General features: G+C 34.8%; 1 protein-coding gene across 3 annotated transcripts; it reads right to left on the reverse strand.

Annotated features, from left to right (window-relative positions):
• Positions 1-1,276: 1,276 nt before the first annotated feature.
• LOC116181766 (focal adhesion kinase 1-like) lies at positions 1,277-35,128 on the reverse strand. 3 transcript variants are annotated; one of them, XM_031502194.1, is made up of 16 exons: positions 34,752-35,128; positions 21,991-22,120; positions 18,367-18,522; positions 18,152-18,319; positions 17,466-18,105; positions 17,270-17,305; positions 16,251-16,373; positions 16,017-16,199; positions 15,555-15,965; positions 15,291-15,495; positions 15,108-15,241; positions 9,999-10,846; positions 9,573-9,743; positions 2,529-2,849; positions 2,139-2,470; positions 1,277-2,089 (listed from the first exon to the last, which is right to left on the reverse strand). In XM_031502194.1, exons 1-16 carry the CDS (start codon positions 34,976-34,978, stop codon positions 1,807-1,809), a joined length of 4,368 nt encoding a protein of 1,455 aa, XP_031358054.1. In that variant the 5' UTR covers positions 34,979-35,128; the 3' UTR covers positions 1,277-1,806. The 3 variants fall into 3 exon arrangements, with proteins under 3 accessions (XP_031358054.1, XP_031358055.1, XP_031358056.1); XM_031502195.1 differs by having other exon boundaries at positions 10,686-10,846; positions 34,752-35,125; XM_031502196.1 differs by lacking the exon at positions 17,270-17,305 and having other exon boundaries at positions 10,686-10,846; positions 34,752-35,124.
• Between the last annotated feature and the right edge of the window lie 36,961 nt (positions 35,129-72,089).

The raw sequence follows: 72,089 nt of genomic DNA on the forward strand, positions 1-72,089 counted from the left end.
TTATTTTTGTATTTTTATTTTATTTCATTTTTATTTTTTTAAATTTTATTTTATTCTTTTTATTTTTGATATATTTTTGTTTTTATTGTATTTTTATTTTTATTCTATTTGTATTTTTATTTTTAATTTTCTTTTTATTTTATTTTATTTCATTTTTATTTTTTTAAATTTTATTTTCATTATATTTATATTTTTGTTCTATTTTTATTTAATTTTTGTTCTATTTTTTTTAGCTATTTATTTTTTTTTATTTTGTTTTGCTTTTGTTTATTTTATTTTTAGACTAAACTAGACACTCTAGTCGAAACTTCAGGGCAAAATAATCGCAAGCGTTTTTATAGTCGCTGCGATTTTTTGGTCACTAAAAATTTAATCAGTTGTTCCTCGGGTGATGATAAACATAATACCGCAAACAGAATTGGAAAATTCGAAATCGTTCGTGACTTATCCATGCACACAGTGTCTAATTGAACCAAGATAGACCACACGACAGCGACGCCTTTAAACACGTCGTCTAATCGTTTCGACTAATCGCTATAGATAGACCGTACCTTTAGTATAAACTATAAAGTCACTGACACTTGTCATCTGTTATCCTAATCTTCATTTACCAATTGTGTCCTCTGATGAGGAAGATGCATTTATAATTTCCGCTTTATGCGAAGAAACAGGAAAAGGCCGCTTCGTTGCGCTGCTCTTCCGACAAGTGTGCGCACTCTCATTAAAACATGGTACCCTTTAAGGCTAATGCGCACTTACGCGCGGCGCGTTGGGCATGATCAGAACTTGCATGGGTGACTGCTTGGGGAAACCGCGTGCCCCTTGCCTCTTTTGTTTTTTTAATTTTTGCTCATGTTTGTCTATTGATTTTAGATTTTATTTTAATGTCACAGGTAAAGATATAATATAGGTAATTAATCAAAATTTTGTGTTGCTAATTTGAAAAAAAAGTTGAATTCCGTTGTGGCGCTCCGAAATTAAAAAAAAAATCCCTTCCGTTATTTTTCGTTTCCGTATGCCCCAATATACATATGGAAAATTTAAACCAACTCCAGCGATCGGTTACAGTTTACCAATTTTACCTAACTTGCTGCTTCCATAACAAGCAAAATGGCAGTAGCAACCTTATCCTATACAAAATCTACAGAAAAAAACAGGTCTCGTTTTGTTTTTGAAATCAATTGATTACCTGATTATTTGAATGATTCTCAGATTAGGCAATTTGATTACGAAATATTTGTTCCTTGCACAAATCAACATTTAAAACACAATACTGTATATTGGAAACTGTTTTATTCATAAAAAGCATAAAAGAGTAAATGCACACAGTACAGTCATGTACATACTTATAACATATAACAAAACTTAAATAAAACTGGCTGCCATGATATTTTGTATGGAGAACGAAAATATACAGATATGGTTATTTGGAGACCAACTACACAATACTTTGTTTCAACACTCAAAAACCTTTTCATTAACGGTTTATACACGCTCATATTTAGACAAGACAATAAAAACTATAAAAACAGTCTTTAAAATAAAATGTGTGGCTTTAACCTTTGGTTCAATACTATTTACACATTATCAAAGTTGTAAAAGTAATCAAATTGTATAATATCGATATCGCTATACTTAACCTTACATGTTAAAAAACAACTTTTAAATTCATAATAAAATACTGATGACCACTTCTTTTGCTACGATTTCAATCTCCAGCTGCAATCATTTTCATCACATCTTTGTAACTTTTCAAGCTATTGTACAAAATTTTGATATTTGCACTAAATATTATAAATAATTAAACTAACTATCTGCATTTTGACTAGTGGTAACATTTGATCCACTTGTACTAGAACTAGCATGCACTTTTTGAGTGTATGTGGGACTTTGTACGAAAGTGCAAGGTGCTGGAGGGGGTAATAAGCTTAAGTTTGACGAATAAACTATATCGTTATTGGATACCGCTTCATTAGACTGACCACAAAAATCGTGATCCACTTGAGGAAAACGAATACGAATAGCATCAATGACGTCTAATAAATTCTTTGAATCCATAGCTAATACGTGAGCTGCTCCCAGCATTCCTCTGCAAAGAAGTTATTACAAAAATTTAATTTACAGTAAACTTATCTTACTTTCTGTACTCTGTATCTAATGTTGTATTGCTATACTGTTGTGCCAGTTTCATGGATGTTACAAGTTCCGTCATATCTTTTGACAGAACTTTATGTGCCATCTCGACTTCTCGATGTGCCGAAGAGGGAAACATAGGCATGATCGCGTCAACACTGGCAAGAAGTGACCGTAATTCCAAGCCAACATTCCTAACCAATTCTAAATATTGTTCGGCGTGAGATTGTTGCACACCTTGTGACAGTGTCATTACTGCTCTTACAACTTGTGTAGTGCAATCATACACTTTATCATTACTTCGGTCTAAATCGGCTGTTGGTGTTGGTTCCATTTTCTGCAACAAACAGAATCAAATAACTTATTACGAGATGTCAGTATATTTCAATAAGCACCTTTCCTTTCATGTCTATTTCGGATTCCACAGATTCAAAACCTTTGCTTGGTGTACCCGTACTATCTGTTCTTTCAGCCAGAGTCAAAGTGCTAGTAACTGATCCTGCCGGGGAATGACTTTTGCTACTGCATTGCGATTCCGGTCCGCTTTGCAACCCATTTCCGCTCACTGACATACTTGCAATACTAGATGACAACTGGTAATGGGTAGAGGTGGAGTAAGAAGAAGACAATGGACTTGATGGAAGAGATGTAATGGACTGTGAGCAGTCACGAAGTGTGTCTCCATCTGACGAACTCATTATGCTCAATCGTTTTTTCTGTAAAAACAATATTAATGTAGTGTTGTTTCATTATTAAATTCCTTTCAAAGAAAAACATCTACCAAACAATTTTTACAGAATGCCTATAATTATTACTTATTAGGTTAGGAAAATTATGACCTAGGTTGGAAATAATTCAGTGCCAGTAGTTCAGGATTTTCCTTAGTTTGCTACCGTTTTCATTATTTTATCACGTTTTGCTACATTAGCTGATACAAAATCCATTAGTTTCATAATGAACAATTTTAGAATTATAACTTCCGTAAGTCTCACTGCAATATTCTGCACCAAAAGTTGTATAACCCAAAAATGCTATAATAATAATAATAATTAGCTCTTAAACATAATCTAATACCATACTACAAATACACGCCACAGATAATACTTGAAAACAACACACACAAATTATATTGGGACAGGACACTACTCACAGACAAAACTATCCACAATAATAGACCAGACATTACACTTATAGATAAAACACAAAAATCCATTTGTATTATAGACATTGCCATCCCCAACACTGACAACTTAACTAAAACACATGCAGAAAAACACCGCAAATACACCGATATAGCTATCGAGCTTAAGACGCAATGGAGAATGAAATCTACTGTTATAGTTCCCATTATTCTTAGTGCTACCGGAGTTACACCAAAGACAATACACCACAATTTACAACTATTAGGTTTGGATAAAAACACATACAAACATTTACAAAAAGCAGTCATTATCAACACATGTCATATTGTTCGTAAATTTCTAAACATAACACAAGATACTACATACAGAAATGATCCACAACGTATACATGTAAACAACAGTACTCGCTCACAACACGGTACACAACATACTGTAATATCTCCACCTCTAACCCAAACAAACACACAAATACAACTTATCGAACAAACAAGTACAACAAATGATACAACATATACTACAATCAGAGATTCACCTCTGAAGCAAACCACATTATCACGACGATTATTCAACCCAAATGCAAAAACCTAAACAGCACCTTTGACTCACAAAATGACACACAACATACTGTAATATCTCCACCCTTAACTCAACCAACCACACAAACACAACATCCTGAACAAACAAACGTAATAAATACAAGTAACGCAACATGCACTACAAAAACAGGTTCACACAATAAATTTACATGTCCTAGTACAGTTAAAAAACACAAAACTCCTTCTTCACAGAAACACACCACGTTATCACAACCCACTCGTATTCAACCCAAACGCAAAGCCAAAGAAAGTACACTTACACAATAAACTCCATTTAATAATATTGCTAAACTTGCAGGAATTATTATAATTATTTTTTTTTCCTCTTTCCTGATAGCGTTGGCCATTGTGCCCATCAATAGCTATGTTGGTAAGTATGAATTGCATACTATCCCTAGATTTCCAATGTGTGTGTGTGAATTTTTTTTTAGGACCCGACATTACTTCACCAGACGAGCGACGTACAGACACAAACACTAATTGTTACTTGATTTTAATCCGTGTGATTAGTTAACCAGACTAGACCTGAGTTCTTACAAGAAACACTCACCATAATAATAATAATGTTTATTCCCACAAAAACAACTAATAATAGGAAAACAAAAATAAAATAAAGAAAAAAAATAAGAATAGTGTGGGAAAGGACTGCATTCAGTGTAGCAATACCCTGATCTTCCATGCAGCCCTGTCAAGCATAATATAATAGTAACACATATATATGAGTAACACCAATGAACGAACACTCACCACGCATTAAATTAAAAAAAAATAAAAAAAAGAAGAAATGCTACAAAATCTATAACGGCAATGTATTTGATATTAGCAACTGGCACATTTTAGATTGGAATGATGATGGACTGAGCATTTTGAGAGACCGCGGAATAGCATTATAAATTTTTACCACATTATACGAAAACTGATTTTTCAAAATAACTTGTATTGTGCATGGGAATGTCTAACAGACCCCTATGTCGTAAAAACAAATTATGCACATCCGTGTGGTAACTTAAATGATCAAGCAAGTATCCAGGAGTTTGGAAATAAAATAATTTATGATAGAACACAGATGAGTGCAATCAAGTTTACGAAGAAAAAGTAACCAACTTATTCATCATTTTGAACGAGCTCGAGATAATGGTGGTTCACTTTTATCATCGCAGCAGTAAGAAAGGTGAATGGTTATTTTAGTAAATAATTTGTATACATATGTAACAAGTTTTATTTCATAGAGAGTTGTGTGCATTAAATATTAGCCTGCAAACAGTGCCTTCTATTATACAAATTTCTAAAGTGGGCAAACCTGTAAAAAAACAAGGTAATGTATGAAACCTGTTAGCGATGTTGATGATTTCAAACAAGCAGTTGTTTAGATTCTTGCGTTTGGGGTATTATTATTATCAAAAATATTATATAAAATGGGAAACATCTAAGCGTATGATCAATATTCTAATATTTTTAATCAGTAATTAACCTTAATCATGTTTGTGAAACGGGGCATAAGTGATGACGTCATAACACACCCAAATTGGTGTATTACATCTGCAATCGGAGGAACAGAATAAGTATCTAGGAAACCATACGAACAGTGCTGCATTGTATGTATTGTATGGTTTCCTGCATACTTATTTTGTTCTATTCAGTACATTGACAAACAGTAAGGTGAGGCGCACATTGAGAACCATTAACCACAGGTGACACAACCCACCTTTTTGTACTGTGAAACGTAAATTTAATAATGTGATTTATTTATTTACAATTAATTAAATATTAAGTTCATAACCGTCCTGAAATACGTTAATTGATAACCGCTAATTGGTATTTCTCACATACAAGCTCGAACTTCATTAATAATCACTTCCGCAGCGATATTGGAGCTGCCTTTAAACACAATCTAATTTGTTTGTTATAGGAAATGTTATCACAGAGGACTAATCTTTTATAAATTTTATGGAGACTAGTGGATGGCGTCCAAATGTCTCTCTAGATTTCTAGACTAGTCGCTACAATTCTATTGAATTCGTATGAAAAATGAGTGTGAAACGACGCACAACTCCTATAGTGTCATCATAACATGCACATACACATTTTAAAATACTTATGGGTTGTGTGACGTGTGTCACGTGGTACTCAAATGTGCATCTCATTGGATTCAAACTTTCAGGTTTTATTTTATTGTAGACACATCGTCGGTCCGGAAGAAAAGTGACATAACTCAAAAAAGCAGCCGTTTTGAGTTATTTGCACAAAACGACTGAAAAAGATGCATATGTTTATCAAGAAAAATGTATTAACTATACGACGTCTTATAGCCGCTAGATGACACAAGTGTCGCATTTCCATTAATACAAACAATAATGACATGGATCAGCCAAAGGTATCTCATTTTCAGTTGCGCGTTTGCTTTGTAGTAGAAAACACATTTCCTTGCAAGAAAAGTGACACATTTCGAGAAGTGACACTAGTTCAAACGTTTTAATTCAAGAAAAGTGACATTATTTAAGTTGTGACGGTTTTCCTGTTCAGGTAAGATAATGTTTATGTCTACTTCTATGTATTATTTTGCATATTGCTCAGTAGTTATTATGATTTTTTTTTTCCAGATGTCGAAAAGGACGAAGCTAATATTACAAATAGCGCGAGAGATGTCAGGAGTATTAGAATGTTCAATTCCTGACCATTCAGAAATAGAAGGGGAAACAATGACAGACTAATGTACATAAAGGCTATGACCCGAGCGCCATTGCACATGCAAGTAGTTCAAAAGGTAAAATACATACCTTCCCACCATCCAAAGCGTACGTGATTCATAGCTATCTGTCTCCGTTAACCAATCAACACGCAGTAAGGCAGTAAATTTCAAAATCATAAAATGTACTGTTTGTTGATGTCCAACAGACCAACATAGACGAATATAGCTATGAACCAGGTTTAAGAATATTAGTTACTTAATGGAATGGGTTCAGCACACATTTCTAATTTTGGTAGGTGGCGGATTGAAAGATTCTAATATTCAACCTGATTACGATTATTGTGAGAAAAGAACTGCAAATAACATAGAGGAAATAGGACGCGAACATACGATTAAGCTCAACATGGAGAGTAATGAAAAAGTTCTGGATACAAAGTCTAATGAAGGTAGGTAATTTAAATAAGTTAATCACAAATTATGTTTGCAAAAATAAAGTTGTAAGGAAAAGTTTGAGATTAACAGAGGAAAATAAGTAGATAATTATCAAGACAAAACATTTTAAAAAAGATTATAAAATCTTGTCTGCCTTACATGTATTTCGTGTCTCTATCAACTTACAGAAACTCCAACACTATGCAGCAAACCAAGCAGTAACTGTTCCTGTAGCAGTCGATCATCCAGTTCATCGTCAACAAACAGTCAGCCACAGTAACTTTAATTACGAAATAAATTCTGATGACTTGTATGCTGATCCAAGTTTTGAAGTCGATTCTTTAACCTCTAGCGATAATGATTCCGAAACTACGGTTAATAAAAACCTACGCGGTAAAAGGCGGCATGCCGATAAGGAAAATGAAAAAGGAATTAAGCGTAGAAAAGTCAATTTTCCAAGCGAAGGAAAAAAAATGTTAGAAAGAGGATAAGTAGTATATAAGTACTGGAGGAAAAATATGGCAAAGCAGCTACGAAATTCTGGAAAGTGACCAGTCGAGTTCAAAAAGTAGAAAGCAATTCAGAGCACGCGAAGTTCGCCCACCTTGCAATGATAAATGCAGAATGAAGTGTTTTGAAAAAATTACTCAAGATCAAAGAGAAACCATTTTTCAGAACTATTGGAATATGAGAAACATACAAAGACAACGCTAATTTCTGTTGAATTCTCTGACACCTGTGACGCCTTAGTACCGGTATGTTAGAGAGGATAGCCATCGCCGCCAGAATAATGCGTTTCATTTTGATATAATGGGTAAAAGAATAAGAGTTTGCAAGTACTTCTTTAAGGCAACTTTAGCCATAAATGACCGACCAATACGTACTGTCATAGAGAAGAAAGGTCTTTTGTCTCAACAAATGATTTCTGAAGACTTACGGGGAAAGCACCACAAGCATTCACACAGGATGGCGTGAGAAAACTTTAGAAAAATGATCCCTAGGATCGAAAGTTATTGTCGAAGTTATTGTCGCTCACAAACTACAAAGGAATACATTGATGGTGGAACGTCTATTGCCCAAATACATAGAGACTACATTGACCAATGCAAAGAAAGAGGTGTTCCCACTGCCAACTATGTAATGTTTTCCAGAATATTTAATCATGAATTTTAATATTTCTCTCCAAAAAAAGACCAGTGCGAGCTTTGTAATTCCTACAAAAATGCTAATGATGAAGAAAAGGTTGGAACTTCAGACTAAGTTCGACGAACACCATGAAGAAAAAGAATTGTCAAGATTAGAAAAAGACAAGGACAAAAAAACGTCTGAATGTATTGTGGCTGTGTACGATCTCCAAGCTATTTTGCCTTGTCCCAGAGGAGACGTGTCTACGTATTATTATTCTTCTAAATTGAATGTATTCAATTTGAATACAACCAACGGCCAGTGCTACGTCTGACATGAGGGTCAGGCAAATAGGGGCGTAAATGAAATTGGGTCCTGCATACTGCGATATTTGCAAGACCAAAATGAAAAAGCTGTGGCTGAAAACAAAACAATCGATGTAGTTTTCTTTTCCGATAATTGCGCTGGGCAGCAAAAGAATCGTTTTGTGTTGACCATGCACTCTTACGCAGTTTCCCAATTTAAAAATATAAACACTATTACTCACAAATAACTGGGCATAGCCAAAATGAAGGGGACAGTGCCCATTCAGCAATTGAACGTCACATCACAAGGTCACCTAAATCAGGCCCGATATTAGTTCCTGAGCAACACATCGCCTTAATAAGAACTGCAAAAAAATCTGGAAAACCATATAGAGTCTGTGAATTATGCTATGAAGATTTTTTTCATCTTAAAGAATTAACAAATGACCTTAGTTTTACAAATTTTTCAAAGAACACTCACGACATGCATTTAAAATTGGTAATGTAAAAATTATTCAACTTAAAAAAGATGAGCCCGGAAAAGTTTATTACAAGGAGACTGAATTCAAGATCATGGATCTTGTTAATAACAGAAGAAAAAGTAGAGAAAATAAGGAAATTGTATTGAAAAACGCGTATCAGAAAAAAGTAGGGATAACGGAAAAAAAGAAGAAGGCGTTACTATCTCTATTTAAGAAAAACACTATTTCCAAATGCTATTTGCATTATTATAACTCACTTTACCTAATGGTTTAATATCTCTAGAAGTTTCTTTTTATTTTTTTTGTATTACTGTACAACATATTTTTCATTTTATAATAAATCAAAACGCTTAATTTTGTGTATTATTTTGAAGTTTAATCATAAATGTTGCAAGAAAAATGTCATAAGTATTAACAAAAAAATTGTTTAAATAAAGTTTACCAAATCTTCTCTTAAAATGACATCTGTAAGGGCTTTGCAAAATTATGCATACCACAGCTAAGACATATTTGAATTACTTCTCCCGTTGCGTCAAGGTTTTATTTTAACAAAACTTAAATTGCTTCTCTTGAAAATGTACTATTTTTGACTTATGTCACTTTTCTTGCGGACCGCCGACATTTCAAGTTCGACTTCATTTTCTTAAAAACAACAAATGATTACTTACCAAACTTGATTCAGATTCAATTAACCATTTAGAGTCCTCTTCAGATTCAATTTGTTGCTGCTTTAACTTTTGCTCCAACATGTGCCGATTATACTCAGACGTCAAATCATTTTGGACAAGCGAATTTTGCAGTAACTGATCCCCATAGATCGAATGTTGGGATGATGTTGGCTAAATAAACACATTTTTAAGACACAAAATCGAGCACAACTAAAATATCTATGACTATAAAACTAAACCAAATGAGATGCAAATAAATCAAATTAGATGACTCATGCTGTAAATATCAAAATAAAACGTGCCTCATGCCTTTAAAGTAAAAAAAATAATTGGCCACAAAAAAAAAACTGAAAAATTATACACTAAATGTCGTGCAAATTATCTACGTTAATTAGAAATCGATTCAAGCCATGCCTGAGATCGAACCTGCACTTTAATTTCTTGTGCTTTATCACTCGCCGCAGACGGTAACTTATGACAATAGTAAGGTTGTTTATGAGCACAACTTTTAACGTCGGCACCACCAAAATCATAGATATTTTCTTCGTTTTGTTGCATCTCCTTTGTTAATGGATTGACAGAAAACTGATAAACTGTCGGTTGGGGATGGTACGCCGGGATATTTCCGAGGTCATAGGAAACTGAAGGATGCAATATATGAGAATTTCGTTCCAAAGAACCAAGTTTAGGCGAAAATGTGCCGGACTGATTTGGTATATAGATGGATCTTTCTAAGGAATCAAATTTTGGCGAATTAGTAAGAGATTTACGTTCGAGCGATCCAGTTTTTGGACTAAAGGGTCCTACTTTATCGAGACTACCACGAGAGCTACTCATGATATGCGTGTTTTTTTCTAACGAATTCATCTTTGGCGAACTGTGTTCCATGTGCACATTTCTTTCTAATGAGCCCGTTTGAGGCGTGTTTGTGTTACTGCTTCTCGGAGTGCGCTCCAAAGATTTTTGCTTAATTTGGTTTTGATCAAAAGTTTGTTTTACATCGGAGACGGCGGGATCTAGCTTATGCAGTTTTTGTACAGCCATAGGACACGTTTTTAAGGTAGGTTGTTCACCTTCCGGATTTTCAAATTCTACAGATATAGTATTAAATACCGAAGCTGGAGTTGTGTAGGCCGACGGGCAAATTCCTCTTGACTCGTTTTCCTTCATTAAATGGGCTAATACTTCTGGATTTTGTGCGACGATATAGGTTTGCGGTAAAGCAGATGGTGGGCTGGCACTATTGAGTGAAGCCAAAGATGTACAATCCACCCCTGAAAATTGAATAAGCTGCAAATTTTTCTATAACAAAACAAACTATACTTATCACTACACCGTTAACTAGCAATGTGGGGATCCATTCCCCTGCATCCGTTATTTGTTAAAATTGCAATGTACATCGCACATCAATTTAGCAAATAATTATACCTAATTATTTATATTCGCTATACTTAACAAGGGGATAAACAAGAGTTAATATATGAACTCTCAGCATTCAAGAACGAACGCTGTGATAAGTAGTCTTCAAAACAGAAAATGCTTTTGTTCTTTACTTTTACTTGTAATATTAAAAAAGAAAAAATCTTGACTTCCATTTTGTGTGTCTTAACAGACTTGTAACATCTAAGATCCAAATTAGCAACAACTGGTTAATCTTTGTTTAATCAATTAAAAATATTTGATATAAAATTTGTCGCCTTAAAAAATCTTGAGCAGACTGCGGTTAATGAAAAACTCAAAAATGACTAAAATGTTAAACTCAATTGTTTATTGAAGAAATTTTGTACCAATCGATAATACAAAACCTATAGGATATACAAACGTTGAGTTGATTCACAGCCATAATCAACCATTGAATTGAATTGAAATAAAATATCTTCGAGATAGCGCCGCTTCCGTAAATATCGGAAGTGGCGCCATCTTGATTTTTTAAAACTAGAAACACCATTTTTTCTAAATGCACTTTTTTCTTCTGAATTCAACGCAATCACATATATACACAAACAACAGATTGTTAACATTATGCATTTTTAAGGTAACATATTTAGGTATATGGCGAGGTATACAGTGACTATAGAGACAGTGGCGACAATAGAGTGTCTAATTTTTTATTGGTTGTTGAGATCGGCGGCCATGTTGCATCGAATTTCACAACTTACTTACTATTTCAGCTGTGTTTCTCCTACATGTATATGGTTATTGTGTGTTTAGAAGTGCATTTATTAGAAGAATAATTGAGATCTGTTGAAATACTCAAAATTAGACCGATTAAGGTGTACTACTTGTTGGAATATGTGTGGGATAAAGCCGGCTTAGACAAATAGAGTTCAGTTAGTTGTTACATTTGTGACTCAGATTGAGTTTATTCATAAACAAGAGCACTGACTTTGAACGGTTTAAGACATATGAATTTTTGAATGGACCCTTGATCCTTCAAATTTTCAGAGAAAAAGTACTGAGTGATCCACTTTATAGATACTTGTTAATTAATAATTAACCAGTATTAATCTTTAACTTTAACTGGAATTTTATAATAGACATAACGAATGCGTAAGCGCTTTGCAACTTCCTAGACGAACGTTTCTTATGACGCGGTTTATGTTAGACCCTCGTTATTACTAATATGCGTAACATGCCGTTTCCGAATAAACCAGTTTTTTTTTAACAAAACAGTAGCTACCTAGCTTACAATGTTAAATACTAATTTTGACTTGGGGCATACACAGAATTCGGTTATGGGACTAAAACAACAAAGGCGAAAAAAATTACGTTTCTAGGGAGGTGCTGGGCATATGCGCACTTCAGGAATTATTTGTATTGCGGGTTCAAACAATTAACAACCTTTATTAGCAAATGATTTTACAACAAGCGTCTAACGAGGAACAAAACTAACTGACTTAGATCTAATAAGAACCACCATTTAAAACATCCGTGTCGCCGTGAGGGTAACGTTCCTGATACCCACAGCGCACCCCATACTCATAATGGGTAGCACATGTGCGTGTCGGATAATTGGTGTGAAAAGGACCGGTCACTTTCAGTCCTGTACGTAGGGCTATTTTTAAGCGGAACTCAGTTTCACTTTTTAGACAGCGAAAGTAAAAGTTCTCGCTACACTAGCATGTCTGATTGTTTATGTTGTTCATAAGGAATGAATATTTAACTTGTAAAGAAAGCGTTCGGGAGTAGTCAAGCACACCCGTTAATAGTGGAAAGATGTAAAATGTGCAGTTTAGAATCATTTTGTTAATTATCTTCAGTGCAAATCCAATGTAGGAATAATTCACTACAAGGCAAATTCTTTTTAATTAACGTTAATTAAATTAAAGGTTTACAATAATTCTATATAAATCTGCAGGTGGTCTGATATAAATAAATGCAACAGGTGGGGGCGTTGGTCAGGGGCAGACTTTATCAAATTAAAGTTAGGAGTTACAGCATGTATGGGCAACCCACCGCGCGCCGATATGTTTTGTCCGGCCCGCTAACATAATTCAGAGTTAATACCTAATACGACCCGCCAAGTTACATTAAAATTTCGAATTAATTATTTAATATGATTGCGCTACACGTGCCAGGTATTTTCCAGAAGTTTCATCGCGATATATACTGGGTGGGGTAATAAAACAACAGGTATTTTGGGATTAAGCAACATTTTAAACTCATATATTGCAACGAGTCTTAAGAGCATAAATGAAAATTTGGATACAAACTGAATATGGGGACTTACTATCCACGTCTGGGAAATTTGGTATTGCAAAATCGTGTCAATTTTCAGGAGTACTTATTGTTTTTTTCTATTTCGGTGTTACAATGAGAATTTTGTGCAACTGTTTTCGGCAAAAACAGTGTTTCAATGAGTTCCATTGTAACATTGTTTTTGGTAACTTTTCATCTCTAAGTTGGCAGTTCGCCAAGACGTCAACGTCAAATCATCAGATGTGAAATCAAATTACGTAAAATTTATGTGTTTTCCTTGATTTTTGGTACACGAAGAACTTAATGCATTCCAAATCGAGAGTTTACACATCCACGATAAAGAAATTTATCTACGAATAAAAAATTACACATTCATGGAATTTAAAGTTTCCAAATGTCAGTGTTGTGTTTATCTACGCTGCCAACTTAAAATTTGTCAACTTAAATGGTGTTGCCAACTTAAGACATATTAATTCTAAAGTTTCCTGTAGTTTTTCATAATTACTTTTTAATTAAATTAAAGCCCCGAAATAGAAAAAATAGTATGAAAAACACGTGTTACAATGCTTTATTGTAATACCCCTATCTTGTGGCTCCGCTTCGCTAAGCCACTCGTGCCACAAGATAGTCGTATTACAATAGGTCGCATTGTAACACTTGTCTTTCAATATACTATTTTTTAAAATTTTTTTTAAGAAAGCAAAAGATAGGTCACGACCAAAAAGAAATAGATAATTATTGATTCCTTTAAACATACTTTTTATTTGGATTTTCAACTGTGACCCGTGGCGCATATGAACAATTTCATTTTGGCGCCTTTGAAAAAAAAAGGTTGCCAATGCCCGAGTTACAGATTTGTGTATGCAGTATATGTGCTTTATCATAATGCAAATTAAGCTGCGCGAAACTATGCGTTCGGCTGTCAATTAGTTGTAATTGAAAATGGAATTAAGTTTGCTAATTACGCAAGCTGAAAGGATTAATTAATTCCTCCTCTTATAATTGACTCCTATTTTAAATTTTATCACTTTATGAATATGCCTGGAAGTGTCTCAAAGAAAGTTACACTGGTTCGAGGTTAGTAAATTGTTTACTACGGCATATGGTAAGTTCAAATAGTGGCTTAAATTCTATAAGAAACAGACCTAAGCTGAACTACACCTATTATAATAAAGACATTATTACTCTGTCAGCGGGACAACATCCACTTAAAACCGTCAAGCAAGTGACAAAACATGCCTTACCTGTTGTTATGCAATTTGTCAGAATGGCAAAGATGTATAACCTCATATGCAGTATTAATGTAAACGCTAAGCCGATAAGCGAACCACATTTTACTAACTAAACTCTTATTATTTTAAACTTTCCAACATATTATCGCCTATTTCTTGTTTAAAGTAGGTAACAGTCATCTGCGCGTTTTATACAGTTCTTGTAAACTTAAAAACCTAAATTGACTGTGATTACTTTAATTTAAATTTATGGGTGGTTTGTTTTTCACTCAAAATTTTACTTTTTTTCAAAATATGTGAAGATATACAGGGCGTTGCATTTAAAAAAATGTTACTTTATTGGATCTGGGTAACCTGATGCGCAATTGTGTTTCAGATTTGATCATTGTAATCGTGAGAAAAATGGTGCACAGACATTGCTCTTCAAATAACGTTTGAAAAATTATTGTTACATTTAAACAACATTTTCCATTAAATTTGTTATTAATAGTTTATTTTAGCAATTTCTTGTAAGAAAAAATTAATGTAATAGCTTTCCATTAAAAAAAAGGACACTCACAACGTACACCAATGCAATTTTTATTAAATCAAGAAACAAATTTACCTTGCAATGGGAATCTTGCAGGTTTTGGAGGGGGAGGTAAATCGTCGCTTGATCCCCATGACATAGCTGCCACTCTTCGATTTTCCCGCCTCATTGTCTCTTGTACAGCAGAACGCTCGTCGAGAAGAATTTCACTGTAACACAGCAACTGTACAAAGAACCTTTCATACTGACGTTACTTACTTGAGAATTTCCTTAATTTCTTTAAAGCTCGGCCTTTTGCTAGGTTCGTAGGACCAACACTGCGACATCAGGGAATACAATCTTGGAGGACAGCCGGCGGGTAACGCCAAACGCTCGCCATTTTCAATTTTCCCTATCACATCATTATTTTTGATCCCTTGGAATGGTTTTACGCCCAACATAAGAATTTCCCACATGCAGACACCTATAAATTACACACTTCACTTTTTCAATTTCGAAAATGTAAACCTATGAGAAACACACCAAACATCCAAACGTCACTAGCGGTAGTAAATCTTCTAAAATTAATACTTTCAGGACTCATCCATTTAATGGGCAATTTGCCTTTAGATGCTTTGTAATAGCTTTGATCCTCTCCCATCCAGCGTGATAACCCAAAATCGGCAAGCTTAACACAATTATGAGAACTGACCAAAACGTTTCTAGCTGCAATGTCTCTATGTACAAATTTCTTACATTCTAAATAACTTAGAGCGGTAGATAATTGGAATGCATATAGTATAAGAGAAGCAAGATCTAGTCGATTTTTGTTATTCTGAAGATATGCTCGAAGTTCTCCAAATTTTGCTAATTCCATCACAATCCATACGGGCGAGTCTGAGCATATTCCAATTAATTTAATTATATGTTGATGATCAAACTTTTGCATAATATCTACAATTCAAAACGTGCACATCTAAGAAATTACGCATTGCAGTAACTTACATGCTTCTTCTAGGAATTTTTCCGTAGTAGGTAAATCAGCATCACCCTTACAGGTTTTCACAGCCACAGGAACTAAAGCGTCATCTTTCGCCTTGTAAGTACCTTTATGTACATCGCCAAACTGACCTTCCCCTAATATATCGCCTAACTCTATTTGTTTCCTAATTAATTCGTAATTTTTTGCTGAAATAGCAGTAGAAATGCAATCGACATATAATGAGCATTAATACTTACTTGTAGGAGTAGAATAATCACCTTCTTCGTCAACAATTTCTGCATAATCCTCCGAAAGCATTGTGCCATGGTTATTATCGAAGTTGTTTTTCTTTGCTGACTTGAGTTTTGTTGGATGGGCATCTATAGAAAAGAGCAATTACTACAAAAAAAAGTAAATCAAAAATTAGAAGTATGAGTTACAGTAACATTTTTGTGCAAATGAGGGAGAATCTTTTTATTTAACAATTTTTTGCACCAAAATCAATTTTAAAAAATGTAAACTTTTGTTATAAATATTTAAGCCTTTACTTGAAAATGCTGTAAACATAAAAAGCAAAATGATCACAATAGTATTTTTAGCGCATTTTTGAAAAAAATACGCTATTATATTCGTTATGGCTGGCTGGTCGGCTGTCCGGGTGAGATCTCAGCAACTACAATAGTTAGAGACTTCAAACTTTCACTAAAAGCTTTTTGCTATAGTGTAGATGTGCAGGCTCTAGTCTATTTTGAGTTAGATTACTTGTGAGATCGATAATTTAAGAACATAAATTCGATATGGTTTTCGGAGGTGCTATAATTTTACTGTTAGATAGCGCTATCAGTATAAAAACTTAGTTATTTACCTTGTGATTTGTTTTACAAAATAAAGACGTACCCTCAATTGAAATTAAATAAAATTAGTTATTTAACGCGCAGCCAAAATTACTCGTGAGATCGATAATTTTAAACTTCGCTAACAAAATACTGACCTGTATTACCAAAAATGCGCTTTAATCATGCATATGCTGATTTACAACTTGTTTAAATATAGCAAGTGGAAGTTATCAGCATTGTATGTTATCTGTTACCAATTAAAGTTCTTCAAATAAACAAAAGTTTCATTTTGATAGTGCATAACTGCAGAAATTGCCTTATAGCAATAACTTACCGAGATTACATAAAAGAATGAATTAATTATAGCGCATGCTATCTATGATTCACATTCAGTGCAATATGATAGAAAGAATTTTAAGCAGTACAATGTTTATACCAACCTTTACATGGGCATGGAAATTGTTTCCAAACAGTAGCTTGAAAACAAAATTACAATAAGCATCTATCAATACTCCACACTAAACCTTACACAGTAATTTTTTTAGACAATCGCATTCAGTTAAGGAATTTTACAAGATTACAAAAAAAAATTACATTATAACAGAACTACTAAACAGTAAATAAAAGTGTACTAACCTTTCCTATTCCAAATGGAATTCTGCCTTTTCGAATGTAGCCTACAGTAACCATCTATTAAATCCGCTAAGCTTTCAGCAATATCAAAATTTGGACAAATAATAAATAATATCTCTTGTGCACCTGCCACTCGAAGTTGTAGCGTCGCTTTATTATGTTCATCACAATCACTGACTAGCATATTTATGGCTTGAATTTGTTCAAAGTCTGCAATCTTTGAGGTCTTCGAACCTTGGACGGCTGTATGCGAAATGCCTAGGTCTGGTCCAATAACTAATTCAACCGACACAGCCCAGCTGCTGCCTAAATCTACGCGAAATCTCTCCTGATCGAAGTTGTAATACATTTTTAAAATATCGAAAAACTTAAACATACACTCCACTTCACTCAGTTGACTAAATTTCTTAAACAGTGTCTGAATACTTTTGCGTAATGTTTTTGGTTTCATTGTTTCTAAAACTGTTTTCGGTAAAAATTTATGCATCCCCACTTCGCGTTCCAAATATTCAAAATTTGATTTTTTATCTAACGCAACGTGAGGCATGTCTTTAAAAAAATATCTTATTTCTAAACAACACAATTGAACAGCTGCTTCTTGATCCACGTTGATATGATTGGAATTGAGGTAATCGTTTCTCACCTATAAATGTTGCAGATAAAAGATGAAGAAAAGATCACTAACCAACCTGATCGTAATAAAAGAAAAAAGTAACCTTATCCTTATCATATACATCCCCAAGATCGTTGGGAAGGTAACGAATTCGCAACTCATACCTCCATTCACTTGCGGGATATTTTTTAAAATACTTTTCTTGTACTTGATACATGGTAGTGTCTTGATGTAACCAATGAATCTACAAACAAAATCATGAGTAAACATGCTCAACATACAAAAACTCACTTCTCTAGTTGTTATATGGTATAGCCTCATTGCGTACATGTTTTTGTAGTATCTCTCTCCAGTAGACAACCGCTCCGTAACTAATGAGATTATTCCTTTTACATCGATAGCATCTCCATATTTGACTAAGTTAAAGCCACCATTTGGGAGGTGTACCTGCAAATTGAAACATCTTCTGAGTCTCTTTTTTAAACAGTAAATTCAAGATTCATTTATTCAAATATATAAACACTAAAAAAATCGTACCTTTTGAATAATTAATAAAAAAATTGAGGAACCAGTGTTACGGTGTTTACCCTCGTGTTTACCTTGGCTATTAGATTGGTAACAATTATTGTAAAGGGTCAGTGATAAGTCTGGAAACGGTTGATTATCAGGGAAAATATACTAGATATCGAATACGCTTTATACAAAAGTTTTGGGGTTCTGCAATGGCTACTAGGCAGTAATTATTTTAATTATACAGGGTTACTCATAAAGGCGCGGCACACCAAAATTTCATTTTTTAAAAGAAACACCCTGTATATTATTCGATATTTCAATTCTTCTCTCAACTTTAAGCAAAATTTGTAATATGAACAATGTACCAAAATTCAATTTTTTCCAGGTTTTCGAGTTTTGAAAATAAACTTATTTTAAGATTCATTAATAATTGAACAAAAAACAGAAATTAATGATTGCAAACAATCATAACACACTTCACAAACGAACCACAGAATGTTTTCAAAAGAAATTCGTGACGTCATTCATTATTGTTCTTTATTCAATACATTTTAAAGCAATACCTTTTATTTTCAAAACTCGATAACTCGGAAACGATTACATTTTCGTACATTATTCATATTACAAATTTTGCTGAAAATTAAGAGAAGAATTGAATTATCGAATAATATACAGGGTGTTTCATTTAAAAAATGCAATATTGGTGTGCCACAATGTCCATGAACCTAGCAGAGCAAGGTCAGCAGAACACAACCAAACATATTGCATAATTAGGTGTTAATTAAGTGCCTTATCCCCGAATTAAATGCTCCTTTTTTTAAAATTATTACATGTTCTGCCAGGTTCATAATTTTAAAAAAAGGAGGAATAGGGCACTTACTTAGCACCTAATTATAGTTAGTTAACTTTTCATTTTCTTGGGTTTTTAAGGTAGTGCTCTGCTGAGTTCATATGAACCGGCAAAACATGTAATAATTTAAAAAAAAAGGAGCATTTAATTCGGGAATAGGGCACTTAATTAGCACCTAATTATGCAATATGTTTGATTGTGTTCTGCGGACCTTGCTCTGCTAGGTTAATGGACATTATATTATGATCAACCCTTTTTATTTTTAGTACAGCCTACTAGACATTGAAGAACCTTAAACCTTTGGTATAAAACTTTTTTTATACTTTGTATATTTTCCCCGATAATATACCGTTTCCTGATTTATCAGCGACTCTGTATACAGGGTGTAGCCCCTAAGATCCCTCGGATCATAATTCCTTTACCATAAAAGATACCAAAAAAAGTCCCATAGCAAAATTGTACACATTTACCGTCGCCATATTTCTAAACTATTTTTGTACGACTTTAAAAGAAGTTAATTACATTTGATCGTCAAATTCAACTAAGAATATTCGAACTAATGCTCGTGTAGCCAAAAAGTTATTGCGCATGCGTAAACTGAATGTAGACTGAAGGCATTTTTCATGTGTTAAGATCTACATTTCGTTTCGTTATTTTCTTATTATACATCCCCTGATACCACATTTTGAGTCATGAATTGTTTCTACGTCCCCCGTTCAGGGGTGCGCCAAGTAAAGGTACGAATTTTTTTGCAACATCAAAAAATGCACACGAAAATTCCTAGCCCAATTCGCTAATTCTATTCTTTTAAATATGTGGTTATAGTTTCTGAGAAAAAATAATAGAGAAACGTAAATTTTGGGACCATGAAGGAATTTGGATCTTCAGTTTATTTAACAAAAATGTTGGTTTTTTCTCTTCTACCACCCAATTACTTTTTATGTACTAAATGTTTACACCTGTACAGGGTGATTCAAATTCGTGGCTCACCAGTGGGGGAAGGCTGCCACTTTTTATGAGTAAAAAAAACGCATTTTAAATTTTTGAAAAATATTTGAAACTGAAATTGTCTAATTTGGTTTTTATTTTCTCTAGCTTAAACAGAGGGAAATGGACGGTTCCCGTTAGCACATTCTATGGGCACGTTTTCATAACACGCTAGATGTAGAAGCTACAGGCTACTATGTACTTTCTTATTTTTTATGGACGCCAAAATGGATTTTTACGGAATGAGATAGAGGACAAAAATGTCCGTTGATGTTTGTTGAGGAATGAGTGTAAAACATTTGATTTTGAAAATTTTCTTGTTAATTTATGTAACAGTATAGTGTGACATGTCATTATATTTCTTTTTTGTCTTCTATAACATTCCGTAAAAATCCAATATGGCGTGCATAAGAAATAAGACAAAGGTAAGTTTGGGGATTCCCAATTTGGAGGAAGTGGGGCGATCGCTGCGCGAGTTATTTTGATGAGATGGCCCAGAAAATTTGGTAAATGACCATTGGCTACGGCAGTGGTATGGTAAACCCTTTATATGTCACATTAGCCACGACATAAACCCCACCAACGAGTTACATAAATGCCTTCGACCCTGAAGACAACCATTACAACTCGGAAACGCTTGAGTTTTGACCAGAACCACCTACGCAATAGCCTGTGTATCTACTAACCGAATAAAAATTAATTACCAACTTGATGGAGAAGTTGGGAAAATGACGTATGTACGCAGTTGAAAATATTACCATTGAAATATCGTGTCGTCGCTTGTCTGTTAATTTTTTGGTTAGTACGATAGAATCCCTGAAATGCAGACAATATAATACAGGGTGGCCCATTTAAAACAATCCATTCTTAAAGTTCGGAAACTGAATGTGAAATTGTCATGAGGTTTCTTCTCCAAATACTTATGGATTCTTATGGTGTTTTCTTACGGAAATCACGATAGCGCGTACTTGATTAATACCACGCAATACTTATTATTCTTAAAAGCAGATATGCCGCAGTAAAGTTTTTTTTACATAAAAGTTAATTTAACTGAATTTGGGAATGTAAAAATATCTAATTCGCTCATAGCCCACTTCTTTGGAATTTCAAACTCGATTTTTTTTCTTATTATTATTAAGCTCCTTTTTCCCTTTGAAACTTTCCTCGTCACGCTTTTTCGTTTGAGGGTAAATTACCCAATTATTAATTTATCTTTATCTGGATTCCTCAATTTTCATTCTCATTCCCATTCGTACTAGGCCAGTACATTTACTTAAAGTAGGTATTTTATATTAAAAAAATATATTGCATCGATATAGGATTCGAAGTCATGCATCATGGTCATCCAAAATAAGACCTGTCACTGCACATAGCTATGTTCTTGACAATAATCGCTCGCAATATTCTGAATCAAACAATGAATACCGCTTAAAATTACGTAAGCCCAATTGAATTATTATTCTAGCACGTTCAGTGGCCTTAATTCTAACACACATGCAACAATATAATTTATTACAAATTCCTATCCAATTCCCTGACAGTTTAAAAACAACGACGAATCTTACCTTTAACGTAGCCTTATCTGCAGATGCGGGACTACCTTGAGGTGACTTCTTCGGACTTTCCATGTTCTGCCGTGCTTGGGAACACCGCACTGGTGAGCCGGAGTTCACGGGGGTTGTAGGTGATACATCACTGTAAAGAAAACGAAAGCAATATAGTAAAATCATTGCATTTATTAAATTCAACGGTAAAATCTAACAAATACAACGATGAATTTCTATGAATTGTAACAAATTTCTGGAAATAGCCTCACCTTTTACCTATTCAGAATAATGTTTACAACATATGTTAAAAAATGGCTACCATAAGAAAAGTGATTTTTTTTGCAAAATATCCATGGTTTGGAATTTCAAATACTAAATATGGGTGGGCATTTTGTTTTCTACCAACTCAAAATTTGTACAGTAAATAAACAGTAAAAGACGATGTTTATCTATTCGCCCGTAAAAAAAATAATACAGAAAAATCTGGAGCTCTATGTCGGCATTGCATTTTGGACTATAGTAGCGTAAAGGAGCATAAACAAATTAATTAATTTAACCCGGAATTCCTCTGGGAAACAAACTTTCCTGCAGTTATAGCCTTATGCACGCTTACACTAAGTTTCACTCGACTATTAAACAGAAATCATTTGCATACACAATACAATTCTGTTGGAAACGTAATGATTCATTGTTTACTGCGAAAAATGCAAATGCTCCATACAATACACAATCCCAGTTTCAACCACAAACATCTGTAAATTTCTCTGGCCTTCATTAAACAATTTCTGTGAACTATAATATTGGAATGACGACTCATTTCACCACTTTCATCTAGAATTATAATTCTTCAACCTCCCGAATGCTTAACGCCAAAGTATCTCTTCAGTAAGGGTTAGTTACTTCCTAGTTCCTGTCCAGTTCAAAGTTCTAGAAATTGAATCAATGACACCTATAAAAGTATAAACCATGAATCGAGCAACACAAGCGAGAATGCAAAATCGTTTAACAATCGAATTGCTTTTATGAGTTTATTTATTGACAAATAAAGTAAGTACCTATTAGGGTGTCAATTAATTTCATGCAGGGGTAATAGTAGTAAAAAATGCATCGTTTTCGTTATATAGGGTTACAAAGTTTCAATTTTTTTGCGACTTCTCTCTCATGTTCCGTGATAATTTTTCAAATTTGATACATCAATTATTTTTTAGAATCTCTACATCAAAACACTTGGTCGCAGTATATTCTTGAATCGATTACAATTTTATCTTTCAGAACTTTTTTTAAGCACCTTGTATGAATTTCGGCATGAAATTTGAACTCTCTGTTCCTCTGTTTAGCTTTCTGGTCTCTTGCACTATTATCGTATCGAGTATAGTATTTGAATTCGAGGTCTATGTTGATTTGTTTTAGAATTGATGTTTGATTTTGCTTAATGTTCAGTGACATTATTCTAAACCAATATTAGGGACATCTGGACATCAAGAATAAAGTGAAGTAAAAAAGGGAAGATCCCTAATCAATATCAGTTAGTGTTTTGTGTTTTTTTTTTGTGCGCCAGTTAAAGAAAATCGCAGTTATAAACCGGATGTTAAGGATTATTAACTTTAAGGTAATTAAAACTTTATTTGTTTCAATCGATCGCATGTGCGTGTACATGCCTATAGACCCTGAGTGCTCTTATTTCTTACAGCTTTAGTGATCGAATAAATTTGTTTCATTTGTGAATAATTAGCTATGTGTTTAATCGAGCCCAGATCTAAATTATTCTTGTAGTAGAGTTGTTTTACCTAGTTCCTTATTTTTGCCACTAGAGGCCATCCAAATGTTATAGCTTTCTTATTACAATAGTTGTTTGATTCACCGCCGGAGGTCGTTCAGACGTTTTCCGTGATATTTCTAATCCCATCCCTTCGTTAAGTTTATCTTGCCCATGAGTTGTGTTTCTCGCGCAGTGAAGATCCTGCCGTCATATATAAGGGCTTTTGATATTGGCTGTCACCATATATCTTTGGAGTAGTTTCTCTCTTTCTTTTTCACTTTTGAGGCTGTGATCCATTGAAGCGTTTTACGAATTTGTATCTGCACATAATACGACGGATTTATCTTCTCTCAACTTCAAACTTTGATTATAGTTTTCTCCTCATCGTTTTTTTCTTTTGGATTATCTTTTACGTTGTCTCTACCCACGCAGTATGTGAATGACATTGCATTTTTATCTGGACCCGCCATTTTAGCAACATTGATATTGGCGAACGTGGATTTCTATATTACCGGCTTGGAAAATTCTACTTCATTATACCTACATTAACTTGGTGAATTTACTTCATTCTACCAACTACTTCGAAGTTGTTTATACCTCGAGATTACAATATAGTTCCTAACCGCAAGTTTGAACTAAACGTTTGGAGATCAAGGATCTTGTAAATTGCTCCGATATATCTCATTTTACTTACGCTACTTCTGTCGTTGCCGAACAATATACTTTTCAAGACCCTATTTTAACTACATTATCTACGATTACTCCGAAGACTATGTATTAGCTTAACTACATTTTTGAAGCTACCGAGAGGGATATCTACAATTTTTAGTTGCGTTCCTTGTTTTCATCCGAAGAATTTGATCATATTACCTTATTTCTATTTTGAATTAATTAGATTGCATTGCAAGTTTTAACTAAACTGTTGTATAGAAATTTAGTTTTTTGTGCATCGTAAAGTAGTTTTCTGGAAGTTGTCACATTTACGCTTTTATATCCGATTGTACGAGCAATTCGTGGTCGAGTCAGAATGTTGTTTTTGATTAGATCACGTAAGTTGAATTATTGATTATTAATTACGGTTTAGTATCCGATTTGCCCAATATCAGAAGTTGGAATTGTTTTCGCAATATTTTATGGTCCGCCCTATTCACTACCCCTCTCATTTTTTTGTTTGTGTTGTGGTCTGTTACAGATTAGGCAGAACGCGCCCTTTTGAGCTCACAAGGTTGCGACCTGAAATCCAAAGGTAACTCCGTTGTTTTCTGCAAACAAAGCTGGAGTCAAGTTTTCGCAACCACACCAAATCAATAGAAATCTATTTGACTTACTCCAATCACATCGATCACATATACAAACGTGACGCCAATCAGAGACGGGAACGCCCCTCTCCGAAATGGGGGAGCCCAGGTTTGTCTCTCCGCCTGTTCTTCCATTGACTGCAATTTCTAACTATCACATCGTTCAAAGCCTCCATAGCTGAACTGGTTACGCGCTAGCTTTCTATTTCAGGTATCGCGGGTTCGAATCCCTACGCGAATAAAAAGAATTTCTATAGCAATCACGTAACCGATGACGCGATCCAAGATATCGGGTCCAAAATAATATCCCAAGTTGGCCGATAGAGCGAGAAACGCAGACGGACAGACAGCGGGTCTAAGATGACCGATAGCACGAGACAGGCAGACAGACAGACAACGTGTCTAAAATGGCGTCCAACAAAATGATGGAGTCATTAATAAAATGGGTGTCAAATTTAAAGTAGTAACCATAAAATGGCGGGCCGATCCAAGATGGTACCCAACAAAATGGTACACCATACCGTTCATTGTCATATTGAAGTATTGGTATTGAAGACAATGTCAACTATATTCCTTATAGCCGGTGACTAATCTTGTATCGACTTGATGGCGCCCCGATATTTGGCATATTCGCTACAATATTTATTTAAGATTTATTCACCGATGCTTATAATTATAATTATATGATCTCTGCTAGATGTACATACTTTTCTCCTAATTATGTTAAAAACTAATGAAAATTTACATACCAAACTTTCGTTTGATTTTTGGATTATGTTTAGTATTGATGCATGACCTTTTTGTATCTTTGAAGACCCAGTTTTAAGGATTTTGCGAAAAAACTCCTATTTTTTTAATGCAAAATGCATGTACAATATACTTTATGATCTGAAACGGACTTTCATTTACATATAATGGCTATAATTGAATGTTTTTTTGGCTAAATTGTATTTTTTTTTTAATAAAATTAACATTAAGTCTTAACAAAGTCGACTACCTTTTACCTTGCAACTTATTTCGTTATCACATGAGTATTTTCAAAATTTAACCAATAGGTAGTTCATATCAAAAGAATGACGCTATCCAGGATAAGGTTTTCGAAATAAAAAAGAAACATTTTTCCAGAAACCGTCCGCGTCCCGTATGATATTGTCCTAAGCCAACTTGGCTATTATCAAGTTCGAAGAACGGTCACCCTGTAAATTTAGTCAGATTTTGGAGAGGTTATTAGCCTTTTATTTTAGTCATAAATAATCTTAACCGATGTTCGTTGACATTTATTTTGATATTCATAACACTCATATACACACAAGATCGAATGCTCTTTCTTTTTTACTTATTTAGTACAAATTTCCACCAACAGATGTTCTTTTTAAAAAGAACTGTATAAATGGCTCTTCCTTGCCGAAAAGCACTTTCCGCAAACCATCCTTAACATTTATTTATTTACATACTGATTACGTGCCCATCATTCACAGTAAAGTAGAGCGATTTGGCAGCTTTCTCGGGAAAAAAGAGCAATTTTTTTTGGATACGAAGCGTGCTGGTTGTATCTGGAAATTACGAAAGCCACTTATAGAATGTAAATTAATTTACTTGTCATTTCCTTGTAAAAACACGAAGCTCTCATATTATCAACTTCATTACAGGATTAAATAGTCACCCAAATTTCCAAAAATTCGTACATTAATTAGTGCCAGATTGTACAACACCAAACACGCCTCAATTATGTTTAAAAACTTGTCACTTGGAAAAACAAGCAAAAGAAAAGCCCAACCTGATTCGGGACCGTCTGGATTAGTTTTCGTCAATCTTTTATTGCTTCTAAGTCCCACTCTATGTTTAATAGCGAGAGACATTGGAGATCAAAACAGTTGTATATCAATAATTAAAAATAGTTTTTCATTCGACTCCGTCCGATCACAGAAATTCGAGCCAAGTTATGCGATTTTGATACCCCCTTAACTTGCTCTAAATTATGATATATTTTATTAATACAAATAGTTGAGATCAAAAATAAAACCGGGAAATCGCGTTATAAATAAATCATACCCAAACACAAGGTTCATAATCCTTGCGCTAAAGATTAAACGGTGTTTATTTGAAAGCGTAAATTGCGCCCACTGTTGTTACCTCATTTTCGATTTACGTAATTAAACGCGGATGAAATCATCTACTATTTGTTTTTTTTTTCAAGTAAATCCTTCAATTTCGTCAATGGGAATGTTTTATAATGGGATATTATCTAATAATAACCGGCGCACTTACACACTCAAGCATATCTGTAGTAGGCGCGTACTCGGTACTCGGTAGGTACCTAAAAGCAATAAACTCGATTATAACCGCTTTGTAACAAACAAAACGCGTATTACGCGGCGTGACGCTTTTAACCACTGTGCTATTGAACAAATTAGCACTACTTGTGAAGGTTTTACACATTAATTAAGAACATCATTCACATACGTGTACCAATTGGCGAATTGGGAGATTGAAATAGGACATTTGCATAATTTGAAAAACTTTCCTTTCTGAAAAATGATTTAAACAAATCATTTTTCTACAACTGCCTGAATACGACGCTATCGGCGGGTAAAATCAAAAGAGGCGGTGGATACAGTGTGAGAAAGAGACGTCAAGCGTATCGCACTTGTCATAATGGAGACTTACGGAAACTCCGAACGCGCGCATTTGTCTGAAAACGTATGGAAAGAGAAATCGATAGTCTGACAACTGTATCAGTAGTTGACACTCTTTTGGTTTCCATAGATACAGTAAAATCCATTATTAAGGCAACTAGATTCCATTTACTTTTTGCTTCTTAAAGTTATATAAGACTTTAAAGTATTGTTAGTTCTACCAAAAAAGTGACACAGCACAGGCATCATATGCTTTTTTTTGGATGAAACTTAAAATATGGTAAAATCGAATATTTTTGCTTCCTTAAGAGATAGGGAGGCACATCAAAAACTCGTCCATTTCCGAATAACCCTGTATTTTAAAAATACAGAAAAATGTTTGATATAAAAGTTTATTTATAATGATGAACAATCTGCCGTTTTTAGAATAAGCATACGACTTCGGGTAAAAAAGTCCAGACCTAACCGCAATTTCTAAATGGAACACCCTATATCTTAAATTAAAGATAGCATATTAACTTCTATTAAAAATACAAGATATTCAAAAAATATTCAAGTGATTCAAAATAGTTCAAAAGATTTTAACAAATTCAGAATTTAATATGCTATCTTTCTAGATTAAAATATATAGGATGTCCCATTAAAAAATACGTTAGGTCCGATAAGTGATTTCCCTAGCCCCTTCATACTTATTCCGAAAACGGAAAATTAAACAATCTATTTTAACTAAGAAAATATAGGGCCATTCTGAACTGGACAATTTTCTGATTTTCCCCCGTATCTCTTAAGAGTGGAGAAAAGTTTGATTCAAACAGAGCACATGGCGCCTATATTTTTTTTCATAGCACTAACAATTACGAAGATATCGTATTAAAGTGTCGAAAATCAAATCAACGGTCAAATGCATAATCTTATTCTGTCTTGCATCCGGAGAGCGAACTTTCTGATCTGTGGAGCGATTATTATTGTTAGAAAAACTTCAAAGTTGACTTTAATAATAGAAGCAATTAATAGGTAACGCATGGAAAATCGACGGTGTAGTGGTAACCAAAACTTAAAATGCCAATTCCTTGCGACACGAATTTCGGAAGCAATCACAAAATTATATTTCGGTGGTTTTTCGAAATTCATTTGATATTTCCTAAAAATCGCGCAGAAACCATCCGTCGCATGGATGCATTTCGTCTTTAATTTTTTCCCTCTATAACTCACAGGATAGACGTTCACGAGGACGTTCATTATCTGCTTCTTCTTCAAGATCTTTATTATCATAAAACCCGTTATGTTCGTCATGACCACCATCGTCATTCAGACTTTTATTTTTTTTTATGGCCCTTAAACATAAGTTCATTAGCCAGCAGCTCATGTGTTTGTTTGGACCTAGTCTAAACCTGTACAAAATGATTTGAGGGACCACAAAAGAGTGGAATAGGATGTACTCTTCACACCCAGGGGTCTCTCGGGGTGGCTAACGGACAGAACAGATAGACCTCGGACTTGTTTAAAATGTAAAGATACTCAAAAGTCGCAAATAGGAGAAAATGAAGACGAAATCTAACCTATCTAAAATGTGAGCTGACTTGATTTGATAAAATTCATAAGAGCCGTGCAAATAGTTACACTTTGTACTGCTAAGGACAAAATGTGCACTATATTGTATGGTGGGAAAATACTCTCTTTAACAAGGTCGCTATACAGCTTTTGTCTTTGATTTGTGTACTTGTTACAGGCAAAGAAAATGTGATTTAAGTCACTTATTACTTGACAATCGTCGCATAAGTTCGAGTCCAAGACTCCAATCCTATGTAAATGATATGGATAGCAAGCATGGCCGAATTTCAGTCGGCAAATTGTTACTATTTCGCTTCTTGAGAAACTGGAGTTGTCGTACCAAAATTTCCTAGGAATAGAAGGATGGATTAGGGTGTATTGTGTGCGGTGATTGTTGCTGAAATGGCTCCATCGGAATTTCCATTTTCGGAGCAGATTTTGTCGACATATAGCTGCGCCATCAAACATTCCTATGTAGTTCTCTATTTCTTGTCCGTTATATCAAGCCTCCTTAGCTAACAAATCTACTTTTTCGTTGGGTAACAGTCCAGTGTGAGCTTTTATCCATGTCAGCTTAATTTTAGAACCTGAACTTTCCAAACGTTTTATTTTAGATTTTAGCTGTTTGCAGTAGTAATTATCCTTGATGTTAAGAACGTCCATCGGTCTTGAGAGGCATGAAAGAACAGATAGAGAATCAGAAAGAATGTTAATGGTACGTAGTCCTTGTTGTTCAGCGAGTTCGCATGCCTTGAAAATTCCGATAGCCTCTGCAGAGAATATGGACGTGAAATCCAATAATTTGTAGGTTCAGACTTATTACCAAAGGTTCTATGGCGACATATATTAAACTCTTCGTTTGAAGGTAATAAACATGTGTTCTTATTCTACAGGGTGAACATTTTGTCTGGAACACTGGATATATCTGTAGAATATGATTTTAGCATTCGAAGGGGGAAACAACTTTGAATTTTTGGTGTATTGAATTGTGAATTGAATTAATTTGAATGAACGTGAATTAATTTGAATTAACGTGAATTAATTTGAATTAACGTAAATTAATTTGAATTAACGTGAATTAATTTGAACTTGAATTTTTGGTGTACACCAAAAATGATACTTGTTTCCCCCTAGATTGGAAATGCTTAATTTGTGTATGGGTATGAAGTTACCAGTTTCGTCAAGCAGAAAAGAATACAGTGGTGTTGCGGCAAGTGTTGATTGTACCGTACTCGGCCGCAATCGGTAGGTTAAAGAAAAGTCGATACGGTACTTACACTTAACAGTACGCAATTGTTTTGGTAATCCCAATCATCCCAATCTAAAATTCTCTCACATCTCCTTTAATAGGATTACGAGCATGTTATGATGAGGCTTATTATTCAGAAAGTGTACGTTTGCGACACGAGCGCGCTTGGTAGCCAGTGAAGCAAGTGATCCCGAGTAAATAAGGCTTATTTGTGTTTTACATATGGCGTTATACGGTTATCATTTCCAATGTTTCCGATGGTTGCATGGATTGCGAAATCTGTAAATTTTTAGGAAAGATAAAACTAACTTACTATGTTACATAATCCGAGATCAAATTTAAGAGAAACATTCAAAATAACGAAAATAGTTGTGTTAATTAATTTCACTAGTTTGCGTTGACTTTATTTTTTGTTCGTTATGTCAACGCAATTTTCTGTATCAAAAATTATTAAAAAATTATACATAAATCTATATGCTTCAAAATTATTTACAGTGGCGTGCGGCTACAGAACTAAAAGGCTTTTTTTTAATGGAAAGGACTATTTTTCGTGAGGTATGTAATATTAAAAAATGAACTTTTTTTTAATATGACAGCATTTAAAACATGATCAAACTAGTAAAATTATAAGATCAATTAACAAAACTATTTTCCTTAATTTGAGTTTTTCTCTTCAATTTGATAATTGATGTGGCATGTGTAAAATAGAAGAAACAAACTACAAAGCTCAACATATACCATCCAACTATTAAAAATGCTTTGTGAGCAACCATAAATACAGCTATATTAAAGTAGTTTAGTGAGATACCTCAGGGGTCTACTTTGGCTCAACCTTATTTTTACGTGACTAATCAACATTCCCATTTTTGATCAAATCCAAATATTAAGTACGTCAAAGTCTTGACGCCATAAAATACCATGCCCGACAGTCGAAAATTTATGTGGTTTATGATGGAAATAAATTATTTGCCTACTTATTCTACTAACTAGGTCGTTACGGCAAGTTAAAACGCGATTTTCTAAAAAGTCATTATTCGTACAATTATCTTCATAAAAATACAACTTAAAGAATTAGGGGTTAATGCCATACCTATAATAAGTATGTAGTTTGCCAAGTTCTAAACTTCCTTTATATTTCCAATAAGACAAATGTTCTAATTTATAGTGTGCTACAAACGAGAATTTATTTTACTTTTTCGCCGAATTTAAATAAAAATATCATTTGGAAGCAACTTAAACATTTTCAAAGTGTGAAATTTTTATCTCTATTACTTCGTTCCAAAGACCTTTCTAATTGGACACTTAGTTCTTAATTTTGCTTCGAAAACATCACATGATGACTAATATCAATAAGAGAAATGACTATTATAGCTCTGATAATGGGACGCAGTGATGAAAAGCATCAACTTAAAATTTAACTGTTTTCTCCTGGCTACCAAATTCGATAGTTCCTCCGGGAATGGGAATTTGATTTATTATTGGAAATATGTATTAAATTCTCGAAAACCGCCCCATTCCATCAACAAGGTCTAGAGACATTGATATAGTACAATTAATTTAGAGAAGGGCGATCTACCATTGGACGATTTGACTTGTTCAACGATACGGCGTAGCATGCCCAATTTATGTAATAAGGTTGATCGCAAATTCGACTTTAATCCCAAGTTCTTCGAATATACCCTGCAAGAGTCATTTCCCGTCTCTTAAAAAGAAGTAACAATTGAGTTCTCTTTATAAATTGCTCTGTTTCCAACAATAGGAACAATTTGTAGCAAATTAATGAACTAAAACTTAATTAATTAGTTTGTTTATGCGCGTGTTAAGTCCCGCGAAAGTTAATGTGGGGGCTTTCGCACAATTTTCGCAACTTTCGGGGGCTTTAAGTTCGTGTTCCCGGATCGTAGTCGGTTTTCTGTCCAACATCAAACGTTCGCATGTTGCACGTTTTAATTTCAAGAATGTGAAGGGACTTATTCTTCGCACAAGGTTCACGGGTAATTTGGGGGGAATTCACGCGCGATTTGCAGCTGGAGTGTGGAGCAGGCTTTAAAGATTTCTAAATGACGTATTTTGTCTGAAGACAAAGGCTTTGTCGACAAAAAATCAACGAAAAATTGTAAAACTTGATTGTCAAACATGATTAGGTAAGAAAAGCAAAAATTTGAACCTACGTGCAGAAAGTAAAGTCGTCAAGTAAGTGGTTACAAAGTTAAATTTTAGGTAGGTACTCATTTGTGGACATATACAGGGTTTTACATGACCGCATGTAAAAATGTTATAGAGGCATCAAAACAAGCACTTTTTCCAAATAAACCGAGCCACCCTCAAAGAAGTGGTGAAATTTGGATTTCTTATTTAATTTTTGTTTCAGCAACCATAAGAGTTACAAAGATGGGTGGCACGTCTTTGAATAGGGTTTTGGGTATGCCCTATCCGATTTCGATATATATAATTTCTTGATATTGTAACGTAAATTTACTTACGTGATTTATTTATTTACAATTAAATAACAAATTGGTGTTGAAATTGGAACTGACTCGAAACACAATTCGAAAACGCCGGTATTTCTCGAAAGTTCTCGAACGCTTCAGAATATGTTGAATGTTCTCGAATGAACACGTTATATTTCCCGGAAAGAATGTGTCACATACGTTACTTATCGCCGATGACTCTCCTTTTATGCCGCCTCGATGTGTATGGGGTTTCTAGAATATTTGCAACAATAATCAAATCGTGCTCTAACGAAAAGGAAATGTAATACACACTTTTGGCAACAAAAATCTTTTGAGCTTTTGAGTTTTGAGATGTATGGAAAGAAAATCTCGCAATTGTTTGGGTGTTTGCGCTGTGCAGTCTAACGACATCTATCCCTGTTTGGTGTTAGGTCAAGCCTTTCCCTTTAATTGCATGCATACGGAGATCCAACGGTCTTATTTATAATCCGACTTTTGTGAATACATACTTCATAAAAATAAACAAGTATAAACTGTGCACAACTCTTGTGCAGATAAAGCGCATTTTTTAACCCGAAATAGCTTTTGTTTTGACATCACCAATGGATATATTTCTCGCAGACGTCTCAATCGCCCTTTGTGAGTACTCTCTTCCGATAATCCGTTCTTGAGGTATAAGGGAATACACCCGATCACGATAAGAGGTCGAGGAGGAGGGCTATGGTTGGTAGAAATTAATTCCTTTCATTGAGACCTTTCATTAGAGGATAAAACTAGTTCCACTCCCCCCTCCCCTGTACTTTGATAAGAAGACAGAAAGAAGGGCCGTAGTTGGTAGAAAACGGATCCTTTCGTTGATACAGACCCCCCCCCCCCTCAGGCACCGTCGCTCACTGATCTCGAAAAAAAGAGTCGCACGGGAATGTTATAGTTTGTACAAACCAATTTATTTCGATGAGAACATGTGTACCCCCCCCCCCCCAATTTTCAGAATCTCAGGAAATAATTCGTGGGGGGGCTTTTAGGCAGCGAAATTTGATGACCGTATGGCACATCTACACGGTATAGGCTACCTACTGCAAAAAATCCAGATCTCTAGGACCATTCCCCTAGAATTAGTTCGAAACGGCAGAAGTGGGTCCGGACGGACGGACAAAACGCAAACAATTTTCAAGAGACAAGAAACGTGAAAAGTGCCAAATTCATTTATTTGGTATTTGCCTTGGTTTTTTAAAATTAATTCATAAACATACCGTCCTAATTTCATTTTGTGGGTATTTCTGTCGAGTTTCATGGTATCTATGATGTGTCATTATGCATATTATAATTTCAAAGTGTGGGTAGCTGAAGGTACTAAGGTAAACTTTCAATTAAACCTCCCCCTACCTATGTAAATGAACGTGATTTTTGGATTGTTTTTTATTCTTGTAAAAATTACAAATTACAATCACTGGTTCGTTTTCAAATGCAAGCCCTGTATATCTACGAAACAAATAGGAATCTCTAAATTTCCATTTCAATCAGTTCAACACGATAAGTGTTAGTGGTTTCCAAAAAAATACATACCCGTAATTTACCAGAAACTAAATTAAGATTGTCGGCACCGCAAAAAGTCGAGGCAATAGTCTTTTCTAGTACTCATTTGAGAGTATGTTAAAATGGGAATGTACATCACTTTTACAACGAACTTAGATCGATAGCACTTAAATTGAAACTTAAAGCACACAAGCGTAAATATTTGAATTGAACGCCTTTTGCATATATGCAGCACGAATAGCACAATTTGGAACGTAAGACAGATTGCACAATTTTGAAATCGATGTTATACATTACCTGAATGATTTTGGCCTGAGCCGTAGAAATTTCCAAGTATTGCTGTGGTTATGAACGCTGCTTTTCGCGTATGTGTCATCGCAATTAACAGCGCACAACAAACTACGTGGGCGTATATTTAAACTGGGCTGACAATATTTTGGTTTTCTCCCGAAATTCGCGTAATCACTACGGTACCGCGTTTGATTTTCTTCTAGCATATCGAGCTGCCTGATAAAATTTAACATAACTAACACTTCACTAATTTGTTCGAATACATTATTGTGGTTTAATTACTTCACATTAGCACTAATAATAATTACACACCGCTCTCACATGGAGTTTCTACTAATTACGTAAAATGCGTACGCTGACAAGGCGCGCGTAAGAGGTACTACCTGTAGATCGCTCGATTTGATTTGCAAATTACTTCGGCGTAATTTAATCCCACACAACTCTATCCCAACTCAAAGGTGTGTTACTAGAAATTAAAACTAAAAATAAAAGTGCACTGTAACAATGCAACATTAAAATATAAGGCTTATCATTAGATTCAAAACGGAAATGCTTTTTTTTTTTTCAAATAAAAGACATAAATTATCCTTAATTGTTGTTAAACAAATTTCAACATAACCGCCTACAAGCATGAATGAGAAAACTTTCTATTGAATAACACGAGAATTTCAAAATTAGGACTCCTTAAAATGTGCGACATGCTAAGAAGGTATTTACAATAAAATGCGGCGTCAATATGCAAATTCGAATTTCCGTTTAAATACTTTATAGCCGCTATTTCCCGATGGGATTCTAACGCGAATAAATTTAATGGTGAATCACGGATATAAAATAATAGTAGCAACCTCGTCCGACCTTAATTTTACAACAATCATAAATAGCATGTTGAATTATCAGTTGTTATTTATTTGTAACGCGAATTAATCGGAAAACTTGCCATCGCGATTTCTCTACGAAGGCGAAATTTTCATCTCAATACCGAAGCACTAAAATCAGATTAACATGGGCAAGGAATTTTTATGGGAATAATAAGGAAACGGCAACTGGTTTACATTGACACCTACACAAAACACTTACTCCGAAATATATCGTACTGGATGAATGAATAAATCGATCTGTTTGAATAGCTTCCGAAGATGGTTTTAGTTTTACGCTACGACAATTTCCTGATATTAGTGGTATAGAGAGGAGACTTATCTCTCTAATAAGCGTACGTCCAATAAAGACAAGTTTAAAAAGTCACTATGCAAACATAAATGACGAGAGTGTATTTTCCAGGACCAGGAAAAAATACCGGTAGGCACGAGATCCTTACTCCATTCTCTTTCAAATGAGCCGCCTATCGTCGAAGTCTATACAGTTTAATGAAAAATAGTGGAGCGTACAAATACATACAAATTTTGAAATGGGCATTAGTTTTACTTTTACTGGAAGTGTCTACATTAGAAATTTCAAGGAATACCTTCATAAATAAAACATACAGCATGCGTAAACAGTAATTTTGAAACCGATATTAGTTTTAATTTCATTCAAGGTGACTACATATGATATTTCGTTTAAGTGCTTTCATAAATAAGAAAGTTGCCATTGCGCATGCGCAAAACCAAATTTTGGAACTGGTGATAGATTTGTCTTTATGCCAAATGCCTATGTATCAGGAGATGGAACCGGAACCGAAATCAACCTGTTCCGGGATTTCATCTGTAAGCCCTTCACTTGGAACCGGAACCGTTATTCAGGAAGTTATAATAACCAGTACCGGTACCGTTATTTTAGTGCCAAAGAACCGGTTTTATTTCGGTTCTTTCCAAGGAGAAGAGAAGCGGATAGAGTAGACACAACCAAAAAATTTAGAGATTTTAGCTTAGAGTTGGGTTTTTTCCATTCTATAAGGATTTTAGGATGGTCTGTGAGAAAGTAGTATAGTACTTCGCAAAGTGCCACTATAGATACACCATCTTTACACACAAGTTGTGCATCGTCAAGCCCATCTGGTCCTGACTCGGATGAATTTTACTTAGACAAACTTTTAAAGAGCAAAGAAACCGAACATCGCATGTCTGATGGGGTACAACGATCTACTACCAGATGAATAGATGTTTTGCTACAAAACTATAATGTAAAACAACAAAGAATCAGTCGTAAAATAAATGTTTTAGAATACTGGCGCAATATGAAATCAGGACACCCTGAACTGTACGAATTGAGTGAAGTTGTTTTTGGGGTACCTGCCACTCAAGTGAGTGTTGAGAGATTATTTTCGGATTTAATATTTATATTGTCACCATTACGATCTACTACCAATGGATCAATATTGGAGGATCAATTACTAATCAAAGCCAATAGAATTTTTGAGAAGAAAGTGTTGAAAGTCCTAGCAAAAGTGTAAGTTTTTCGGATTTATTGTTTTAAAATAAGTTAATCATGAATTGTCAAATGAAAATCTGCATTATCGTTTGCTCATTCAGGCTTAACTATGGTTAGATTTAACGTTTAATTATTTGTTTACAACCATGTGCACTGTTACAACAGATTGCATAAAAAATTTGTTTTAGTGGTACCTAATCGTTAACAGGTTTTTTCTTTATTTTAGAGGACTAATACTGAAAATAAAGATACTCCCAAAAACAGTCGAGGAAAATGTGAGAAAAAAGAAGAAAAAGAAACTAGAAAAAGACGGGTAGTTGTTGAAAGTGAACCAAGTGCGCAAGTTAATAAAAAGAAGTTCCAATTAAACATAAAAAACATGTTTATGGAAAATGTTATTTCATTTTCTGTATTATTTTTTTCTATAATAGATTTTTTGTTTATTTATATTGGAACCTTTAAAAGCCGAAAAAAAAGTGGAACCGGAACCGGAAATTATTGCAGTGTCGGAACCGGAGCCTTTAAAAATAGTTATCTCCAAATAGTGTGGAACCGGAACATATATTTCCTATGAGTTCCAACCCCTGCTATGTATACAATTTCATTAAAAGGCTTCAGTAAATAAGAAAGTTGGCATTGCGCATGCCAATAGCGATTGTACACGTTGAGGAAAATACCTACGCTAAAAATGAGATTTCCCAAACGCGGTACGTTAGTTCGTGGGGCCTGATGCTAGTACTCTATAGATACAAAATTCGATGTAGTTCTTCCATAGTCGTTTTCTTTCAACAGAAGAACCGAGAGAAGAACCTATCGAATTCTCCTTATGCGATTGTTCGGTCGGATAAACATACGTCTAACTCCAGAACGAAAAGAGATGTTAAACCTTCGCCAATCGATTTCTACCAGTTCAAAAATTGAATATGAGCCGGATTAGAAATCGTGTTTCCGAATGTGAGCTGAGCGAGTATCAAAAAGTTCCCCTACTGACAATCGTATGCGACTCTTCGTATCTTTTGTTAACGAGTGACAAAAAGCGAGTTCAACATTTCTTTCCCGCACATAATTGAATGCTCGGTTACAGCTCTGCACAGATGCATTCCATAGCCACTTACCACTTATTTGTGTACATTTTAGTTCATTATTTTGGAGTCCGCTCGTCTCTTCGCCCTTCGTCTAAGCAAGTGTCATATACTTTTCCAGAATGACAAGCTCTTTCAAAATATAAAAAATGAAAAAAGGTATTCACCTACTTAGCATCCTTTGATCAGTACTTTCCAAAAGGTCATGTAAGGGTGTACAGTCTGCACATGCGCACATCTGATTTTTACAATATGCTATATGGTTGTCTTTACTAGAAGAATGTTTGGTTAAAATTTCAAAAAAAAAATTTTTATAAATAAGAAAGTTGACCTTGCGCAGATGTTTCTTGTTTGAGGTGCCAGAACTACCAAATGCAAAAAGAACAAACTAAATATCGTGAAAACTGTAGAAGTAGTTATGTCCTTAGACGGACCACCTGGTCGAACAGAGAAAGTGGCTATAATATAACATAAGTTGGAAAATGCGCTAAAAATGCTACTCCACATACAAAAAATAAATTTGAAGATAGCCCCAAAAAATCCGAAACGTTGGACTTTAAAATTTAATTCAAGTTTGCAATGAAATTTTGTTTTCAAAAAACCTAAATTAAAATAAACGGCATTTCTGTAACACGATCACCCCAATGTTTGTAACGTACAAAAAAAACATCCTAGAACTACAATACAAATATCAGACTAAATTCCAATTAATTCAAACTTACGTATCCCATTAATACATGGCTTTTAGATTACGATATAGGTTAAGGAAAGGTAATTAAATTAAAACAAATGGCATAACCTAAAAAGAAACGTGTTAACCAAATAAGGAATCATATGAAAATAAATTTACCTCGACAAGATACAACCATTCCTCATTCACGTATATACGCTTAGATATATAATTTAGAATATTCCACTTCAGACACCATCTTTCGCAAAATAAGAACCTGTCCATTCAACGACAAAAGCAAAAGTGACTCAAACCACATTCAACAAAACAACGGGGTATGAAAGTTTTTGAAAATTAAAAAATGCCTTTGGTCAACGATTTACGAATGCGAGATGCGAGCTTAAGTTCGAATATTCTTTGTTTATTTGGACGGTTAACTGTGAATAGCTTTCGTTAAGATCGTATAAAATTTCACGAAATTCTTATCATTTTTGAGACCCAAGCAAAAATTTCAGCTGGATTATTTTAGCGAATTTCTCAATTTCGTCAAGAACAAATTTTTTCGCCCCGAATTTTGGACATAGGTATATTTAGAAAAAGGAAAAAAGGTATACCCAAAAACCTAGGTAAAGCTGCAATTTCCAACTGTTACAGTTCGTGAGACGGTTATAGAAAAAATTCAACTTTTTGACTTCCACATAAGTAACACATTTTCATTTGGAAAAAATGCTTATTTTAGTCCCCTCTACCACCCACAGTGAATAACCCTGTATAACCGATCTCTATAAAAACACATTTATTTCACACAAGATGAAAACTACCCACATCTGCGAATCTTGCATACGTAAATTCGTATCTTGGACAGGGTGTCCCAATTTTGATATACCTTTAGGAAAAACCTTTTTCTCCCTAGGAATATTGGAAACTGCGCTTAGCCGTTTAGATCAATCTCACATAGTAACCTGACAATTTCATAAAAATACCCAATTAGTTTTGGCAAGATATCTCGCTTGTGTTTTGAATTATCGAAAAATCAGAAGAAATAAAAGGTACCTATACATCTATGTATAATGTAATAAATAACACTCGGGAACCGGATATTGTGGGAAACATCCAAAGATAATGTAATGTAAGATTTGTTTATAATTAAGTTCTCCCTTGTGATTTTTCGATAATTTTTTAAAATGTGAAATTTTGGTAACTTGTGCCAAGAGGTTTTTTTAAATAAGATATGGACAAAACATAAAGAATCGAAAATTTCTATTAAAAAAAAACAAGACACCCGATATTTGCGGAAGCGGTACCATCTTGAAATTATTTTATTTCTATTCGCAATGGCCGATGATGACTATAAATCAAATTTCAAGTGTTTACTGCAATCACAAGTTTAAAAACTTCTAATGAACGGGCTACGTACAACTATGTAACATAGGGATTCATTTCCATTATATTCCATCCGTAATTTATAGATTTCCATCAGTTACACGTGTTCAAAACACATATTTCCTACGTATTACAGCTCGTAATTGTATTAGACAATGCCAAGGGGTCCACTACCGAATACACATTCGGAACGACGAAAAACTAATTACATAACGCCCTATCTCGAATCACGAAAAATAATTGAATTTATTGACAAGAAGATTTGCAGGATATTGTTACAAACTCCCCCATGTGTAAGCAACGGTATATCCTGAAAATTTATTTGCATTCACCAAGAGAAATGAGCAAAGGCAAAAAGAGGATGCAGCCAAACTGTAACAATTTCTTCACGGACAGAATACATTCAATTTTTTAGCGTATTTCCAACGCTAACTACTACAGTTTTCAATATATTTAGTTCGTTCTTTTTGAATTCGGTAGCTTATAGCTCTAGTACCTGAAGCAAGAATTATTTCGATGATTAATGTGCGCATGCGCAGGCTGCGCAATATCAACTTTCTTATTTATTAACATATTTTTTTCAATTTTTAACCATATAGACTTCTGGTAAAGGCAAATATATCAGATAGTAAAAATCAGATGTGCGCATGCGCAGACTGCGCAATGCCAACTTTCTTATTTATGGAAATATTTCTTTGAAATTTTAACCAAAAATGCTTTCAGTAAAAGCAAACGTATCGGATATTGTAAATATCAGATTAATGTGCGCATGCGCAGGGTGCGCAATACCAACTGTCTTATTGATATCGTTTTGAAATTTCAATCACAGACGCTACTGTTAAAGAATCTGTTGGAGATTTCTCTTTAAAATTTTAACCATAGAGGCCTCTAGTAAAGAAAAACAGCGCATATAGCTAAGGCCTTTAAGGAAGTACTGATCAATGCATAGAAAATGCGCTGAAGTTACTCGCCTTAGGGCGAAAAGTAACAGAACACCGTCGAAACGCATTATCTAGATGCCAAAAACATAAATTCATACCATGGCAACTTTGACAAACAGTGTTTAAAACCTTTAAAAATTCATTAAAGATACATGTCCAAGAGTTGAAAACGCAGCAATTCAACTGGGAGAACACGCTCGATGACAAGGTAAATTTACCATTTTTTAATTACCTATTCAGGTTTGAAACACTTGTAATTTTCATAGACAAAAAAAGGCTTTTAAATTCACTAAAAATTCACTGCACTAAAAATTAAAAGGAAAATTATGAGCGGAAAACAAATGACTTTTTTTACGAAAGAAAATATGTACGATGATCCCTTTCCTTCGTTTACCTTGTACAATCGCCCACTACCAATCAATTAAAAAAAAAATCGCAATACGCTGGAAGATAATGACTCTATAATAATGACACAAATTGGTTACCATAACCGGAGTAATTATTATTTATTTACATCGACATTACTATCGACACAGCAGTAAGAAAAGTGAAAATAAATCTTACATGTAGAGGTTCAGTTTTTTTTTATTGTCGCCCCGGGCTATTTTGGAAGTTATTTAGTAGAATCTCGAAATAATGTTCGAGGATAAATACTAAAAATCAGTTCTCGTAAATGTCACAGTTCTAATTACAAAAAATAATTGATAAAAGAGTTGTGTGGGATTAAAATTCATTTGTCTATATAGCTTTACATAATGAAGGAATGTTTTTGGCCCGTCCCTCGACTTTAGACAGGAATTCATAATGCTTGTATATTTCAAGCGATCGTGCAATATAAATTTTAATGAAATAATTGTAAATAACAACAAACGTTACTAATATATCCTTGAAATAAATTTCTCACAGTGATTCCCTTTCAATTTACACAATATTAACATTATCTCAATCACTATTATAATAATTTCGAGTGGCACGCACTAGAGAGTAAACACCGCCTTTTATTTTACGACCAATTTGATTTATTTGGCCACTAACGACTAACGAGCAATTGAAGTTCAGTGCTACCAGAAAGAGAGAGACACTTCGCGTGTTCAATCCGCACACGCCTTCCACGCACTGAACAGAACAAGTGAAATTTCCCATACTAAATGAGAGTGTAAAGTAATGTATATTTATAAATACCGTAAGTTCAGGTATACTTTCCACTCCAAATCGTATACTATGCCAAGTATTTATAGAAAAGTGTATTTTCAAAACAACTACCTACCGTAGGTCGTAGATTATGTACTTTGAAGGTGCCCAAACGGGAAGCAATTTGCAACAAATGTTTCTCCTAAATTTGGACAAATGATGATTGAACACACTGGCCTTATAAGAAAGTCGCGCATAAACAGAACCTAAAATATTGTAATTACCTTATGCAAAAAAACAACTAATTAAGTAAAAATTTGACTGAATGACAGAATGAACTATTTTTAAATTACGATCTTAGAGCATTAATAACCAAATGAAATGCTAATAAAATTTTCTCCATATAAGTAGTGCGTCAAGTTCAACAAGTGACTATTAAATATAAATTGTTGCTGTCCGGATAAATAGACGTTTTGGTAAAAATCACGAAACTATTTATGCACAACATACACAAAGGTAGGAAATGATGAACACCAGAATGTATAAACAGTTTATGACAAAATAGATGAAAACTATGTCTTTGAAGAACATGACACTATTCGATTTTTCTTTTATTATCTCAAGAGGAGAAAACCTTAATATGCTATGTGACGAAACAAGGTAATCATGTCGCTTATTGCTTCCAAAGAATATCGAGAAAAATTAGAATTACAGCAGATACCTACAATTGAAGGGATGGAAGGTAATGTGGAGAAAGTTACTGAATTAATATAATTTAATTACTATAGTGTGAACCTACGGGGGACATTGAATAAACAAACATTCTTTCCAAGAAATGTGATGTTTTTGTTCGATATCTCTCTAGAGTTTAGATTCTAGATTTTTGTTTGCTATATTAGCGTAATTGTGTGTGGTTTAGGTTCCTACATCGATGCCAAAGTGAATTGCGCGCTAGTGTTGTAAATTTCCATTTGATTTTTCGAAATTTGTTTAATTGCTTTTATTTATTATCAAAAGAGGGGCATAACATCAAAATTTCATAAAAATCGCTCCGTAAATAAACAAGTATAAATTGTGCACAACTCTTGTGCAGGTAAAGCGCATTTTTTTAAACCGAAATAGCTTTTGTTTTGACATCACTAATGGATATCTTTCTTGCAGACGTCTCAATCACCCTTTGTGAGTACCCTCTTCCGACAATCCGTTCTTGATGTACATATAAGGGAATATACCCGATCACGATAAGAGGTCGAGGAGGAGGGCTATGGCTGGTAGAAATTAATTCCTTTCGTTAAGACCTTTCATTAGAGTATCATGAAGGATAAAACTAGGTCCACTCCCTCCCGCCCTTCCGCCCCGTACATTGATAAGAGGACAGAAAGAAGGGCAGTAGTTGGTAGAAAACGGTTCCTTTCGTTGAGACCTTTAATTAGAATACAATGAGAGATAAACGTAATTTTTAACCCCCAACCCCCCTCAGGCCCCGTCGTTCACTGACCTCAAAATGGCAGAAGTGGGTCCGGACGGCCGGACGGACAAAACGCAAACAATAGCACAATTTTTTTTAATTCTTAAAAATGCGTTAAATGATTGATGAATATAAAATCAGTGTGATGGTAAAGCAAGGAAAAAGTTGGATATGGCCAAGTATTTAGGGTTAAACATGGTAGCAAACAACACCAATTTTGGAGAAAATTTCATGACCGAAAGACACAAATGGACTTTTTTCCCTAGTACTTTCGAACAACACTTTTACTACTACCATTGACTAATACCCCCCCAATTAGTCAATGCTATACTACCTACCTTAATTTTATAGCATGATAAAGTAACATTTTTATAGGTTTGAATGAGTAGGATGAGCCGTTCTTTAATCGTAAGGAGAGATAAAGTGATCACTTTAACCGCAAGGGTAGATACAAGTGAAACAAATGATTGTGCATTCTAATGACATCTGTCTTTCTTATTTCAAATGCAAGATATGAAATGACGTTCAAAATATATGACAATACTGTTTCTATGGAAAAGGTCGCGACGACAGAACCTAAAGTTGCTATTTTTGACGTCACTAAATTAAATTCAAAATTGTCAGAAGCTTTACAATGGTTTGTATGGCTTCTGCTATAAAATAAAGTTTTGTATTATACACGACGATAAAGGGAAACTAACCATCTCGTGAATTAACATCTTTCACTCAATGGTTACAATGTCCGTTTATCGTCTTGTATAATAAATAACTATTATCTGTTCATTTGTTGATAAATAGTGCATTTCTAAACAAATATAAAATATAATGTTCTTTTAAAGAAGATACCCAAAGCATTTGGTACCATTGTTGAATGAATGAACGTCGGCTTGTTTAGTGGTGTAATTTAGTACACATTTTCAATTTGAAAATACGTGGCTAATGGAAATCAATCGCAATGGCCGAAGGCTAACAAAAGAATACCAAAAAGTGCCGAGGTTTTTACACCAGGGCTGATTCTTCTCGAGAACTTCTATCTTCTAACCATGAATGCAAGTGGTAATAAAATTTGACTAGGAGGATATGTTCCGAATGTGCTTCGATTAAAATAGTAGAAAAGATGTACCTAATCCAAAACACAGGAAATAATTAATCCTTGCTCCGTAAATCCAGTTAGGCCAGGTATTGTGGTGTAGTTACATACCCCTGCGGTTAGGCAACACACGTTACATCAGAAAGAATAACACTATGGGAACAAATATTTTTATACCAATTTCAAGTTTCAATTATTATTATATTTGAAAAATCAGCGTGTATTATGTAAGCATATTCTTGATTCTTTTCTTTTACTATTTACTTCACTCTACTGTATCGTTTTGTTTAATTTCTGAGGTCATTCCCGTATTAAATAATTAATTTGAATGCCCCATTTTAATCGAAATTGTCCTCTGTTCTGCCTAAATACGTGTCAGTGGTTATAAATCAATATACCAAAAGCATTAACTGGCAGAGTTGACGCTTGAGGCAACATGTACACATTGTGCCTTCATACCACCGTAGAATCTGCATAGAGCGTATTTTCTCTTCATGAGAAATACCAATTTTATCAGAGAGTCGATTATCTTCGAGATGCTGCTTCCGTCACGATCCAGTAAAAAGGGAAGTTTAAAGCTGTTTCGGAAATGTAACTGCCGCTATCATGCGGATGGCGTACTGCGGACGTTGGTCAATACCCATTACTATGAATTTACTTGCTTGGAAGCCATTGCTACTTCTATAATGCAACGCAATCCTTAAACTGCACATAAACCTTTAGGTATCAAACAAGGTATCCACTGTCAAATACAACAAACATAAATTATGCACATCTCTTGTATAGATATGTAGATACAGCGCATTTTTCACGAAAAAAAACGATCGCAGACAAGAATTGTTAGTAGCGTGCGAAAGTTATGGATGTTTTATTTAAACAGCTTATCAGCAGATGATTGAAATGAGAGGGGGAGGGAACTCTTCACTTGGTCAAGTACCGTAATCTGATATTTTTGAGTTATTCGCATATAAAAGCTTGGAAGTTGGACATCATCAATTTTCCTTCTGCGAGTACCTCCCGATAAAGGTTTAGTACATTACAATGTATTCACTTGAAATGACTTCGTATCGTACATCGGGTTTTCGCTATATAAAAGCCTATGGGTTCCAGATGTGTATCTATCAAAAATTACCTTTGGCATCCATCACATTCTTCAAAATCGCACAAAATCATTATTTATGTACCAATTTTGTTGGGAAAAAGACTAAACTAGATTGCATTTCGAGGCACCCGTTTTCAGTCAATAGATGATATAAAACAGAATTCGCGGTGAGTAGTTACTGAAGTCGATTCCAAAAAATGCGTTTGTTTTGATGGTTAGTTCGTTGGCGTAAGTGTATTATTTCAGAAGAGGCCTATTTTGAAGAGGATACAATAAATTTGGATGAATAATATGTACAGAGTGAGTCAACGATTGCGCGGAGTAACTTAATGCCTTAAAGATACGATTTTTCGATAGAGTGCTTTTGTATTATGATATGGTTGAATATTCTCCACATTTTAAAAATATTTGGAATTATACAGAGTGCGCTCACAAAGTAGGGCGCCAAAATGGAACATTTGTTTAAATAGAACCCCCTGTATTTGAATGCATTTTTTAATGGTTAATATCCGAAAAACTAGCATTAGTCAATGCTTTTATCCTGGGTTAAGTAAAAATCAAATAAATACATCTACTATGAAACATTAAAAAAATAGCGTACAGGGTGACAATTTTTATCTGCCTCGTCCAAAGCTACGATTAACCGTCGCATACGCACGAATGAGCATTTTTCTTTTTCATGCATTTTAATATGGGCTGTTTACTAAAAACGTAATCTAATTCACCTTGATTTCCGCAAACTCACTTTTTAAAACATGTGTAGCGCCGGTACCAAAGCGGCGATCACCAAGATTGCGCTCTAAGACCGATAGAGGGCGTCATGAAAAATGAGGGAGATCCGAGGCCTACGATACTTACAGGCCGGAGCGCTCGAAAAAGTCACGTGACGTTAGGAGTCATATGAAATACATTACGGCTTATGGAAAATCCGTGCGCGGCTCCACTATTTATTTTTTTACTCCGGATCCGTTCAACATAGAGCCACGAAATTTCAATGAGAGCTTGTCAATAGTACACACAATCAAATTATGGTGTTCGTTAATTTTTAATAACACTAAAAATAATTAATTTTTAGGTTTAAAGTATTGAAGATAAAACGATGTTAGTAAATCCGCGTTTTTCTATCTTTTATCATTTTAAAATTGTGTTTGTGAGATTCAAATTTACATTAAACTATAAAATTAAAGATATTATCAGTCAAAAGTATGGAGTATATCTTATATCTTCGTTAATATGAATTTTGCAGTACATAAAGTATTTTAGTTATACCTTCACGTGTTAAAGTGAAATGGGAAATTTACCTTGTCCGCCTAAGAGGCCTGGTAAGTATCGTAGGCTTTCATCTTCATTCTATGAATAAATAAAAATAACCTTTTGAATAAGGAAGTTTTAAAAAATAGCATTTTCTATCCAACTTACAGCAGTTTTAGTAAAAAGTACAGCTTGTAAGGAATAGGCAGTGCAGTTTTTTTTTCGTTTTCAGAAGTAACTGTTGTGTCGTTTTCTAAATCTTAGAATATTTCAATACTTATATTTAACATCGCCTCATCTTCTGCTAAATTACACGACGAAACAAAATCTTTGATGCAAAATACTCCTCTTGAATCTCACAAACACAATTTGAAAATGGATTACTAACAATTATTTGAAACATAATAATTCTTTTGCGCGTTCACTTATTCTTGAAATCGCGCTATTTACTTCAGCTGCTGAAAAAAAGGAAACAAGAAACCATTTCTTAAAAATTCCTTCTGAAGAACATTTTTGTGTCCTTTGGCCACAATTCATTCGATATATGTGATACAATTATAGTAATAACAAAAAAGTTTCTCGCATGTTGAATTTTTCTCTGCGCGGATAATAAATGCGCGATTTTGTAGGGCCTGTTAAAACTATACTAATATCAGATTAGGCATCATATACGCATAATTGGAGGCGCATATCATTCTAGTTTAAGACACCGAAAGGATTATAATGATATAGTTCCTAGAAAAAGAAATATGATGATGTAAAGATAGAAAAACGCGGATTTACTAACATCGTTTTATCTTCAATACTTTAAACCTAAAAATTAATTATTTTTAGTGTTATTAAAAATTAACGAACACCATAATTTGATTGTGTGTGTACTATTGAGAAGCTCTCATTGAAATTTCGTGGCTGTATGTTGAACGGATCCGGAGTAAAAAAATAAATAGTGGAGCCGCGCACGGATTTTCCATAAGCCGTAATGTATTTCATTGACTCCTAACGTCACGTGACTTTTTCGAGCGCTCCGGCCTGTAAGTATCGTGGCCTCGGTTGGTTGATCTCGTTTTTATACTAAAAATTAATTGAAATTCAAATATTGACATAGCAGATCTATATATTACAGTGATCTATTTGTAATATTTCTGAGATCATTGGTTAAATTACCCTTGATTGTGACATCAATAAATAATTGTTTATGTTCTATCCCTACAAGTAATTTATTCCTTTAGCTTTTCAAGACCAGAACAAGGTTTTCTTAGTCTGCCTTGTTTTCCGCTTTTGGTAAGAATTCCCGCCTCTCGTTTGACGTTTACTCAAGACTAAGTGGTACCTATCCGGTTTACTATTACTACCTTTCCCTCGACATTTCCCTATTTTTGGAAATGAGCAAGAAGCCCGAAATTCACCCCGGCCCACCTTTACTTTGCCTGAGCTTACCGTACTTTTGTTGTTGAACGTGAAAAGTTAGGTGTAGGTAATATACGAGTATAAATGGATATAAATTATAAAAAAAATTGCTGTGGCTAGCACAGACACCACCCGTTCACCCGCACATACGCGTTCTGCCCGAATATGTGTACTAAATTTGGTTTCAATCGGTTCAGCCCTTTAACCGGAAATGCGAGTACAGACAGGCCGGTAGATTGACATCACGGAAATTTTGTTCGATTCGAATTCCTTCAAAAAAGTGGGAGATTATTTTTTACCCCCATGCAATACCTTCCTTACTAACGTGCGGGTAGTAAAAATATAATAATACAAATATATATGTACAGGGTGTCCAATTAGTACGATATTAGACAATATCTTTCAACAGTCATGTTACAAAAAAAATGATTTATTGTTCTACTGTTTTAAAAATAATTTAAAAAAAAAATCACTGGTTGTCAGTGCACACTAAAATTCTTTGAAAATACGATAAAATTCTGTGTTTACAATATCTCATTCTCTACAACGGGAAAGCCCCGTATTTTATTTATCTTAAATTGTTTACTGAACAGTAAGCTTTTTTTGGACATAATTATAATATTTATTAAGTTTCATACTCCTTAACTCTAATTTTTTCCACTTTGAATCAACAATATTCACATTTCAATTAGGAAAAATGCTTGCGTATTTAGCCATGAAAACAATAATTCATCAAAGTACAAGTAATTGGGTGTGAAAATGCTATATTTCGTTTAACAAACGCAACCGAAAGCTAAAATGCTCACGTACTTTTCACTTTGTCCATGAAAAAACAATACGCACACGTGCGTTTAATATACCTAATCATTGTAAGCGTATGTTTTCACATTGTGTAAATGATATTGAACGTATCGTAAATATTGCATAAGATGGATGGATGTCACTTGGTCTTTTAGTGGCATTTGTGGGAAAAATTGTGTACATAACTCTTGTGTGAAATGTATCGTTTTTAACCCTTGTTATGTAATATATCGAAGAAGAATTGGAAGAATGGCATTGTTTGAGCGCAAGAGGTAACTTGTTGGAACTTGTTATATTTTTTCAAAATAAATAAGAAAATGTTAGACAAGGGCATATTCAAATATGTGTTGCCGAGGCAAGTGGATTTGCAGACACGGCCCAGTTTCCGGGACAACCAGATCTACGGACCTCAAGAAACTTTTTTTCCTTTTGGGAGCTTGTAAAAGATCATACATTGCAGTGCCAGTGCCAGTAGGATCTTTAGAGGGAGTGAATCAAGATACTTTGATAGATACCGAGAGCCAGATCAATGTTGTTTGTTGCAAATGAAACTCGACGTCCAGAAGTAGTCACTATTCCAGACCAGGGAGTTACTCATCTGACTAGGTATGGTTGACAAGTGGTCGCATTTTTTGTTAAATTTACAAATCTCCGGTATAGGAAATGTTATACGGGTACCGCTTTATAATAAAAGAGAACAGAACTAATATGCGAGAAAATAAAGCGCGTTAAGATAAGAAACGAGTGTATAAGCAGATAAGAGTCGAAACGCTACAGTGTTACCGGTTTTAAAAACCGCTGTGACAGAGAATTAGGTACAGTGTTTCTGGTATGCCTTCACACGTATAACGTATAAAAAACAGAGTGAACACTGGGTTTTCGGTGGGTCCGTTTCATCACTGACATTCGGCGAGTACATAAGTAAAGATTGAGTGGAAGAAAAGCAAAGATTAAGGGAGATGGGGGGTTGTCACTCATAACGTCATTCTGGTTCCCCTTCGACACCCCCGAAACGGTTTTGCGCGATTTTCAATATCTTCTTTAGGATCATATGCCCGACTGCAAGTTTTAAAATTGACACCCCGTATATACATAACGTTTCAATTAATTAATTATGTTCAATACTAATTTCTTCGAATTAATTTTGTGAAATGTGGTTAATATAATGAAGTGTATGATTTTTGCCGATACGAGTCAGCCGTTCAGGTGAAAATGAATTGAGGACTTCCTTACAGGACATTTTCAGGCACGAGTTCTTACTATAAAGGTAGATCGAAAGGATATGTAGATAAAGTAATAATGACCACCTTCCGCACCAGCTGCTTTATTATGTGGTAATCCGGATCTCTCTATGCTTGGGTCGCAAAAAAGCTTGCTTCCATCATTTTGTCGAGTACACGGTTCCTCATTAAACTGGCGTATTTAGTCAACACCCTTTGGTCTTTGGATACTGTTTATTTAATTAAAACATACAATCACGTTTGAGGAGAAGTTATATTATTTACACCTACGTATTTAGATTGAAACAAAGCTGGAGGTAATTATTACAAACAAATATTTAAATACAACGGAAGCAACCATTGCACCACAAATTCTAATAGGCTTTGGTGCCCCTGCGCAGTGACCAATACCAATAATACTGAACATTACGGACATTCGGCGATTTTGGATTCGTATATTTGCCAGTTGAATACATAATCTTCAAAAATACCCCTTTATAAGCTAATTTTCAACAAAAATAATATGGCAGAACATTAGCTTTGAAGTCGGGAAGGTTCAAAAATATCGCACGAAGTGCTTTTATTAATTTTTAAATGCATTATTTCAGCATACTTTATATAAACAGCACAACGCCGTTATTTGACGGCAACTTTATTATGCAGTCATAAATTTATTAAAGCTGTAATTTTTGGGTAACGTATTACCTAAAAAAAGATACTCAGATAACGCTAATTGAAACAAGATAAGTTATATTTAGATAATACGCTCACAAAATTGCCGAAAGTACCTACAAAGCTGAATAAAATTTACGCGTTTTTCTGCTTTAACGTGGCTAGGTAGAAAAGATCCTTTCATACACTCGTTCGCTTTTTAACGTTTCAAATGAATTAGGGGTGATAAGAAGTTTACGATCTAGCTTCCTGACGTTAATGACAATGAGGGATAGTAATTGTGTAAATGAAAATTATTGTACTTTTTGGTTGAGAATTTGCAAGGAAAGATGCTCATTCATAGATGGGTAGATTTCATAATAGACTTGACTGTTGATATACCTAATCGTTCAATATCTCCACAACCTAATAAACCTTAAACATCTTACAGATACAACAAAACTAAGGGCAGAAAGACGTCGTACCAGGTTTCGAAAACGTAAGTGTTCAGGCTTTTTAGTGGTAGGCGTGTAGATGTCTACAAAGAACGTAATACCGTTGAGCGAATGTGAAGCTAAATCTTAGGCCAATTTAGAAATCCAAACTTGTAGAATGGAGGATAAAGTTGCTCACATTTTCCGAGATTTCTTACCTTTTATGTTAGCGTAATACACATCCACAAGGCTTCCTTACTAAGTTTGATATTCTAAACAACTCTCTTCAACGTATATTTTGTAGAACTAGTTGGCGTATAATTTCTTTGCAGTTATACTACAGCTTCTCGAGTATGTTTAGTTGACCAATTTTTCAATTAGAATGGGATTGCAATATATTTTCGTACGTAACAAACCTAATCATGTATACTAAAACACAAATGACGAAATCAATATATTTTCACAGACCGTCGTTTTTAATTAAATTTTACACTGATAGAGTGCGGACGGTGCGTGTTCAGCAGAGTCGACACGTTAGAATTTTGTTGACAGAAAAGGGTGGAAAACTGTTCCAGAAATTCTACGTTACTGTAACGTATTACATTCGTACCTATACAGTATACAGTGCGTTTATCTTAAACTGGAACATACGATTTTCCATTCAATGTTACACCTAGTTCAGGAAACGAAGCCCAAAAAAGGCTGATAGAGGAAAAAAATCATGTAGAATCCAATTTTGGCACAGATGTAGGGGAAGGTATCCTGAACAAGATACTAAAAGTACTGAGGGGGGTGTGTGAGCTAAAGGAGGGGGGAGGGGTTAAAGGTCCCTTTTTTAGTTTTTCGTGAATAATTTGAAAACGGTTGCTCCTAGTTAAAAATTTTGCTCTAGAGAATTAAACCAAAGAGTATTATAGTTACTCTTTGATTAAACAGCATAAAATTATCTACAAAATGATATAGCACAGTATATAATAATAATAATACTCAATGAGATCCAGAAGGAAGAAGAATCAACATTTTAACCGGTTACCGGTACGCACACGGGGAGCCCTAATGAGATTATGTTACGTAGGCGGGAGGGTGGAGGTCCACGGGGAGGTCAGTGCATGCTGCTGGACAGCAAGGACGTGATTAGTTCACTCTAATCACGCTATGAGGCTCCTATTGTTCAAATGTTTCATCTATTCAAATGCAACGTGTTGTCCCATGACAACGACGCGAACGAACTCATTCAGTTCCATTGTCTTTAGTGAGTCTTTAGAATAAGTTGCGCATCTTTAAGCTACTGTGTTTAATTGAAACTATGGCTGATAAGTGTTTAATTTGCGAAGATGATGTTGACAGTGATTTATGTCAAGTAGGGAAAAAAGAAATAAATGGATTAGTAAGATCTAGTATTCTGAGAAAAGATGGGCAAGTAGACAGTTTTAGGAGGAAAGAGAGCGGCCTGTGTTTTGTTACAGATACAACAGTGGCTCAATAACCCCTTACCGCCCACCCAATGGGGTTGGGCCAAAGGAGATGTACAACTTTCGCGACTTGAAAAATTGGAAAATGTGTTGGCACATGTCGTGGAGTCTGACTCTGCAAAGAAAACGTCTCGTGGTAATGCTCGCGTGCACACCATCAGAAGAAGAGAACGAGAGAAGTGGAAGAAATAGTGAAAGGATTAATGGAGTAGCAACGGACGAAATGACGAGGACTACGATGCTCAAGTTGTGGTGAAAACGGAAACATCAGAAGAAATTGCTCCGGCAGTTGATACATAGATGGCACTGTAAAAACGTGTACAATGCTGTTAGATAGAGCCGATACGAGTGCAACGCAGAGTTAAGACCATCGACTTAGTTCGGGAGAATAATTGAATCTTTACCGAATGAACGATAGAAGGACTATACAGTATTTGTGTTTAATTCACAAAATTATAAGATCTGGCGTGCCCCCATACTTACAGTCCAAAATACGTTTTCGTAAGGACTTACATGATCGTCAACTTATAAATACAAACGATATTCAAATACCTGCACATCGATCGCAAAGCCACAAATCTTGGTTTGCCTACATGTGTGCATTTTTGTACAATAAGCTGCCTGATGAATACAAATAATTGAATAGCTATCAATTTAGACGCAAGTAAAAATTATTATTTACAATGAATAATTAGACCTTTAAGTATAGCAAGTTTCTGTTACCTAATCTTTCTATGCATCCTTCTATACACTTCTTTTAGACATATGTACACACGTGGAGGTCATTTTTGTCAATCTGTCGTCTTCTTCTAAGATTTAATTTATTTTCTTTTCATGTAGTCTCGTACAACTCAAATTATTGAAATAGTATTTGTTTTTTTTTAATTTTGTTATTTTCAATCACAGTATTTTCTAGAAAATTGTAATTCTGCTGGTTGGGAAAAACAGCTTAAAGCTGGTCTCCGCCAGGATAATAAAGTATTATTATTACATTATTATTCTATTCTGGAAAGAATGTTGTTTGCTATATAAGCAAATTTAATTGTGTTTTGAGTTCAGTTCCAACATCGATGCGTTCTTGTTATGTTATAAATTGTGAGTGACAAAGTGTATTTACTGTTATAAATTAATCCATGTAAATGTATTGTTAATTAATTTTTAATACACAAACGACCTAATGAAACTTACGTTACAATACACTTAAAAAACGAGATGGGAAATTGCTCTTTCGCCAATTAGGCCGGGCGCTAAAGGGTTTGAGCATGCATTAAAAGTCTAACGCAGTTTGACTTTTGCTTATTGTTGGGAGCATATAGTAGATGCAAAAAATCGATGTCGTCGCATTTCCGCGGTGGGCATCACATGAGGGGGAGGGGGCAAAGTAGCCCGTGTGGCGATTCACTTTATCGTTTCTAACTCAAAGACGGTAATAGTTAGAGCAATGCTTGAAGCGGCTATTTACAGCTACTTATATTGCCTACAAAAAAGGCCCTAAGGATATAAGTCGTACCTCTAACCGTTTTGTTACAAATAAATTATTTTAAAATATATCCAAAATTCGATCGAAAATCATATTTAATGCACATTTCTTATATGTGTAAGATAAATTTAATAATGTATGTTACTAGATAAATATATATAGTTTTATACAGTCAATTTTACAATTTTCCAGCACGTATTTGGGCACCCAGTCACAAATCTTTCTCGCCTTCGCTCTCTTCGTCAGACTCTTTAGTTTGTAATGGGTTTCTGCATTTACCAACACATTTGCCATAAGAACAATAATAAGAATTATTTGATAAACAGTTACATGTTTTTTGGAGCAGTTTTTGTATTTGCAGGGCTGAACTGCTTCCAGATTTGCATAACATCAATGCTGACGAGCAATGTATGAGTACCATTTTTACCCTTTACGTTCATAAATTGTTCGAAATACGCCAGGTGTAGATACATCCAAAAATCATCATTCTGAAGATTACCAAAATTACTTCCCGATGGATATGCAGACATTTAATGTTGGAACTAATTCGAGCGGACATTACCAAAACTGATGCCATTATGTGAGAAGTAATTTCTGCGGAATAACGTTTTACTCTATTACTTAAACATATTTAGTGATTGGTCAATCTTTTGAAGATTTAAATTTAATTCCTACATTATGCCAATTAAAATATGATTACAATACTTAATGTACTTTTATAATTACTCTTATAACATAAACGACACTATTAAAATTGTCTTACAGATACAAGAAATATGTGGCGATTACGATTTTCAGTGGATTTGGATATATTCCGAAATAATTTATTTGTAACGAAACGGTTAGAAGTACGACTTTTATCCTTGGGACATTTTTTGTAGCCAATATAAGTAGCTGTAAATAGCCGCTTCAAGCATTGCTCTAACTATTACTGTCTTTGAGTTAGAAGCGATAAAGTGAATCGCCACGCGCGCGACTTTGCCCCCTCCCCCTCATGTTATGCCCACCGCGGAAATGCGACGACATCGATATTTTTCATCTACTATATGCCCCCAACAATAATCAAAAGTCAAACTGCGTTAGACTTCCAGTGCATGCTCAATACCTATATTAGCGCCTGGACTAAATGGGTTATATTATACATATATCGAACTCAAGTTCAAACAAATTTTGATACTAGCAAAGAGGGATACTCTTTGATACTAGTATTAACAGGTGCATTTGGATATGGTGATGACTTTCAAATTACTTTTTCTGAAGTTTATATTAAATGGTATGTTTTAACCTAGTTAGCTTAGCAGGTTTTGAATCTACCCTTTTTTTCGCGTTGCATATCACAGTTCGATATGCAGTGTCCCAATTTCGATGTCTTTATATGAAAAACTGTTATATCGATAGGAAGACGGTTTCCTCATTCTTGATCAACGCGAAATGTAATGGCCCCGTGACATTACAAACCGTGAGCACGATATTGGGCTACTTCAAAAACCACAGCTTTGCCAAATAAAACATTTTGCAATATTTTCCCCATTCAACCGAAATTGTAACCAACGGTTTCATAGATTCCAATTCTGTGCACGTTAGATGAGCCGCAGGATCATATTCCGATGTCTTTATAACAACTGTGGTTTATTTTTCTGAAAATTTGTGCGCGACAAGTTCATGACTTGTATTCCGAGGTCCGATGCTTCTGGAGTAACGAATTCACACAACACTTGTAGTCTAAATGTTAAATTTTGAGAAAGTTTTGCACTGCACGAAAAATATGAAAAAATTACTCTTCCAACTTCCAAGTCCGTTGAAAACTAAATTCATTACTAGATAAATCATAAAATTGAACTAATGAACTCATCTTCTTTGCGGACATTGAAATTTATTTCACAAGTCATCAACTCTACAATGAAATTATCAGTAGTGATATACCCAGGATACATGTCAAAAAACAATAATTTTCCGCACTTTTACATGCGGGAGGGATACTTTAAAAGACCATTCCCCTATGAAAAATTGTAATTGAAAACTGCAACTCAATTTGTGGACAATTTATAAAACATAAAGGTTGTTGTTCCGTACGAAATTGGAATGTCACAACATTCGACAGCAAAGTGCATAAATACTACTGTTGTATTTGCAAGTGATTGTTTAATTAATGGAACGTGACAGGTTTTCATTGAATCATATTGATGATTAAAATGCTCACTAAAAGTTACGCAATGTTGGGATGAGAATTTAACTAAATTAATTTTTGAAAATTAACTTCTATTCTAACGCGGTCAAATAAGTTCTATCGAATGCCACTAAATCTTTCATTTCATAAAAAGTTGTTAATGATTATTCCAGTAATTATTCAAAAGAGATCCTACCTCACCGGTAGTGGATAATATAAAACCTATATTTATTATAATATAAAGGCATAATTCTGTTACTGGAAATACACAAAACTACGTCTTCCTGCTCAAAACGAAACCTTTCTGTGTTTCACTTGCAGAACTGAAAACAGCGTGAATAAGTAATAAATTATGATAACGTTAACAAAAGAGAGATACTGTTAAATAACTACGCGCCAGGAGAAGTTTGTTACAAACACAAACAATGCAATAAAAGATATTATCTGGAAAATTCTGCGGAGGTAAAAAAAAGGGATGATTTTGTATTAGTTAAACAGTAGTAACTGATTCGGATACTATACACTTTTTCACAGAACTGGGACATTTCAAAATGAGGACAATGCGAATCAGGCAAAAAGCTTCACATTAAATTTTTACCATTTTGAATCTTTAAAGGGCGGAAGTAAGCAACAATTGAATTATGATTTCACAAGGATGTTTGAATGATTTACCGGCGTTCGAAATTAAGTTATTTGGGTTCTCACTTTCTTTGAAGAAAAACCGCAATTGAAAACATCTCACTCGCTATTGATTCATGTTTTACGTATTTGTGGCAAACGTCGTATTAAGTGGAAAATGTTACACTTAGATTAACAAGCAACAGTTTTCATTGTGAAGATATATAAATTGATCACGAATTGAGAATGACCAACCTGTTGAAATTTGCGCAATTAAAACGATTTAAACTAAAAGTTTTCCTCTGCTTTTCGCAGAGTTTAAAACCGTCCGCTTTTATCTGTTCGATCGAGCTAAAATTTTAAACAAACTATTTGCGATATGACATTAATTGATTTCCGAATAAGTTTTCAAAGTTTGTAAAACAGCCGAATGCTTTGAAATTGAAGAAGTAAAGTACCTAATCGTTTTCAAACAAACTTAACTTTCAAAAAATATCTAGCATCGAGAAGCTAGATTTACCGACAACTTGAAACCAAATAATCACTAAAAATAAATATCACTTTTAATTACTTTTACAACACTTTTTTGGGAAAGTATAATGACCAAGTGCAAACGGAAAATCTCAAGACACTTAAAATGGGACCGTACTTACCGATCACCTGTTGGTTAATACCAGTGATGGGAAACTTGGGACGCCGTATAATGCGATAACAGTAAGGTCCACGGCAGCTGCCTGTGGATCTTTTATAGCAGATCGTGGGCCCCACTTGCGTCGCGACGCGCGTTCCGCCCACTTAAACACGTAGCGCATCCCCTATGCACACCTCATGTTATCACAGATGCTATTCTAATTAATTGCAATTCAAAGTACTAAATATCTATGATAAAAACCAATTACCTATACAGTAAATAAACTTGTACCGTATGTCTCCAGTAATTACATAAATCTCCACTTAAAAAGAATATACTCGTACAAGCACCGATATACTGTTACAATTTCCATTCCAATTTATAACCGCAGGAACAAAAGTTTTTCCGCAAAAATACGTATAATTGTGAAAGTTATTTATGAGCATTAGGGGGCTTATAAATTTACTTCGTAAGCGCAATCAAAATCTAGGGTATGTTTCAATATAAGTGGAGGACTGAATACACGTGTATCTAAATAAACGTCAATAAATACACTCTTTTTCGAGTTTAACGAAAATCTGAGTCCGCAATCATTTTGCATGTAGGAAATTGGGAGCTTCCGATTGTAATTATGTCGTCTTCCCCAAATAAATCGTAAAATAAATTAATGCCACAAAAACATCATCATTGGCGATTCCATTCTCAAAATGTATATTTTTGTTACATTTTATCTATCGTTTAAATTTTAAGTTACGTTTGGAAGTAATTCAGGTGGCTGGTCGATATGCGGTTTTGCTAAACTATTTTTTCGTTTTCGGACCCACCAACAAAATGTGCTTAAAATACTATTGTGACCGGAAAATTTATTTTCACAAATCGTTCTCTAATTTTAAATAGCAGATAAAAGGATGCCATTTGCCATGAAAGAATTATGATTACTCATTTGTTTCTTTATTTCCCGTTCAGATTACATAAGTAATACTTATAGGGTCGAATCTGCGCTTCTCGCCAGCGCGTAATGTAAAAGGGGGTGGAGGAGAGCTACCACCCCCGCAGCGCTAGAGGAAATACCTAATCCACAAAGGCGCTTGGATTTCTATGTAAAGCCATTTCACTTACCATCGATCTCATTGACGGTACTGACTTTTTGACACCAGGACATTTCCCATTGGAAATTGATCACCTCTCCAATCTAAGTATTTATCTAGATTTTGTAATATTAATAATCAGTTAATTAATCAATCACATGGTACAAAATTTTTTATAGGCCTCTGGATGTTAAATAAAATTTAACCCAGACAAAATTATGGGTATTACTAAACTCACTTCACAATTAATGAGAAAAGCGAGAATTAATTGTCTTTAACCTTTTTACCGGTTGTCGTTTCATGTAGGACTAATAACACCCGGTATTTAATTGACACACTTCGTTTTAGCAAATTTTTTAAGAATTAAGAAATGTGCTATTGTTTCCGTTTTGGCCGTCTGTCTGTCCATTCATCCGGCATCGTGGTTAAATTTAACTTAATAGCTCTAAAAGAAAACTCAAAATCTGAGGGTGCACTATTAATCCAAAAATTTACAATGCTGCAAAAGTGAGCTTTAATTCAAACACAAGTGGGTAAATCGTTGGTTTCAATACACAAATCCCCTAATCCAACGGGATTATTTAATTATCACATATCCGGCGCAGAAATGATCGTTTAAAACTCTGCAGAACAACTGACGGGGAAACCAGTGCCCCCCAAATATATGGAAAAAGGTACAATAATCATTAAATTGTGTTTGACATGTTTATTTTCACGTGACAGTACTATACAAAGTTAGGATATAAAAGAATAATAGCTGTTCAGATTTTAGTTGTCGATTTTTTAAGTTGACAGCAAACTTTGCCCAAAAATGGCGGATGATTGCGGTACTTTCTATATCTAGTGACTTTAGCACTGTATAGCAATTTAACCCCAACATGGCGACTGAAACCAACGACCAATCAAAAACGAGGTACCCGGTTGTCGCCACTGTTCTAAATTGAGTCGCTGTATTTTGAACTAAAATGAAGTTATAGACACAGTGGCGACAATATGAGATCAGCCGCAATGTTTTCATCGAAAATTGCAAATTAGAAGTATGCAAGACACAATATACGTATGACATGTGTTGCGTACCCTACAATAATATATAATATTATATTACTCCATGCAACGTGGACGCCGATCTCAACAACCAATCAAAAATTAGACACTATTGTCGCCACCATCTCTATAAAGTCATTGTATTTTGAACCATCACAGGAGAGCTCACACTGAGTTGATAAAGTACCCACGACAAAAGTGGCACAATTCTCCGGTTGCGCGGATAACGATTCTTATATATACTGCGGTTATACGGCTGTACATAATTGATTCGCGTTGAAAACAAAAGGGAAAGAATTTCGTGTTACGCGATTTATAAATCTCCGTGCTTGCGTTACGTAGGTTTGCCTCTAACATTTCGCTAATTGTAAAAATAAGTATATTATGTACTCGCCGAGCTCGAATTATGAAATGACCCCAACGAAACCTAAGAGTTCCTCTCTTTTTTATACATAAGAAGATATAGCATAAACACTGTCCTTCATTCTCCGTTACGACGGTTTTTAAAACCAACAACACTGTAGCGTTTCGACTCTTATCTGCTAGAACACTCGTTTCTTATCTGAACGCGTTTTATTTTCTCGTATATTAGTTCCGTTCTCATTCCATATGAAGCGGTACGCGTATAAAATGTCCTATACCGGAAAATTTGTAAAAAAATCTTTAAAGTCTGAAGCAGTTTTCAATTCGATAAGAAGATCCCTCGAATCTGGGCAGGTTCATTTTCACAATGAAAGCCTTTGTCCGCTCCAAGTTAATTGTGAATTGCTTAGATTATTTACTGTTGGAACTTGAGAGTTTTTACGAGACCCTTCCCAATTAAGTGTCCAAATGTCCTCACGTTTTAGAAGTAAATCCAGTAAAGTTCAACGGAGTTAAACCAGAATTTATATTCAAAGATGTCAAATTAGTTGTACAGGTGATCAACTAGGAATTGAAGTTTAAATTTATCTTATCTAATTTTACTTTATATGAAAGATGAACCATCCATAGCGTAATCAGTCTTCCTGATAAACAAAAAGTAATTACCAAAAATAAAACTCCGCGTCGTATCACAGCAATAAATTTTGGAAAGGATTTAGCGAAGGTCAATGGACTTAAATCGTTATTTTTTGTTATTTGCGACATTTTCAATTCACTACTTGCGAAATTAGATCACTCACTAGTAGACGAGTCACGAGGGACACTTTGTAACCCGAAGGGCCAACCTTCACATAAGTATAACTTGTGTTTGAAAAGTGATTTTGAAAAACTGTTCGACAATTTTGTTCCTTAACTCATCAAGTATGTACACCACGAGTTTCTTGGAATTATCTCAATTTTCGTTGTCCGACCAAGAAGTTCAGTGGAATTTGTTTTCGAATTTTCAAATTCACACACATTCGTGATATTCATGTTCAAAAACCCCCAGATCCCCAATTTCGTCGAAATCAGAATTTTTTTCGCCCCCGCATTTAAGGGTGCGGCCTTTCGTTGTAGGAATTTTGAAAAAATCGGAAAGGGCATACCCAAAAACATATTCACAGACGTGCCACCAATGTTTCTAACTCTTATGGTTGCTAAGAAAAAAATGAAGGATATTCGATCCCTTCTGCATCTTCACTCAGAATTCACGTAGAACAAAATCAAGCATTTTTGTGCAACGGAGCAGGAGTACTGTCCAGCCTTAAATTAAACGTATCAATTTTGTTTTCAATTGTAAGGACTTACTCTCTTTCTTATAATTAAATGCAACTCTTAAACGCCTGTTGCATGATGAAACCCAATAGATTTACTCCTAACAATAGTAATGAATGATAACGAGGGACAAACTAATGAGATCTGTTTCCTTCCTCTTTTTCGTAATAAATTCAATTTCCACCGTACTCAAAAACAATCCTCTCGCGCGCACCCTCCCTGAAAATAATTTTCAGAACTAAAATAGGTAAATGTATGCAGATTGAACTGAGCGTAATTCCACATCAAGTATTTTACTTGAAGTTAATCATGAAATAATTAAGATTCAAGTTACGTAGGTGCACCTAAGAATAAATAGCTAACTGTAAAATTAAATTTCGAATTGGAATATGATACAAAGTGAGAAAAACAACCAAAAAGCTGGTACAGGTCACAAGAGGTTGTGGAGGGGGGTCGAAGCAAAGGTTCGGGAAAACATATAGGTACCTACTTAATAGCCACTATAATAATCATAATATAGAAAATAGTGATTATGTTATAGTTCAATAGCAGTTTTAAATTTTTTTAATGTGAAAATCCCATAGTAATGAAATAAATGATATGTTCTATTTTGTTTAAGCATTTTATTGGAAATGAGATGTGCACAAACAACATGCTAACATTATGTATTTTATACTTGTAAAATGACGCTTAGGGATTTATGCATTAGATGTCGCTGAAAGAATTTAAAGCCTATGTTTAAACCGCTAAAGTTTGCACAATTCGAATTCCTTATTATTGGTATTATTACAGGTATATGATATTGATATGAAATAAGCCGAGTCACCATTGTTTACTGCTTCAGCATTCGCCTCGTAGATTTCAACATAATGCTAGCATTATACGAATTGCGAAGCTACGTTGGTATGTCTGAGGAAAACCCCCTCACAATTGAACAAGTGAAAATTAATTTATTGATTTAGATTTAACTTCCAAAATGGTTTACACACTAGCCGAAAGAGTGGAAATTATTCTAATTTCTGGTGCCATTTTCATTATCCCAACATTGTCACAAAGGTAACTGACAGCAAATTAAATTCTTTTTTCCCATAGCAACAAATAAGTGATTTTTGTTTTCTATCTGAACAAATTAAGATACGTCGATTAAATAAATTGAATAAAGATTTTTCTAATTTTCTCAAAAACGGATCGACCGATCTAAAACAAATCAAACGGCGAAATAAAGGAACTTCGAAAGGCCTTTCAAACAAACTATTGCTCGAGACCACTTGTCATTTAAAATTGTTAAACGAATGACCGTGGGGGGGGGGGCAGATGGGGAAAGGGGGGAAAGTAGTTTTTGGTGAAAGAGTTGTCTCCCTTGACCAATTTTTTGACGTGTCTCGGCGGTTTTTCAGTGGTTTTTGATAAATCCGGGGGGGAAGGGGAAGGTTAGTATATTACATCAGGTTGCCTCGTAACTGTCGACCAATAGCAATCGAGGCGCGAATACGTCGCCGGTATGCGATGATTTGGAAAAGCTGGAAAATTGGTTTGATTCGTAGCTATTGTGTAGGCGTAGTTCTGTCATGGTGTTTGAATCGTTTAACTCAGGGTTTAACTAGTTACTAGTGAAACATAAATACTCAGTTTTATATTTTAAAATTGTTATTACAGTCCAATAAAGCATATCGACGCGAGCAGCATTACAAATATAGGGATCGCATCGAGCAATCCTTATTATATAGTATCCTTAAACCTTGAGTATATACTATGCGCTCAAAAATGAGTGGCTGTCGAGTCACCTTTGGAATTTTTGTTTGCATGTGAAATCGTATTCAATTTGAACTTCCAAAGGCGACTCGACAGCAACTCTTTTTTGATCGCCCGTTATTACAGGTTACCTCTAACTCCAGCAGTGGAGATCGAGTTGCTTGCTAGTGACGTCACAGATCGGTGTTCAAATTTCGTTATCTTGTCATTACATAGTCATTACCGATTATATGACATGCGCATCAGATTAAGAGCTCCCTTTAAAACACATACCCCGCAAGATGGCGCCATAATTCCAAACTTAAGTATATTTATTACTAGACACATTACTCTCGTATTACTGAAAATCATGCAAATATGAGGATAAATTCTGATTCTACTAGTCAAGGAGTCGGTTTAAATACAAACCTCGAGTGGTATAATTCGGCAGGACAATTTAACGAACAAGAAATTCACCAAACTAATCAATTATTGACAGACGTCAAACTAGTCATATGGGAACGGATAATGCGATAACAATTGCACTGCGGCTTATGCGATTTTTTATGCATGAGTTGAATTGTCATTATTAACCATAAAGACAAGGTTGAAACTTGAAACACTTAACACTTACTTTGAAGTAGTAGGTAATTTTTGAGATACTTAATACCTTCCCAACTACATGCGAAATTAATTGCCCAAATATCATCTCGCAAAAATCGATAATAAATGAGTAATGTGGTTAAAACCATCTGACATTGACAACGAATAATAATCAACCATGGTGGCAAACCTAATAAAGTTCAGGTATTCTCTCCAAGATAGCGCTTGTTATCACCAAGATTGTTAAGTGTGTCCAGTGTGATTACTCACACCAATAATAAATACCACTTGCTTTTTTGCCAAAAATAGCGGATGATTGCGACCTTAGAGAGTCTAAGATTGCGGTGCTTTTTATAGTGGAGCGACGAGGCGCAAATAATGATCAAAAGAAAAAAAATGGCAAACTTGAAAAATGGGGGGCCAGTATGAAATTTTGTATTTGGAATAACTCAAAAACGACGGGGGCGCGAACGAAGGTATTGGGAGCTCAAACATGCGCAAACCAAGTGCAAACGATCACAAGAAAAAAGAGTGAAATTTGTAAACTTGGGGGGGCAGTCGTGAAGTTGGCCTCCCCGAATTTGATTCCTTCGTAATTTTGAAACCAGCAGCGCGCAAACAAAATGCAATTGTACGCAAACGTGCACAAACGAAGTGCAAACGATCAAATAGAAAAAAAATGGCAAATTTGAAAAATGAGGGGCCAGTATGGAATTTTGTATTTGGAATAACTCATAAACCACGGGGGCGCAAACGAAGGTACTGGGAGCGCAAGCATGCGCAAACGAAGCGCAAACGATCACAAGAAAAAAAATGTCAAATTTGTAAACTTGGGGGGCAGTTGTGAAGTTGGCCCCCCCAAATTTGATTCCTTCGTAATTTTGAAACCGGCAGCGCGCAAACAAAATGCAATTGTGCTAACATTATGGTTTTCTTTTTTTTAAATCTATATTCAAAATTTATTATTAATGTTGCTATATAAGTGTGTATCTAAAAATAAAATTTTGCTCTAAATTGTCCACAAATATTGTGGAATGTCATTCATTTAATATTCAATTTTGTTCTTACGTTTGGCTTTGCAATTTGCATACACTAGACCAATGGTTCCTAACCTGGGGGTAATTACAATATCAATCTTCACACTAATTTTAATTGTAATTACTTTTAGGTTAAATATCTTTCTGTCTAAGAATTAAAATTTTTAAGATCTTTTCACTAATAGAAATTTGTATTAGCTTATATTGTTTGTAGGAAATCATTTTGGATTTTAAGTTGGGGGGGGGGGGGGGGGGGGGGGGGGGGGGATAAAGTTCGTCCCCCTACGTAAGACATATGGGTAACACTGTACTAGACCTTTTTTTGCAAAGATTATCTGTAAGTACCTCCTGAGTAACGAAATTTAAAAAAAATTTATTCATGAACAATAACACAGATCGGTGGCTTTGCAATCAGAATTGCATTAGTGCGAATAGTTCAAGTGAAATGAGTTCTAGTTCATTCATTCTGCAATAAAACAACCTCCAACTTCAAACTTATTAAAACGGTAACTCAATCGTTAGAACTAATAGTTTATGAGATGATGTAAAGCTGTTCGTGTACTTCGTTAAATTTTGTTTGATAGGTACCGAAGTAATTATACTTACTATCCCGTAAAGCATCGGTAACGCAACTTTAAAGCGATCTATTACATTTAAATTTCCGAAACGAAAATGTAGAATGTAATTACAGATTCCGATATTCAAGAGCGAACCAAAAATTATAAAAAACAAACGATTCTACAATATGCTCCACCGATCCGCCTACCTTATATTATCTTCTTTATAATGCCTTGGTATAATAGAAATTCTCAGTTGAAGAGCTCTCGCTCATACTTAAATAGAAAATTGATTTCTAAATACATGGAAAACTGCTTTGAGATTTGATTTCAAGAGTACATCTGGAAATTGATATAACTTCGATATATACAAGGGTTTGCCTCCCTTGCATGCGTCGATAAGAACGTTTCCAGTATATGTATAGCTATTTGAATCTCTTACGCTTTGTAGTAATTACAATTACATCCAATAGTTTCGCAACTTATGACACATTATTAAAGCAATTTCAAATTATGTTAATTAATAAATTAAGAACATACATTTTTGGTTTAAACAGACCATATTCCACTCTAAATTACAATCTCGAATACACAGTTGAATTAAAATAAATAAGTAGTGTCGTTTGTGATTATGTTGTATATGGATAATTCCCACATTAGTTTCCTTCGACAGGACCAAAACGATTTAATAATAATTGGTAGTAATCGTATAGCAAATTTTAATATGAATTTGAAAGAATTTGCATATTTATCCCTCTGGGGAACTGGGGAAATTGACTTGGCTCACAAAACAGAATTTAACAAAAGGCAAAAACGATGTACCTACATTTATATGCACGCATTAAATGTATGGCTATTGGTACGCCTACAAGTTATAATTTTAATTGAATACCCCATTTAGTTACTTATTGTGTATACTTCTGTTACTGTTAATTGTTAACAGGACTGTTAACTTAATCAAGCTTGAAACTTGAAACTTTAACATATGCCTGGCGTCGCCGCCTCTCCCAGGATTTAGTCAACTATCGTGGGGATGCGTCCCTGGTAGGTACTATCAGGGGTGTTTCACCACTATTTTGGTTGCCATCGCGCAGGGCCGCGACATATGCCAAACAATGTGGTGGATTTTGTGGATTGGGGGGGGGGGGCTAACTGGGGGTTATCCGACCCGAACGGGTACGGCCACAGCTGCGCCACTGGTATATCTGTCTTACAGGGAACTCTGCTTTCTAGTGATAGCTTCTTCTCCGGGCGTTCATTGATTACCGACGCCGTTCCGATGTTCCTATCCTTTTGTTCCGTTCCCTTCCCTGTTTTCCCTCATGTTCCTCCCATTTTTATTGTTGTCCTCTCCCTGCGTTACTTTCTGTCCCCTTTTTCCTCCTACTCTTGGCTACTTGTACTTATGTCCAATTCTTCCTCCACCTCCAGTATTCTTCTGCTTTCTTTCTTCCTTGTCTCTACTCTACCGTTTGGTCTATGGTGGTGTTCCATGTGTGACAGGGTCTGCCTACCTTCCATTCCGAGGCCCATAGTTCTTGGCAGCCCGTATGATATAGTCTTTGTTCCTCCTATTAGCTCAAACATTTTATTTGCAACTCTTAATTGACAGATTTCCTTCACTGGAACAAATATTCCACCTAGCTCTCCACTTATTTGTAAAATAATCAAAGTTATCTTAAATAACGGGAGACAAAAATTAGTTGCTGTCTAGTCGCCTTTGGAAGTACAAGTTAAGAACGATTTCCCACGGAAACAAAAATTCCAAAGGTGACTCGACAGCAACTCATTTTTGATCGCATAGTACTTACTTAAATACCAACTATAGCCTAATTGCCTCTCTTACTAGTTTGCGTCATTCTTCGGATTGATATCAAATTGACATAATGATTAAATTGAAGTATTAAAACAAAACATAATCTCCTTGTACTGTCATTGTCACGTTTGGCAAGCATGTACTGTATGACCATAAGCACCATACTGCATCTGGAGGTGCGAACGCGCTATAGTTAGATAATGTAAAACCTCTGTATCTACAAAATATTATTTTTCTACTCCTATACTTTAATTTATTGACGTACAGGATGTAGCACCTAAGATCGCTCGGGTCATAACTCATTTACCATAAAAGATGCCGAAATCAGTCTTAAGAGTAAAATTGTACACAATTACCGCCGGCATGTTTCTAAAATAATTTTGATCACCAAGAGCGTGTTTGTATTCCAGTGGCGTATCAAACTTGCATTTTGTTAAATGGAACACCTCATATTTTATTACTGATTTGGAGAGTACTTGAAAGTACTTATTTTATTATGTAACATGTTATACCCCTAACTTTAACGATTTGCTGAACTCCTACCTTTTGTGTATAGCTTTCTGCACAATAAATATTATTATTATTATTATTATTATTATTATTATTATTTCACTGTTATAAGTTATAACCTTTTCTCCTCAAAATTTGACAGTTTTTCGAAATTTTTTTAGAGAAACTAACTCGCGCAGACGGCTAATTTTTGGACCGAGGCACAGGTTAAGGCCTCTTCCACAATCACATAATTTTTTAGGTACTTTAGATATAAACAGAACCACACATAAGAAAATTTCAGAGAAATATGACATTTAGCGAAGGTCAATCAAAAATTTTATTTTTTCGATAAAGTAAATGCACTTTTCAACAAGCAGACGCACTAACACAAAACCAAGCTTGATAACCCCAACACTCCAATTAAACTTTTTCGTAAAGGGAAAAATAGTTTAAAATAAGGCTCCGCTTAAAACGACTTAAAGTTCACTTTTTCACACAATTTATGTTACAATTCAACTCATGTATAAAAAATCGCATAAGCCGCAGTGAAATTGTCACTTTGACAGCGGCAAAAGTTACCTGCAACTTTTCCTGTGACAAATGCACTAGTGGTTTTTCCACTTATTCATTTTCGAACCAATTATCGCATAATGCTTTCCCATATGACTAGTTTGACGTCTGTCAATAATTGATTAGTTTGGTGAATTTCTTGTTCGTTAAATTGTCCTGCCGAATTACACTCGAGGTTTGCATTTAAACCGAGTAAATTTGGGTTGTGGCAATTCAAATCTGTTTCCTTTTAGCAATTGAACTCGAAAAACTGTCAACCTAAAAATGCTTTCGTTCAACATTGGAACGATCCTATCCCGGAAGTCGCTCACATCTTTAGAAAAACACAGATTGTAGACCGGGATCAGGTCTTCTGTGACCGGCAATCTTTCCTGGCGAGAGGTTTACATTTCGTGATTACTAATACTGCAGAGTCACGGCCTTCTAAGTTTTATTATAACTACGATATTCAATTTTTGAAAAAATACCGAATTACGGCTAAACGACTCATTTTAGATATCATGTTTAATACATAAAGTCACACTAAAATTGACCAAGTAATCGAAATATGCATAAATACATAGAAGGTCCTGTTTAAAAAAATGCAATTTTGATAACTCTGTATACTGTACAGTATAGTGCAATTCGTTTAAAATATTTTTAGATTGTAGCCCTTCATCATCCCAGGCGAATTTTAAATGTGCGTTAATAAACCCACAATCTTCCATCCACGCACTAATGGCTCACCCTGTATAGGTATCTACGTATATTAGAGTGGATATCAAAATGATAAAAAATGAAATCGTCTACTGAAATCTGGTGCATTAAAAGCACTTTGCATGCTTGATAATCTGCAGGTGTAGAGGTTGGGTAAACTAAGGTTTATAACAATACACATAAAAGTTCATTGCAAAAATTTAAAAGTCCACTCACACAAGGTTTTTACGATTAGTTTTGACGGATAACACAATCAAACGACGATTTTATTCAGCTCGACACCGACACGAATATACCGACGTGGGTACCTACATAACCCATTTTCCATACTTTCCACTCGAAAAATAGCAGCGCAGTTGAGTTACAAAGAAACACCTCAAATATTGTTACTACATAAATTCTAAATGGAAAACTTTGGGAAAGCGAAAATTTATCTAATTATGACCACCCAAATGAATTTATAATGCAATTTTTGCACTTAATGGGTAATGATTTATTTATTTTTGAGAAAAAAGACAATAATTATTTTAATTAAACTCAACAAGGGAGATTTTTATTAGGTACATTAATTGATATCTAAAGGCGCACGTATCTCCTTTCCTGTAACCTCGAAAGCCAAACGAAAATATAATTCCATATTTATAGTATTTTTTGTGCAGTTATGCGGAATGTTTCGATTTAACTTTCATTGTGATTTATTTCAAATATAAATCTGGTATCAACCGATAAAAAAACTGTAAATCTACGAATGTCAGTTCGGTAAACGCCAATTATATTCCACAAGGGGGCTTTATAGGCTATACCTAATAGATTAATTTAGATTGGGTTCTTTGCCACATGGGACCCTACCAAATTTGATACCTACCTATGGTGTAGAAATATTAGGTAAAAAGTTGATTGACATTAGGTACATTTTACAAATAATTATAAAGACAAAAGAATGGACATAAGTAGGGCATGCTGCAAAGATTGTTATGTGTAACATGTTGACACTACGTCGTTTAAATGGAGGCACAGATTAACTACAAAGTCTGTGATGGAGGACTATAACATCAATGATGCTTTAAAACTCCTAGGTGAACCCACATGTATCCGATATGCAAGGTCCCGTAGTATAAAATGAAATCTCATTGCTAAAATTCGTTTAAATTTCTCCAATGGCGTAAAATCTATACGACGATCTCAACTTTTTGCATTTCTACTTTAAAAACTATCCAGTTATAGCTGACATGTAATAAAGCACCGTTGAAAAACGTTAGATCGTACCACAGATTTAAATATACTATCTGTGATCGTACGTTGTCCAATACCTATCGGCAAAATGTAATGGTGTGCATATTTTTACAACTGTTAGAGAAGTTGCCTTCAATTCCACCTCAATCATTATTCAAAGTCACTATGATAGATTTTGTATTCCAAAAGCGAATGTTAATTTGGATATGAACAGGAAAGTTGAGAATAGACAATACTTACGCCTTTCATGTTTGTAACCACAGTATTTACTAGAGAGGTTGTAGTATTTTTTGAATACGTGTGGAAGGCGGGAAAAGTCTGGGAGGTGCGGGGAATTTGCGACTGAGTGTAGTGGTAGTATTATAAAGTTCCTATGCCTGTGCGTCGATCGAGGGAACTGTCAAGTTGCAGCAGTATGGAGACTCCACTGGCTCCCACTGTCGGTTGCAAAGATCGTGGTATTATGCGAGGGAAATTCATCGTGTAGTGTTTATAGCGACGAACATCACGGCCGCCTCGCCTCACCATAAAAACGTTTTAGCAAAGTTTCAAATCAACAACACTCTGCAGTGAAAACTAGCAAAGACACAAACATGTGGAAAGACGGAATCAATACCTAACACACTCCAGTAAAGGTAATTAGACGAACTTCCAAACAGATGAAGGATGAACAATGTAGGTACTCGTTGCCTGATCTTCCCATTTGGAAAAATAGGCTTGAAAAAGTGTGTACGTACAGATAAAGTCAAGCCCAATATCATAAATGGCTTATGTAACCCTTGGATGAAAGAATAAGCCTACGTTCAGATAGGGCGATAACCGCACGATACTAGAATCACGCCATTATCATCAAGATCTTAGTTATAACAATTTTGTTGCAATTTTACCTATCTGTGTTTTTGCCAATTTTCACAATTCACATCTTAGTTAGACTAAGGGTGGAATTCATAGATATTACTTAAGTTAGACTTACACTTGCACTACTATTTACTAATTGCACACTTAAGTGGAATGGAACTATATTCCTACTTAACTGTCCGTATTTCGCGCGTTACTACAGCACTAATGCCATGCGTCACTTTGACAAATATTTCTTTGAATACGAAAATGTTGCTAAGTATGTACCTACACGTTATGAGTCAAGTGTAAATGTAACTTAAGTAATATCTATGAATTCCACCCGTAGACTTACATTTCATTTCATATCACTTGGACCCTCCAGTGAAGAATAGGCCCTTCAAGAAACGAGCGACGGAGAGTGGCCATAAATAATTAACTTTTCCGCGCTAGAAATGAAAGAAAGTGAAAGCATGACAAACGTCAAACGACGCGGTTTGAGATAAACGAAAACGAGAAAATGCGAAAAATAGTGTTTCAGGCAAATATGTAGGTATTTTACGAGATTCAATCGTCCTTATGGACCAATTTGCTGTC

Source organism: Photinus pyralis, unplaced genomic scaffold, assembly GCF_008802855.1.
Source record: "Photinus pyralis isolate 1611_PpyrPB1 unplaced genomic scaffold, Ppyr1.3 Ppyr1.4_unclustered_Scaffold1910, whole genome shotgun sequence".
Taxonomy (NCBI): domain Eukaryota; kingdom Metazoa; phylum Arthropoda; class Insecta; order Coleoptera; family Lampyridae; genus Photinus; species Photinus pyralis.

Excerpts from the sequence above, each read along its gene's own strand:
- LOC116181766 (XM_031502194.1), bottom strand. The coding sequence starts at position 34,978 with ATGTTAAATTTTATCAGGCAGCTCGATATGCTAGAAGAAAATCAAACG. Across the intron at positions 18,523-21,990 it reads CAGATAAGGCTACGTTAAAG|GTACACCTCCCAAATGGTGG; the intron begins GTAAGATTCGTC and ends TTCAATTTGCAG. Across the intron at positions 15,242-15,290 it reads GAAATTAAGGAAATTCTCAA|TGAAATTCTTCTCGACGAGC; the intron begins GTAAGTAACGTC and ends GCTGTGTTACAG.